The sequence below is a fragment of the Urocitellus parryii genome, chromosome 1, assembly GCF_045843805.1.
Source record: "Urocitellus parryii isolate mUroPar1 chromosome 1, mUroPar1.hap1, whole genome shotgun sequence".
In the NCBI taxonomy this organism is placed as follows: domain Eukaryota; kingdom Metazoa; phylum Chordata; class Mammalia; order Rodentia; family Sciuridae; genus Urocitellus; species Urocitellus parryii.
This window is the reverse complement of record NC_135531.1, coordinates 149,693,212-149,765,300: the sequence shown is the minus strand read 5'-3', so window position 1 is coordinate 149,765,300 and position 72,089 is coordinate 149,693,212.

Sequence of the window (72,089 nt, the reverse complement as noted above, 5' to 3'; positions counted from 1 at the left end):
TCATAATATCTGCCATTCTGACTTGAGTGAGATGAAATCTTAGAGTGGTTTTGATTTGCACTCTGGTTTTATTCCAAAGTCCTTGATCCATTTTGTGTTGAGTTTTGTGCATGGTGAGAGATAGGGGTTTAATTTCATTTTGTTACATATGGATTTCCAGTTTCCCCAGCACCATTTGTTGAAGAGGCTTCTCTAATTGCTAGCGATGATGAACATTTTTTCATATATTTGTTGATTGTATATCATCATCTGAGAAGTGTCTGTTCGAGTCCTTGGCCCATTTATTGATTGGGTTATTTGTTTTTTTGGTTTTAACTTTTTGAGTTCTTTATATACCCTAGAGATTAGTGCTCTGATGGGTGAGGGGTAAAAATTTGCTCCCAAGATATAGGGTCTCTATTCACCTCACGGATTGTTTCTTTTGCTGAGGAGAAATTTTTTAATTTAGTTCATCCCGTTTATTGATTCTTGGTTTTAATTCTTGTGCTATAGGAGTCTTATTAAGGAAGTTGGGGCCTAATCCCACATGATGGAGATTAGGGCCTACTTTTTCTTCTATTAGATGCAGGGTCTCTGGTTTTAATCCGAAGACCTTGATCCATTTTGGGTTGAGTTTTGTGGATGGTGAGATAGGGGTTTAATTCTATTTTGTTGCATCTGGATTTCCAGATTTCTCCGCACCATTTGTTGAAGAGGCTATTTTTTCTCCAATGCATATTTTTGGCACCTTTGTCTAATATAAGATAATTGCAATTTTGTGGGTTAGTCTCTGTGTCCTCTATTCTGTACCATTGGTCTACCAGTCTGTTTTGGTGCCAATACCATGCTGTTTTTTGTTACTATTGCTCTGCAGTATAGTGATGCCACCTGCTTTGCTGTTCCTGCTAAGGATTGCTTTAGCTATTCTGGGTCTCTTATTTTTGCAGATGAATTTCATGATTATCTAAGAGGAATGCCATTGGGACTTTGATCAAAATTGCATTAAATCTGTATAGTGCTTTTGGTAGTATGTTCATTTTGATAATATTAATTAATATTAATTCTGCCTATCTAAGAGCAAAGATCTTTTCATTTTCTAGAGTCTTCTTTGACTTCTTTCTTTAGGGTTCTGTAATTTTCATTATATAGATCTTTCACCTCTTTTGTTAAGTTGATTCCCAAGTTCTTTTTTTTTTTTAGGCTGTTGTAAATAGGGTAGTTTTTCTTGTTTCTATTTCTGAGGATTTATCACTTATATACAGAAATGCTTTTGATTTATGGGTGTTGATTTTATATCCTGCTATTTTGCTGAATTCATTTACTAGTTCTAGAGCTTTTCTGGTGGAACTTTTAGGGTTTTCTAGGTATACAATCATATCATCAGCAAATAGTGCCAATTTGAGTTCTTCTTTTCCTATGTGTAGCCCTTTAATTTCTTTCATCTGTCTAATTGCTGTAGCCAGTGTTTCAAGATCTATGTTAAATCGAAGTGGTGGAAGAGGTCATCCCTGTCTTTTCCAGTTTTTAGAGGGAATGCCTTCCATTTTTCTCCATTTAGAATGATGTTGTCTTTATCTCACCTTGATGTTGGGCTTCCAGACCCTGCCAGCATCCCTCAGTGTATGCTACTGCATCTAAGGTTGGTGGTGGCAATAGCCAAGATAACTTGAGATAATAGTTAAGGTGCCCTGAGATGGAAGCAATGTCTTAGGGAGATGGGGATGCAAGAGTGGGCCTCACACTCCCTTTAGGATGCCTGCTCTGACATGCAGCTGCTTGTAGGCCCTGTTTATTGTCAAAAAGTTAGGGGCTACTGTGCGGGGAAGGCTGTAGTGATGATTGTAGAGTCACAAGATGAACATGGTTAGACTTAGGCTCCCAGGTTGTGGGGGAGGCAAGGTCGGACCTACCCTGGACTTGAGTCCTACGAAAGTTGGTGTGGACAGATCTGGGCTGGGCCTGACTCCCATAGGAGTCTGCTGATCAGAAAAGGTAGTCCTGTGCCAGAAGCTGTGCTCTGGTGGGTGCCGGGGGCCTGCTGGTGGAAGGGTGGACCCAGGCCTACTGTGAACCTGGGCCCTGCACAAGCCAGTGTGGGTGGATCTGGGTCGAGGGGCTTGACCTCCTGTGTTAGCCTAATGGTTGGAAGGGGCAGTCCTGGGCCAGAGACGAGGTTCTGGCGGGTGTCTGCCCTGCTGGTGGGGTGGTGGACTAGGCCTCCTGTGAGCCTGGGTCCCTTGAGGGCTGGTGTGGGCACTCTGGGCTGGGTCTCAGCTCTTGCTGTAGTCTGCTGGTGGAAAGAGGCGGTCCTGTGCCAGAGGCTCGGCTCTGGTGGGTGTCTGCCCCACTGGTGGAGCTGTGGACCAGGGCCTACATTCTGATTTAAAGGTCTTTATATTTGTAAGGCAATTGATGTTTCAGAAATACTTTCAGATGCTCTTTTATCCTCCAAATGTTATTTTAATCATCTTCTGTTTATGACTTTTCGTTATGAAAGGATTCTGTTTTTGGATTATGGGAATGGATCAATACATCCAACATCAGGTAGGTGGGAATGACAGCAATTTATAACTTATATTCACAGTCTAAAGAAGCAGTACATGCCAGGCAGTACACAAGTGTCGCATTTGGGAATAGAGTGAGCAACCAAGGGGCTCTGGGAGCAAGGTTTTATAGTATCAACAGGTGGAGTATCCTCTAGTCTTTGTGTGAGAATGTGATTGGCTTATTTGAATAATTTCAGGGGCTGGCAAGGAATTGACATCTGCTACCAAGGAAAGAGCTGGAAGTGTGCCTAGTCCCTGTGATATAAAGGTTAGTTGGCTGGGGAACTGGGGAGGCAAACTTGCAACTGGGCCAAATGAGACTTTGTTTTTCCCCAGGTGTCAACATACCATATATTACTGAGCTTCAGTTCATATACCTAGCTCCATGTGCTCACCATACTAAGATTGTGAAGTAGGTAATCTAGCAGAAAATTTGGAAGATAAAATTATACAATGTTGTCATACTTAAAAGTGAATTGGAAAATGACAGAAAAGATCATCTATATGCAAAGATGGCCACATGCAAGCTTAGATATCTATGTACTTCTAAATGATTTGATATTTAAGGATTTTTCTCTTCAGTGTACCTGGTATAACAAGAAAATGTTTATCCTTGTGATGACATGGAATTAAGCATCTTGATGAAATGAAGTCTTTGTAAAGTGAGGGTGGTGTTTGAAAAAAAATAAATTAACAACCTTTGCAAATCCCTGTCTTCTCAACACAAACATACTCTGGCAAATCACTTTCCTCTGTTCCCAGGAAAAGATCAAAACCTTAGCATGGGGCGGGGGATGTGGCTCAAGCGGTAGCGCGCTTGCCTGGCATGCGTGCGGCCCAGGTTCGATCCTCAGCACCACATACCAACAAAGATGTTGTGTCCGCGGAGAACTAGAAAATAAATATTAAAAATTCTTTCTCTCTCTCTCTCTCTCTCTCTCTCTCTCTCTCTCTCTCTCTCTCTCTCTCTCTCTCTCTCCCCTCTCTCAAAAAAAAAACAAAAAACAAAAAAACCTTAGCATGTTCTATAAGATGGCAGAGGTGAGACCTAGCCCTCAGTTTCTTCACTAGTGACCTTCCTTCAGCCTCTTCTACTGCCCTCGTTCCGAACATGGAACTTTGTCTACATTTTGCAAGATGCCTCAAATGCTGTCTCTCCTACCATACTTCTGCTTCCAGCAGTTCTCCTAATTAATCTCATTTAGTTAAGTTCTGCTCAAGTGATGTTTTTATGTGAGAATATTTTCCTGATATCTAGAATAGACTAGGTCTCCTTATTCTCATGCAATCTGTAACTTTCTTCATAAGATTTATCATAATATTACACTCATTTATTTGTGTAATAGTTTAATTAATTACCATTTCTTTTCTTGAAGGAAAGAAAATGTCTTTTCTTTCCTTTTTGTTCTATACTATCACCTCATTCCTTAGAGTCATTAAGTAGAAGGACAGGGACTTAGCATATATTTGTTAATTGAAATAATGAATTGATCATGTTCACAGCATAGTTCAAAAGTAACAGTATGAGAATTTTAATCAGAACAATGTATGGTCACATTCAAAAATATCCTGGGTTGAGATATACAGTTTCTTTATGTACAAACTGGGAATTAAAATGTACTTGAAATACATGCAGTAAGAAATATAAAATATTTAAGATAGTTCCTAGCACATTGTAAAAGGACAAAAAATATAAAAAGACCTTATCAAACTGCTATATAGCAAATAATAAATAAGATAATGCTATTGAGGCTGTTATTATTAATATAAATGGTAAATATAAACAATAGTTATGTATTTTTCAGATATGCTTCAATTAATCTTTCCTAATTGTTTTCAATAAACACATGGGATTCTTTTCTTTCTGAGAAGATTAAGAAGGAACATATGAAGGATGAAAATATCATGTGATGATCAGTACAGCCTGGGGGTAGGATAAGATCTCCTGGGGTGGCCAGCCCAGGGGAAATCTATACCATACATTTATTCATGAGTGTCACCACTACAATTTAAGTCCATAAGGATATGTGAAAGGGTGCATTATTGATCTTTGAAAACAAATCATAATGTTCATAACCAAAGAGAATGTATGGGCAAATCAATACATCAGCAGCTGAGTTGAGTTATAAGGTCATGGGTTGTTTCTAATCACATTAACTGTCAGTTCAGAAAAAGAAAGATATCTAACAATTTGTAGAAATTGTCAGGAGATTTAGTGACATTGGTCATTATTAAGTGATTCCTTGAAGTCTATACTTTGAACCTTCTGTGAATGTGTGACCATGTGCATAAGAACACGGAGAGTAATGATTTTGAAATGATTATGAATTTCAATGACTGAACATGGGTTTCCACACAGTAGTCAAGAGTTATTAAGTCTCCTGCATTTTGTGATTGCATTTCTTCTATTGAGGGGTTAATTCCTACAGGCATCCCAACTTAGGGCACTGAGGGACCTGGGCAGGAAACAAGGGGGTCCCAGCCCTGTTTGATGGTAAGAAGGGGCCATAGAGGCAGCAATGGCTGGAACTAGAATTGAGGTAGAGGCCCCGAAGTGAAACTCAAGTCATGTTCAGTTGTTAGCCTATAATATTTTATAGTAAAGAATATATAGTTTCCTTCCTCTGTGGCCTGCTGCCAGTTTACCATGAGGTAATTTCTCAAAATGCTGACCCCAAGACAGAGATGCAGACTTTGTAAGACAGACTGAGATATTGGGCTGCTTCTGGAATTTATGAGCGAAGCTCTTGGATGCTGTGAAAAAAGATGTTATGTATTTCTTGGAAGGAGATAAATATTAAATGGCTGAAAACATCCTCTCATGTATGTAACCAATAAATATAGAGATTGCCAGGGAGGATAGAATTTATCATAGGTGTTGGAGAAAACTTTACAGCAGAGAAAACAACCCAAAGAATCCAAAACATAAATAAATAGAACATTTCCTTGTTTTTATTCACCAAAATTCTTTGGATTTCTGAACCTGGAAATGCATCAAAGATTAGTTTAATTAAGAAAGGGAAATATACTGCGCCATGTGTCTGGGAAGCCCAGGGTGTGGGGTTGATCTAATCACACTTTAGTCTAAGGGTTCTGTCAATGTCATTGGCATTATTCTGTTCTCCATCTGTTATCTCATATTCAATACCGTTTGTATATTGGCCGCTTGATCTGCTTTCTGTATGGTCTTTATGCAGCCAGAAAAATTGTGACCATCAACTCTAGCCTCACTTTGGCATTGATGCTTATTTCAGTGAGTTTTTTTTTTTTTTTTTTTTTTTTTTTGCTGCTGTGGCCTAAAGACCTGACAAGAACAATTAGAGGAGAAAAAGTCTATTTGGGGCTCACCCCATACACAGCTGGCTCTATTTCTCAAGGCTTGAGGTGAGGCAGAGCATCATAATGGAAAAATGTGATGGAGGAAAGGGGCTCAGGACATGATGATCAAGAAGCACAGAGAGAATTCCTCCCCAAAAGGACAAAATATATACCCCAAAAGCATGCCTCCAGTGACCAACCTCCTCCAGCCATATCCTACCTGCTTCCAGTTACCACTCAGTTAATCCCTCTCAGGGGTCTAATTCACTGATTCGGTTCATGTTCTCATAACTCAATCATTTCACTTTTAAATTTTCCTGCATCATCTAACCCATGATCTTTTTTTGGGGGGGAGGGGGGACACTTCCTATCTAAACTATAACAATGCTTTTGTTTCACATAACATTCACTTTATTTCCTAATAAAACAAAAATATTTACTCCCAAATTATCTTTGAAGAACAAAAGAGTCCCAGCATAATCTAGAATCAACCAGCAAAACTGAAGTTCTTTCATTCAATGTCCACGAAGGAGCCCAAGAACTCTACTTCACTGTATGTCTGATCTACCATTCTGCAGGAAGCATAGTGATCCACAGGCATGGTCACATGAAAGCTGCACTCTCAGTTTCACGAAAATCACATGATTTTCATGAAAATCATGTGACAAGAAAAACGCTGAAATAAAACAACCCAGGTTCACCACAAGTGCTGTACTACAAGAATTTTGGGGTGACCAGAGGAGAAAATACATGTCTAATGAATATATTTTTGTTTGTGTGATAGGAAGTAGGAGAGCAAGTTCACCTGTATAAGAAAGAACTAACTGTATTGGTTTATTCAAGGAATTTCCTGGAATATCAGAGAATATTATAAAATGCTAAAAGATAAAAATATGAGGAGAATCTACTGTAATGCCATCATTTTACAAAGAAAATAAAATTGGGACTCAGAAAAAGAAGTAGCTTTCCCAATGATCTACATACATAGGATGTCTTTGGGATATATGTTGAGGAGAAGTGGGAAAACACAGAGATAGTAGTTGGGACCGAGTTGTGGATTTAGTGAGATTAACTTTGCACTTCATAAAACTCTTGAGATGTGCAGAGATGATAGGTACATACTTTATGGTTAAAAGTTACAGACCTCAGCATTAAGATTTTTAGTTTTATAAAAAATTTGGTGTAAATTTTTCATTATAAAAACAATAAAGGCCTATTATAGAAAAATCAGGAAATTCTGAATATTTAGGGTAAGCAAAAATGAAAGAAATATACCTTTGTGGATCCCTAATTGCTATTGGCATCTTGATATATATATCAAGATTATATATATATATATACATACATATATATAAATATATATATGTAATTGTTTTAACTACATTTACAGATGGTGAATATTAAATATATTTATCTGCAGACTCTTATTTGTACTCTGTGTATATTTCCGATTATTTTGCTAGTATAAACAATGTTTAGAAAATACTTTTGCAAATAACTTTATACAAGTTATTAATTATTCCTTAAGAAAAAATTTATAGATGTGGAATTTCCACAACAAGAGAATAAATTATTTAAGAGTCCTGTTTTTATTGTTAAGTAAAATTGAAAGTAGATGAAGTATCTTCATAGCCCTCTTTTAAAAGAGAAAAGATCCAGTCCATTGCAGTTTTCTTTATTTCAAAAAAATCTCATCATCTCTTTAGTAATAAAGATTCTGTACAATTTATGTCTTGCTCAAGGGTAATCATCAGAAATATTTGTCTCTGAAATTAATTAATATCCCATTGAGAACACATTTCATAGTGGGTCTGAGGGATTTCTATGCAACTAATGGCCTTTCACATTTGTCAAATTTTGTTTGTAATTTTGAAGTGCAAAAACATTTAGAAGTACATTCTACCAATAAAACAGTATGACTAGTATTAAATAGATACTGAACAAGACACTGAAATCTTTGGTAAGCTTCAGATGGCTATTTAGTTATTGAAATAATTTTTACAGATATAGTAGTATTTTGAATAATTATATTTGAAACAATTTTTGAAAATTGGACTTTTTGAAAAATCAGTTTCTAACACATTGTTTTATTTATAATAGGTTTTCAGTACTTATTTGATTAAATGAATGAGTGAATAAATTAGTGAATGAGGATTATCTCATTTTTTCATTCACAATTATAAACTTAAATTATACATTTTATAATTCCTATTCAAAATTAATAAATTAGTAGGCCAAGTTCAAATGTAATAGATTTAAAACTGTAAGTATTTATTATTTTGATTGTACATAACGAGAGGCATTTGTGTTGCCTTAATTAGCTGCTATTTATCAATAAGTATGTATTGTGTGTGTATGTGTATGTGTGTGTGAGTGATTTTTGGCCCATGAAACAATCAAAGAAGAGGCAAAGGATCCTATCTTTGGAAAATAACAAAATCAAATATTTTTATATATTATTTCTGGTTGACTGCTTTAATAATCAAGTAAATATACTCTCAGTAAAACCTGTCTCTTGGAAATCACAAAATGTTTTAAAATAATTTTCTTAGGAGCAAGAAACTACAAAATACATCGTTTCTAGAACAAGAGCCTACATATACCATTTAGAAAATGATCTAACCTGTAAGAGCACTCTAATGTCATTCTTTCTGTTTTAGAAACACAATTCCTTTAAGGTGAATGAAAGACCCCTTGGGAAGCCTGTGAATATATTTCTTACATTTAGGTTCATTTTCCAAGTCCAATAATTTATATTGGACTTATACCATTTTTAAATTCTAAGCCAATTTGCTTTATTCAAGCAACATGTGGCTTCTGGAAATCAGACAATTAATAGCTAAAAATGTTGGGTGAACTTTATCCAGAGACCTTTTATTTCAGAACCATGGACAACCTTCACCTCCAAGCAGCCAGCTCATAAATTTTCTCTCTGTGACAAAAGAGAGCACATATGGTCATATGCTTGGAGTAACATAAAAGCTCTAAAAACAAATGTTTCATGACTTGTATTCTACCTATGTTGAATTAATGCAAAACATCTTTATCTTCTGAGCAGACACATTTTAATAGGAGGCAGATGAATGAAAAAACAATGTGGCCCCTTACCTTATGACTTAGTTACTGCCTGTTAAGTTATTCTTCAATCACCAGCTGTGTCTTCCCTAAGATTTACTGTGTTTTGAAGGTGAATACTCTGCTCTACAATATTTAGTCCCTGTATAATGTTTGCAGTGCCAGAAATCCTCTATAAGTGCATCAAAATAAGCTATAAATATTAAAAAGAATACGGTATAATCTAAACCCAAGCTTCATAGTCAGACTTGGGTTCTTTTAACTTCTGCTATGTAGCAACTGTATGATTTTTAGAATGTTATTTATGCTTTCTGAACCTTAATTTCCTCAACCTGCAAAATGAAGATAACATTGCTTATCTTGTAGTGTTGTAAGAGTTAGAAAGAATAGCTAAGTATTCTCTCTGTATGATTTCTTGAACTAACTTTATTAATTTGAATGAATAATTTTATGTAGATATTTTTACTTTCAGAGGAGAACATTTTCTAGGACTTTTGAAATTAGGTTGCTAAGAGATATTTCTTTCATATTTTATAAAAATTAAGCTAGTGAAATGTGTACTTTGTAACAGTAATAAAGAAAAAAAATAATTCATTCATATATTATCCAGCCCTGAGGTAACTGATGCCAACAGGCTGATAAACAATGTTTTCTAAACTTTTTAAAATTTATTTTGTATTGATTTTATTTTTTTAAGTACACGACAGCAGAATGCATTACAATTCTTATTACACACATAGAGCACAATTTTTCATATCTCTGTTTGTATATAAAGTATGTTCACACCAATTCATGTCTTCATACATGTACTTTCAATAGTGATGTTAATCACATTCCACCATCATTGCTAACCCTCTGCCCCTTTCTTACCCTCCCACCCCTGTGCCCTATCTAGAGTTCCTCTCTTCCATCCATGTTCCCCCTCCCTAACCCATTATGGGTCAGTTACCTACTTTTTCAATTCTTGAGAACAAGAAATGATATATATCTGTTTTTTTTCAAATGGGACTGTTTTAGGTTTTCCTTCTTTACTTGGCAATGTACTTGGGTATTTCATATTTATGTAAAGTATCTTATTATAGTTGCATTACATGTATCTTATAGCCTGTAACTTTTTCTCTGCTGGAGGATAAATATTATTATTTTTTTTCTATTCCAAGCACTGCTGCTACAAGTCATAATCAGATTATATTAAGTATTTTTACATTTTGTCAAAACAAAACCAGGTCCCAAAAGCCTGGGGGGAGTGCCTTTAATATGCTAATGATGATGGCCAGGCTATTAAGAAAGCAGAGTTTTCAGCTATCACCATTAGGGTTAATGATGGTGCTGAATTACAATGGGGTTTTTGTAAGTGAATCCATATATAAGTAGATAGCTTAATCAGTACCTAGAGTTTATTAATCAAATTCAAATATACTTCTTTAAAGAATTAATGGCAAGATTAGGGCTTTAAATGCTTAAGGATATCATTAAACATGGTTGTTTGGAATGAGTTTTAATGAATGTTCTTAATTAATTAAGTTCATTTAAAGGTACACATACACAAGCACATTACAATTATTGTCACATTAAGTGACTTACATGCAATCAGTGTCAAAGCTGTATAAGCTATTTAATATTTCTATGCATTAATAATGCTACATTTTTATATATAATATTTATATGTTAGGTGTATTCTAATGTTTTTATGCATCTTGTTTTGCTCTTGTTTCACTGTGTATTGCTGAAAGATTTTAGGATTGAGCAACAGGTATTTTCTGTCAGCTGAAACAGACCTCTCTTTGACAGTTCTGTGGATGTATAGATGAGATGCAAAATGTGGCTGGATTCACATGGACAGTTTCACTTGAGGAAAAAAAGACTCCCATTTTTAGACTTTATAAGTTACTTATCCTTTGTAATTTTACAGATCACAAAAGAACTTTCGGAATTTTTAAACAACTTTATTAAGGTAAATTTATGTTGCATATATCTCAAGGGTACAGTTTAATAGATATAAAATATCACTGATAAAGATAATGAATACATGCATTATACTCCAAAATTTCTTTATATACCTTTTAATTCTTTCCTTTCCTTCCTCCTTCCCAAAGAGCTTACTACAGGTAACTACTGATTTGCTTTCTTTAGCTACAGTTATATTTTCTATAATTTTATGTAAATATAACAATACAGTATATAATAGTGTTTTCTTGGCATTTTTATTTTGCATGATTATTTTGAGTTTCATCCATGCTTTTACATGTATTAAGAGAAATATCCTTTATGCTACTTAATAGGTATCTCATGGTATGTGTGAATTTACAGTGTGTCTGTTCTTTCATCTGAGGATAAACAACATATTCTTTCAACGCTCTTGAGTGAGAGTAGGTGTCTGGATTCTCTCATGGATTCACGTTCCCAGAAACTATCAAACCAGTTTGACTATGATGCCCCCTTTGTACTTCCCACCAGCAGTGTATGAGAGTTCAACCTGCTCCACATTCTTGCCAGAATTCCAAGACATGGTTGGTCTTTTTAATCTCAACAAATCTACTAGGTGTTATGTCATTATGGTTTTAATTTGCATTTTTCTAATAACTAAGGACTTCAAGTATCTTTACATGTGCTAGATCCCATCCATGTATCTTTTGGTAGACTTATATTGAGAATCCTTGTCTATCTTTTTTTCTGGAATTATTTAATTTTTTACTTTTGAATTTTTAGGGTTCTTTACATATTCTGTTAAACATTCTTTATAAGATGCATAATTTGCAAATCTTTTCTCTCAGACTGTGGATTTATGTTTCTTTTAACAGCATCTTTTGAAGAGTGGATGCTTTTAGCTTTCAAAGATAAATCATCAATTGTTTTTATAAATCATACTTTTGGTGTCTAACAGTTGCCTGACCAATGTCACTATGATTTTCCTGCAAGTGATATATCAGAAGTTTAACAATCTTTGGTTCTACACCTGTATCTATAATTTTTATGAGATAATTTTGTGTAGAGCATGAGGTGTACATCAAGGCTCATTTTTGTGTGTCTTTATGGATGTGTAATCATTCCAACACCATTTGATATAAAGCATTTGTCAGTATGTGTATGGCTTTATTTCTAGAATTTGTTTTCTACCATTAATCTACTTGTTTATTTTTATAATAATATCATATTTTATTGTTAAGTGTAGCTCTACAATAAATTTTGAAATCAGCCAATGCAAGTTCTCCAACTTTGATTTCCTTTCATAAAGTTGTTTTGGCTATCCTATGTCTTCGCAATTTCCATGTGAATTTTAGAATCAGATCCCTTCAATCTCCAATGAGTTCTGAGACTTGAATGGATGAGTGGGGCTTGAAAGGTTTTGGGAGATCCAGAAGCCCAACTTCCCATCTGTGCCTCAGCAAGAAACTATGACATTTCAGAAATATTGGCCTTCTCTTTCTACCATCTATTGGAATCTGGACCCTTAGTTATTCCCCCAGAGCAGACCATTATTCTACCAAACCAACCAAATGACATCAAAGCATGCCTAGGTATCTAAGAGATAAATACATATTTATAGGAGAGGACTAATCAAGTCTATTGCAATAAAATTGAAAATTGGAAGGAGGAAGATGATTTTCCAGAAAAATAAATATGAATAATCAAAATCTAACACAAAATGCCAGAAAACTCAAAAGACAAATTCCCCAAAATAGGGAAATAAATATTTAGTATTAGTAAAGAATTAGTGGCTGAGTTAGTCATGGTAGCACAGCCTTGTAATTCTAGGGACTGGAAAGGCTAAGTGGGCCAGTCTCAGCAAACAACTTACCAAGAACCTTAGCAACATAGTGAGAACCTGTCCCAATATAAAAATAAAATAAAAGGGACTGGGGATGTAACTCACTGGTAAAGTGTCTCTGGGTGGTTCAATTCCAGTACCCACCCCCAAATGAATGAATGAATGAATGAATAAAGAAAGAAAGAAAGAAAAGAAAAAAAAATTAGTACCTGAGAAAATTACCACTGAGTTTTAGCTTTAGTTTAAGGGACAGAATATTTAAATCACGTTTAAACTTGTCCAGATTATAGAAAAAGATGAATTCTTTTCTAATCTACTTTCTGAAGTTAAATTGTTTTAATAACTATATAGTTCATAACTGATACTATAGGCCATTTTTAATACTAAATATTGGGCAAAATTCTCGATAAAATATTAGCAAGTGGCTCAGAGATATGTCAAACGCACTCTTATAAAGTAGGATTTGCTTAAGGAATGGGAATTTATTTTAATATCCAGAATTATATGCTTATAAGACATTGTATTATCATGCTGAAAGAGATCATTCCCATTAGTAGTGAAAACGTATTTGACAAAATTCAACACAATCATTTTCCAACATATGCCTCCAAAAAGAGCACTAAAAAATTATGATATAGATCTTTTTAAAAATTAACCTTGTAAATATATCACAAATTATATCATAATGATCATAGAACACATTTCATAGGGCCTTCAAGGTATTTTAATGGAGTTAATTACTTTTATATTTTTCTCAGATACTTGAAATTCTGAACAGGGAACATTTCCAAAGTTTTATATAAAATTAAATCAATGTTTATTAAAAATAAAATTATTTGAATTAAAGGCAGTCACATTTCTTACATAAATTGTTTTTTTTTAATCTTAAAGGGTTTTGAAAATTCATGAAGCTTTGAACAAACATTTGGAAAAGCAGAATGAAATACTGCTTTTGCTGATAAAGTACAGATCTCTAAAATATGGAACTATGGAAAAAATTACAAAGGATTCTAGAATTTACAAAAAATGGATAATGAGTGAAACATGAATTGAACACTTTTCCAACATTGGTAATACTTGGAAAATAGTTATATATAATAAAAATAATTAAGTATAGTACATGTGCACCGAAAAGCACTTAGTAATAAACTCCGGAAGATAAGGCACAAGATTTACATGAGAAATCTTTTTGAGTGTCATAAAACAAAGGTGCAAGCAAATGGAAGAGACAATCCCATTCTTACCTGGAAAGGCTTCTTATGTCATTTGTCCCAACTTATCATAAACTTAATGAAATTCCAATTATAATACCACATAGATTGCTACTTGTGTAATATGATCTTATAATTTATGCGGAACCATAAATGCTGGCAAATACCTGATAACAATGACAGAACGTGTAAAGTTTCTGTAATCAATTCAATACAGTAGTGGTAAGTAAAACAAGAAAATAAATCAGTGAAAATGAATATGTCTTAGGATAGTTAAGAAAGGATAGTTTATTTACATGATAAATATGTTAAACTATAGAATCATAGATGAGACTTTAATTCAATATGAAATAGAATAGTGGTGACATCTTTGAAAGAGCTCTTAAAGAAAATGATTATGCTTTTTTTCTCCTATTATGCTTTTTTATTATTATGTTTAAAAATAAATTATGTTTAAAATTTTAATTTAAAAAACAATAATAAAATCTTGAAAGAAAACATAGGAAATTGGGAATGGTGATACATGTGTGTAATCCCAACTACTTGGGAGGCTGATGCAGGAGGATATCAAGTTTGATATTTCTGTTAGTCTGGGCAATTTAACAAGTCTGAAAACAATGTAGCTCACTAATAGAGCACCCCTGGGTACAATTGCCAGTACTAATAAAAAAGTATTGAAAAAAAGAAACTACATATACAATGTCAACAAGTAGAGAAGGTGTTCTTAAGAATAAAAATTTGAAATATGTTAAAAATATTGTTTAAAAACAGAAAAATGTATAATAAAATAGGAGCCGTCATTGTAGGCAAATGATAGAACTGAATAAGATCCCCAAATAAATAAAAAATTTCTTAAAATCTTAGTGTTGAAATAGATGTGGGAAAAAGATACTCTCCTAATATTTTGCTGTTGAAATCTGAATGACTACACCTTTTGTTCTTGATAATACTTAAATTTTGAAAAATATGTATTTTTTTGTTTCTTTTGAGAGAGAGAGAGAGAGAGAGAGAGAGAGAGAGAGAGAGAGAGAGAGAGAGAAAGAGTGTTTTTAATATTTATTTTTCAGATTTTGGTGGACACAACATCTTTATTTTTATGTGGTGCTGAGGATGGAACCAAGCGCCCTGTGCATGCCAGGTGAGCGCGTTACCGCTTGAGCCACATCCCCAGCCCAATATGTAATTTTGAACCTTATTGTCAGTTTTGCAGATTCAATCTCATGAGTATAATATTAAAAGAAGAAGGAAAATATTAAATGATAAAGAACCTTGAGGGTATGCAGTTTGAACATTATTCTTCATGCAGTTTGAAGTCACTCTTGGGTTTTTGGGTCTAGTAGCAGGGGTTGACTTATGAAGATTACTCTGGCTGTTCTTTGGAACCTGGGTTGTGGAAGAGGTGAAGGAGTATAAACTGTGATCATTTTAGAGACTACTGAAGGTTCCTGGGCAATAGATGATGGTGGTTTGGACTAGGGTGGTAACAGTAGAGAGGAGAAAAGTGGACAAATTGGATTTATTATATACATGTAGAAATAGCAGGGTTTGCTGGAGGATTGTATGGAGAGGATAGGGAAAGAAGGGAATATTTCTGTCAGAAATATAGTAGAAGAGCTTTCTTTAAGGTGGAGTAGAGAGTTATTATATTCAAGGTATTATTAGATATCTACTAAAGTGGAAAGATCAAATAAATAGTTGAATAAATGAATATGGAATATAGTGGAGTGGAGAGAGCTAGAAAAATACACTTTAGAGATGTGACCAACACATAATTTGCATGTAGAGATATAAAACTAGATGAGAATACCCAGGAATAGAATGAGAATAAAGAAAAAGATTCAAGCCTGAAGTCTCACTGTTGATATTTCATCTAGGTTTATTTAGATTTTAAACTTTTTATAGTGTTAAGTGTGGATGACTTACTATATAAAAGAGGAGTTCAGTTGAAGTGCATTAAAGTAGGCATATTTATTATTAATAAATTCCAGGTAGATGATTACTTGGTCTTCTGAATAATTAAGGACATACTTCAGGGCATGTGATTTCTTTTAATGCTAAAAAAAAAAACTCCTGTAGTCCTATAGTAACATTTTTGTATTTCTCCATAATCAATGTATTAATGATCTTGTGATGATAAGAGACTTGAAGACCGTCAATATATTGATATTCTCTAATGTGGAGAAATTTTATAGATTTTGTATTTTCGGGTCATATGACAATTTGGATAAGTTTTGGGGTTTGGAAACTTTAAGAATTTTATAGACATAAAATTTTAATGAAAAGATTCTCAAAGGTAGAAGATACACTGTTTCCATTGGGAAATTTCTGAGAATGAGCAATGAAATATGTTTCTTCTTTTTCTTTATTTCTTCTTTAGCTTTTTTCCTCTTCATAATATATAGACTTATTTTCTCTAGCATGCATGAAAAATAAATGGTTTCTTTTCCCTCTGGGTTGACAGATCTGTGAGAGTTAAAGCTGCTGTTTTGCAGCCCACACAGAAATTCTTCCCATGGTGTCCAGGTAGAGCTTTTCTTTAGAGATTTGGGGGATTTCCAAGCTTAGTGCTGTAATTGGAGTAGCCTTGTCTTCTGATTCTGGAGGGAAAAGCAAATAGAAGAGATGGGTTTTTCATATCAGGTAGAAATTTAAGTGACATTTAAAATTTCATGTGAGCTTCATGGGGAAAAAAAAAACTTAGTGCTTGAGTTCTTAACATGTAGCAATTCTTTCCTAAAGGTTGTTGATTATCTTTTAAATATACATATTAGTAAGTATGAAATTGGGTGGTATGATACATGAATGATAATTTATGTTTTGCTAAATCAAAAAGTCATATAGGTGATAATCTGAATTTGCATCAATTTTGAAAACTCTTCTTTCATAAAGTTTTCTTGATATAATGCTAAATTTTTAGAGACTAATTTTTTTTTTCTAAAAATTTAACTTAAAATGGCACAACTTTTTGAACTGACAGTTAATAAAATCAATTGCATATTTTTCTTATCTCTTTACTAAGTAAGATGAGACCACTATTAGGTAGCTCTTTCCTACTTTTATAGACGATATGACAAAATCATAAAATTTCAATTATTTAAAAAGTTATATATGTGGAGAATTTAAATTATAACCTTCAAAAATTCTGACAAATAAAAAAGTCTTGTTATAAAATTATGAGAATTTTTATTGGGTAAATATATAGAATTTTTTTATGTCAGAACAAACCTAGCAACTTTCTCCAAAAATTATGTTTAGAGATAATGGCATTTTTAAAAAGTATCATCTATTTTCTTGAGTAAAAATTGTTTAGCTGTTCATCTCTGCTGAAACTTCTGGATAATGAGACTTTTTGTTTCTTTTGTATTTCAAATTTTGTCTTTGATTTAAAATTCTAACATTTCTGGGCACATTTATTCCTTTAGCAGTGATGGCAAGGATACGATCCCAGGTCTCCCGTGCATGTATATAAGACCTTTTAAAAATCTTCTATCTGGCTATATTATGACAAGCCTCATAAATTCACCTTCCATTTGTCCCTAATTCAACTAAGTTTTGAAAAACAAGATGAACTGAGTGTCTACTTTGTTATAAGATACCTAAAAATGCACCTGATACATGCACAGTTGGCTTTGCTTAATTTCAATTCAACCTACTTTGTATGTTATGCTAACGAATTTCCCAGATTTTAAAATACAAAATAATGACATTTTTTATAATCTCTTATAATTTGAGTAAAAGTACCTACTTGATGTGTTCCCCTTAAGAAAAATAAATGAATAAAAGGGAGGTCGATATTTTTAGAGAACAAAAAATGGATTTCTAATATTCCTTAAGAAATGTATAGAGAAAAAGAGTTATAGATCATACATGTTTACTTCTGGTTTAGGTAATTTTGAAATCTTAGGATTCCAAACCAATGCCTTTCCTCTTATTTAGTGATATAAACTGTAAATATTCTCCCTCCCTCATGCAGACATTGGCAATCAATCATATCCCTCTGGACTGTCTTTGTAAGTGTTCACACTCCTTTGAAGACAGCCTTCTACCCAGCTGCTCCAGTACTGAATGTCATGCACAAGATGAAATCTGTTTTCCATCCTGCTCCTGCTGTATGGCAAACTAACTCCATTCTGGTCTTGTGTGGTGTTTTAGAACCATTTTTAGAAATGAGGGCTGAAGATGTAGCTCAGAGGTATGGAGTGCTTGCCTAACATATACAGGGAAGTCCCTGGGTTTGATCCTAGGATCATAAACAAAAACAAACGAACGAACAAATAAAATATCAAACAAGTGATTAACTTTGAATCCTCATTCTGAAGGGCAGGAATCAGATGGGCCTAAGGTATAGTTGATCTCTTTAATGACATATAAGGCCTTCACTTTGCTATTTGACTTGTATTTGCACAATTCCCTCTTGTCTCTGGCACCTGTACTGGGTATTACTGGCCTCTCATCATTATATGTATGCAGCATATACATTTTTATCCTCCTGGTGTCTCTATCAAGAGATAGATGACAAATACAGACACAGATGACTCTGGTTTTAACTATCGGGACTTTATAAACATTTGAGTTAACAACCCTTGGTCAGACTACATTTTGTCAATGACATATAGTAGTATGCATTAGAAATTAGACTTAAAATCATCAGATTATGCAACCTTTCTTAAATTAGCAATATTGAAGAAAAAGAGAAATAACAAAAAGCCATTTCCTTCACTTCTATTATTGTTTCTGGTTACACAATAATTTTCTGTATACTATTTGCCCTTAAGATGTGACTAAAAATATGTCTTCTTTCAAAATTCAGCATTTTAAAAAATATGGCAATCTGCATAAAACCTTTACATGTGAAAAGACTTAGAAACAAATGGCAGAGTCATTTCTCAGTGGCAGGTGAATTCTACAAAAACTAGAAATACAATGAAGCCTTTGAGTACCCGTGCTGCAGGGTTTTCAGTATGAGACCCATTGTTCAATCATTTTCCCTTCTCCAGGTGACCTGGCAGGCTGTGGTGTGGGCCTTAGACATTTCCTCTCTCCCCACTTGGCTCCATTTGCTGTGACCATTTTTTATGTGAATTCTAGACAACCACGGCAAATGATGGTTTGAAATACCAGTTAAAGTTTAAAGAAATCATAATGAATAATTCTGTTTTCCCATTGCTTTACTTTCATAAAACTTTGGCATTGAGTTAAAAGACACCTTATTTATTTCCATGAAAAATAATGTTCACTGGTCATTTAGTATTTTAAGAGCAAGAGGTTGCATATTTTCTTCTAAATAGGAAGAGAGCCTCTTTGACTTTGTATAATAGATGATAGTGATGGTTACTTCCCTGTCTAATTATCGAAGCTTCACTGTACTTTTGACCTCTAATATAAATGTTTCTCTGTCAAAATTTTCTGATTTGAACTTCTTTAAAACCATAGCACTCAGCACTGAAGTTTCACCAGGAAAGGGAGTCCCAAAAGAACTCTTTATAAAGCCAGGCAGGGACAGTGCATATATACTCCCAAGCCCCTCATTTAAAGGAAAGATTAAAAGATGGGGCACATTTTCCAATTTTCTTTTCTGCAGCTTATTTTTCCTACTCTGTAAGTTGAGGTGGAAAAAAGAGGAATAATCAGACATTTTCAGTATCTGTCTAGATTCTATTGTCAGCTGTTTTGGTAAGTTTACAGACCATTCTTATTACAGTACAGTCCAAAGGTCCCTGTCTCCTGCACAGGATGAAATTAAGCTATAGACTCCTATAAAAACAGAATATTGGCTGCAGGGTTTTAGACCCTGTTGCTGTGGCTATACTTTCTCTTTGTTTTAAATCAAATTATTTATTTATTCTGATTTGTTATACATGATGGCAGAATGCAGTTCATTTTGTATTACACATATAGAGCACAATTATTGGAGTCACTGATAGTACACAAAGTATTTTCATACATGTACTTGGGGTAATGATGTCTAATTCATTCCACCATCATTCCTATCCCCTTGACCCCTCCTTTTCCTTCCCTTCTCTTTGCCCTATCTAAAGTTCCTCCATTCCGCCCATGCTCCCCCGTCATCACCATTATGAGTCAGCATCCTCATATCAAAAAAAAACATCCAGTCTTTAGTTTTTTTGGGATTGACTTACTTCATTTAGCATGATATTCTCCAGTTCCATCCTTTTAAGTGAAAATGCCACGATTTTCTTCTCTTTTAATGTTCCATTGTGTATATATACCAAAGTTTCCCTATCTATTCATCTACTGAAGGTCATCTGGGTTGGTTCCACAATTTAGGTATTGTGAATAATGCCGCTATAAACATTGATATGGCTGTGTCCCTGCGATATGCTGTTTTTAAGCCCTTTGGGTATAAACCGAGGACTGAGACAGCTGGGTCAAATGGTGGTTCCAGTTCCAAATTTTCCAAGGAATTTCCATACTGCTTTCCAGATTGGCTGCACCAATTGGTAGTCTCACCAGCAATGTATGAGTGTGTCTTTCCCTCCACATCCTCACTAACACTTATTATTGTTTGTATTCTTGATAGCTGCCATTCTGACTGGAGTGAGATGAAATCTTAAAGTAGTTTTGATTTGCATTTTTCTAATTGCTAGAGATGTTCGACATTTTTTTTATATTTGTTGATTGATTGTATATCCTCTTCTGAGAAGTGTCTATTCAGTTCCTTGAACTATTTATTGAATGGGTTACTCGTTTTGTTTTGTTTTTGTTTTTGTTTTTGTTTTTTTTTGGTGTTAAGGTTTTTGAGTCCTTTATATATCCTAGAGATTAGTGCTCTATCTGATGTGCTTGTGGTAAAGATTTGCTCCCATTTTATAGGCTCTCTATTCACCTCACTGATTATTTCTTTTGCTGAGAAGAAGCTTTTTAGTTTGAATTTATCCCATTAATTGATTCTTTGTTTTAATTCTTGTGCTATAGGAGTCTTATTAAGGAAGTTGGGGCCTAATCCCACATGATGGAGATTTGGTCCTACATTTTCCTTACATTAGGCACAAGGTCTCTGGTTTAATTCCTATTTCCTTGATCCACTTTGAGTTAAGTTTTGTGCATCATGAGAGATAGAGATTTAATCCACATTTGTTACATGTGGATTTCCAGTTTTCCCAGCACCATTTGTTGAAGAGGCTATCTTTTCTCCAAAGTATGTTTTTGGCATAACTACAATATGTAGTTATGTGGGTGTGTCTTTGTTTTCTCTATTCTGTACCATTGGTCTACAGGTCTGTTTTGGTGCCAATATCATGCTGTTTTTGTTACTATTGCTCTGCAGTATAGTTTAAGGTCTGGAATAGTGATGCCACCAGCTTCACTCTTCTTCCTAAGGATTGCTTTAGCTTTTCTGGGTTTCTTATTTTTCCAGATGAATTTCATGATAGTTTTTTTTTTTTATTTCTATGAGGAATGAATTGGGATTTTGATTGAGATTACATTGAATCTGTATAGTGCTTTTAGTAGGATGGTAATTTTGACAATTTTAATTTTGTCTATCCAAGAACGAGGTAGATCTTTTCATCTTCTAAGGTCTTCTTTAATTTCTTTCTTTAGCATGTTGTAGTTTTCATTGTAGAGGTCATTCACCTCTTTTGTTAAGTTGATTCCCAAGTATTTTATTTTATTTTTTGAAGTGCTATAAATAGAGTGGTTTTCCTACTTTCTCTTTCAGAGGATTTGTCACTGATGTACATAAATGCCTTTGATTTATGGGTGTTGATTTTATATCCAAATATTTTCTACATGCTGTTTTTCTTATTTTCTTTTTGCTCCTTGTTCTCTGTTTTTTATTGTGTACAACTTCGCTATCTAGTTTGGTCCACATACAATTAACACATAACCATGTATTTGAATCTTAGTCGTTCAGTCTATGTGACTTCTGGTAAATTGTTTATTTTCTGTGAGTTTCTGATTTCTCATTCAAAAATTGAAATGATAACTGTTCTGTATTAATGTTGTTTTTGGAAAATAATTGATGCAACATGCTTAGGATAATGCCTGGAATGTAACAATATCTCGATTCTAATATATTATAAAATAATTGGTATTTTGTAGAGTCCTTGAATAAAGAGATTGGGGGATTCCTATGTGGAGGAAATTTTTTCATTCATGTGTGAGAATTGCACCTCAAAAGAAGGTGTAATTTTGTCAGTTTCATTTCTAAAAGGGATTTTGGTCAGTTTATGGATAGTTCTATAACTTTCTATGTTACACGGTGTTTTTGGAACTAGAAGAAAATAAAAAGGATGACACAGAAAAGGAAACATCTAGTTTTATGGCATGTTTTTCTCTAACTTTCTTTATTTCTGAATCTTATACCTTAGAGTTTTCTTTTTCGTTTTTCCCAAAAGACATGACTTTTATAGGAAGCACTGAAAGAGATTAAAAATAAGAGGCAAGCCAGATACAGTGGCTCACGCCTGTAATCCCAGTGGCTCCAGAGGCTGAGGCAGGAGGATCACAAGTTCAAAGCCAGCCTCAGCAACTTAATGAGGCCCTAAGTGACTTAGTGAGACACTGTCTCAAGCCAAAAAATTAAAGGGCTGGGCATGTGGCTCAGTGGCTATGACACCCTTGGTTTAACCCCTGGTATGGAAAAAACAAAAAGGGCAAGAAATCAAACATAAAGAACAAAATTATCGTGATGATCAAATATGAGCTCTACTTATCCTTTTATTTATTTTATTTATTTCTGTGGATTTAATGTTTTTACTCTACATTTATAAATTAGTACATTTTACTTAAGTGTTTGGATTTTGGGCTACACTTAACAATCAGATCTGATTTACCCTCTGAGATTAATAGGAATTGCTCTCTAGCTTCAAACACAAAGGATGGCGTGCCATAGATAGCTCAATACACATTTGGTAAAGGCATTAAAGAATGTTTATGCTAGACAAAAATGATGAGTATTAGTGGGACTTTAGGATGCCAACAGAGGTCTCAAGAGAGGAAGTGAGTGGAAGAAAGTTTTTTTCTTTTCTTCTGGAAATACCTTTGCAATATGATTTACATCTACAATGTTTATGAGAAGCCTGCTGGACATCTTGCACACACCCCCAACTCTATGTGAGAACTCTACCATCTTGATTGTCTACCTTCTGAAATTGAATTATTGAAATGTCAAGGGTCCTCTAAAAAGGTCAAGACCAGTGACATTTTCTCTACTCCTAGTCCCTTTAACTCTCTGTAACATTTAGTTCCATTTGCCTGTCCAGTCTTTGGATTTTCTCCCGCTGGAATTTAGTCACTATTAACTGAGAATTTCCTGTGTGCCTGGACAGAGTTCTGTCTTTTGATAACTTATTTGTTCTTTGAAATAAGCTCATGAAGTGCTTGTCATCCTGTTTTAAAAACCAAAAGAAATTCAAAAGGGAAAATTTGTCCATGGTCCCTCAGCTAGCCAACACAAGAAAGAAAATGTTTCAGGCCCAGAGCCCAGCGCCCATGTTCTCCCTGCTGTGCCCATTCTCAACACAATGAGTGTGATCTTCTATGGCCACTTTTCTGTCTTCAGTCAGCTTGGCTGGCTGACTTAGGTTTCACTAATCTGCCCCACAAAATAGTGAGCACCTTCCTCACATCATCCCCTTTAAGCTGGTGTTCTTTATCAAATCCCAGGAAGTTTTAAATGAAAGTTTACTTACTACTTTACTTTCTATAAGCCATTAGGGCTTTTTATTTGCCTCTTTTTGTTTGCCTCAAAATACGTTTAGAAAAATGTTTTTAACTATCTTTTAATTTCTATTGTTTTTAAAATTAGATGGTCATCATTGAGTATTGTTTGTAATTCAATTTAAATAATTTATTGGGTTTTTACTTGATGCCGGACATAGAATCAAAATTTTATTAATATTTCATGAATACTTGAAAAAGTACTATTTTTTTTCAGAGTACTAGGCTTAGTATTTTTTTATTATTCAGCTCATGTCTGAATAATAAATAAAAAAATAAATTTTAAAAATAATAAAAAATAAAAAAGTAAAAAAATTATTATTTTATTCAGATAAAGAAAGGGAGTAACATGTAAGACATATTGCTGTTTGCACATGTTTACCCTTGTATACCCAGATGCTCTGCCTCTTTAAGTTTGCTATTATGAGATCTAGCCTATGGAAAACCTAATGTTAGGTCTTTACTATATGTTGTACCCTTCATACTTATAAAATATTCTTTACTACACATGTCACCCACAACTTATTAGTCAAAGATTATTGACTATTTACAAGTGAATATTTGAGTCTATTTTTAGTCTATTTTCACAGATGAGCTTCATTTGAGATATTTCATTTATTGTTTGAATTTACCTATCTGAAGGTGTTATAGTACTCATACTCTTGGTTCATAATCAGTACTCAAATTATAGAAAATAAACATTGTTACAGATGGCAGAGGAGGTCATATTCGTATGAAACTTTATTCATTTATTTTCATGCTATGGCTTACAATTAATTTTTATTTGATCAGTTTTGCTCAGTACTCATTTATAATGTTATTCAACTAAAAATTTATTTAGTAGAATTCAGGTGATCAAATGTGCTTCATTCCATAAACTGTGGGAGACTCCTTATTGTTGAGCTTGATCAATCAGGTAAAATTGGTTTCCATGGATATTGCTGTCAAATGTTGAGATAAGTCTTTAAAGCCCCTTTATATTACTTTTCAAAGAAAATGAAAAAACTTTAAGAATATCATCCTTTTCAGGCTTTTGGGTATCATGATGTTATCTTTAGCATTTTATTTGAAATTCAATACATTATTAGTTTTATATTCAAGTTTAATTATTAATACTATAATTTTTTTGTAAACTTGAACATGTTAAGACAACCCCCCCAATTATGTGCAGTAGAACAGTTGTATCACCACACCTGTAATTAATTTTACATCTATACTGTTTTTTTGTTTTAATTTGTCTATATAATAAGTTCATTCAATTTAATCCAAGGATTGACATATCTTCTTTGCCAACAGTAAATAATCAGAGTTATCCTATCAGACTGTTTGAAGTTATAGCTGAAAATTAGTAGTAAGAGATTTAGTAGAACTGAGAAATGAATTGATCTAAAAAGGTCTTTTACTTTCACTCCAACACCTGTCTTTATTATATTTGCTTTTTATTTCAGGGACTTTTATAAATTGTTCAAGACTCAAACAATTGGATGGATTCTGATTTATTTCTACTCATTTCTTCTAAAATTGATTTGTTCTCAATTTACTTTTAAGTGTCATTGCGCAATCTTATAGGATGCATCTGAGAGCTGGTTTAGTTTGCTTCAACAAGCAATTTTGGATCAGCCTTGTTCTGGGTGGCCCCATATTTTCTTTCTGAACATTAATTAATCATTAATAACCATGATGCTGAGTGTTGCAAAGAAGTCTCTCTACTCTTCTTCCAAACACCTTCATATTCAAAAGAACCTAACTTTTATTCTTATACTTATGAAAAAAATAACCAAAATTCCTACATTCCTGCACATTTAGTTATACTTTTCCTTCAGAGAGGGTACTTAATCAAGATGCACTAAAGGTTGTAACCTTGTTCTGAGAATCTAGGTGTTTTTTTTTTTTAAATAATACACACAAACTAATTTATGAAATGAGTATAATCATATTTAGGTCAAATATAATAGTTCAAATGCAATTTTAATGAAAAGAAACTATTGTCCATTTTCTTGTCTCCTGCCTGGGGATTGAACTATGGAAATGTGTGCTAAGATTTGTAAACTGTTTTGTGTCTGTATCTGTCTCTTTGTTTCTGTTTTTTCTCTCTCTTATATATGTGTGTGTGTTTGTGTGTGTTTATGAAATATATATGCATTTATGTATGTGTGCATATCTATTAATCCATATATACAGATAAATATACATTTACTTAGGTGTCTATATGAATATCTATACTTTCATATGTACAAAATGGAGATACCACAGACTTATTTGAAATCAAGATTATATAATAGATACATAAATAAGTAAAAATTCTGATTACCTGCCTGGAATGACAGTTTAGATTTGTAACCAGTCAGTGGAGTCTAAATATGGAGTATTATAGAATTGACAAATGCTTTTTACCACTGGCAGTTCTCTCTATTGTGTTTACTCTTTACCTGTAAAAAAGAAGACTTTGATATCAGTCTCTATTTAGTGCCTTTTAGCACATGAAAACTGATCATGCTTATAGCAAATGCTCAAGAAATGGACAACTATGAGTATTTACATTTTCTTGATATTCCAGAATGTATCTAGAACATTAAATATACATATAAATTCTTCTTCCTTTCAGCTTTGAATGACTTTGAACCAGTTTCATCTCCAAATATTTGTTTCTTCTCCAAATATTTGTTTCTTCTTTAGTAATTGAGTGACAGTTGAACCAGATTTGCTTTTTGTGAAATGCAAGTAAATTGTACATCCTCTTTTCTTTTTTCTATTTTTTATCTAGAATTTTTTTGTCCAGGGAATTGAGCCCAGAGGAACTCAACCACTGAGCCACATCTTTAACCGTTTTAAAAAGGTTATTTAGAGACAGGGTTTCGCTGAGTTACTGAGGGCCTGGCTAAGTTGCTGAGGCTGGCTTTGAACTCATAATCCTCTTGCCTCAGCCTCCTGAGCAGCTGGGATTACAAGTGTGCATCACTGAGCCCATCCCCTCTTTCCTACTTTTAATTTATCCTCTAATTTATAGCTGAGAATGAAGTAACTTTTCCAAGGCAACATTCTCAAACTGTACCCAGCAAAACTCAATATTCATATGTCCTTGGTTTTTAGAGTCAGTTGTTCTTTGGGTGACTTGAAGTGTTCATTTTTGCCTTTAGCATTGCTGGACTTGGCATGGCCTGATTTCTTACAGTGGCTTATTGGAAATTAGCTGCTAATGTTGTATTCCTCCATAGTTAATAATAGAGTGAAATAAAGTTGTCCTGGAAGAAACTGATGATCAGACTTTTTTCTCTTTCTATCATTTGCCCAAGTTTTTCAGCCCATACTCTTAAGAGAAAGGATTTCTGTTCTGTGTTTGGTGCCTTGAAGTGGCACTTAACTTTTCCAGTTTTCCAATAATCTTGGACATAAAAGAGTTTCATTGGAGAAACACGTCCCCCAAAATATTTGAGCCAGGATTTAAGGGATAGTCTGGGATTTTGTATAATCCCTTGTAATTTAAAATAGATGAAACAAAAATAAGTTCCAATTGCTAACAATTTTGTTGTGGCTAAAATATGAATGCTGGATACTATCTTAAACCTATAGTTATAGACACTTAGTTAATGTAACTTTGTCACAGAACCAACAGGAATCTATTATATCATTGTCACGAACTTTGAGCCATTAAAGATCATGAAAGTTTGACAGGAAGCATGTACCTCTCTTTGTTGTTTATTAAAATATATACTAGAACTGTCCGGTGAATTATATGCTCAGTGCAGTGCTCAGCTGGTATAAGTCAGAAATTACCTTTTTATTTCTATTACACACAAAAAGTCTGAAAAAAGCTAAGGCATATTTTTTTTTTTTTAAACTGGGTATTGAACCCAGGGGTGCTTTACCACTGAGCTACATTTCCAGCCCTCTTTATTTTTTACTTTGACAGGGTCTGGCTAAGTTTCAGAGGCTGGCTTTGAACTCCTGATCCTCCAGCCTCTGCCTCTGAGCTGCTGGGATTACAAGTGTGCACCACTGTGTCCAGCAGGCATTATATTTAAGCATAAGTATTAAAAAAAAAAAACTCTTTTGAGCTCTATCCAGAAGTTGAATTCTACAATATCAACAAATTAATTTCTAGTAGCTTTGGCATTCATATAATTGTATTGAGATCATAGAAGCAACATGACAACTAACTTTCTAGATATTTCTGTTTCAAATGAGTTATCATACTGCTTCAAACACTGGACTAGAAAGGTCCTTTAACAAATTTATTTTGAGAAAGATATTCAAACCCAATCTGTCCTTTTTTCTTTATGATAAAGTGTTCTTTCAATTCAATTATCAAGACCTAAATAGCATTTAAATGACTGACAAGGGAAATGTTAACCACACTTTAATAGCTAAAGACAGCATGGATTTCAGATGGAAACAGTTTTAAAGCTGTTACCCAATGCTTGATGGTCACTTCATCTTACATCATCATTTTTTGGGATTAAGGTAATAAATTTATTTGTGTAGGAGGAATTTGCTGTGGTTCACCAATCATGAATCAGGCAAGATCTATAATATGAAACAGCTAGATTAGTAAACATAATTTAGGACTCAAAATATTGATAACATTTTTCTATTTTGTACTTTTTGCTTTACTTTCTGAATAGATTCTTGCTTATTATATTATATATATTACAATCGCTGAGTGAATTCATTTCTTCAGCATTCCAGAGTGAATTCCTTTCCTTTCCACTGTGATTACTCACATTTAAAAAAATATTTTGTCCTCTGGAAACATTTCGAATTCATGCAAAGATAATTAAGAGTTCCATGCATTTTGTTTTCTTCTTAAACTTTATCATTCAGAGATTTATATACACCATTTTTACTTGCTTTGGGCGAGAATTCAGATTTTTAAATGTAGACAAACCACCCAGAGATAATATTATAAATATGTTTTAGTTTGAAGTAGCAAAACATAAGCGAGAAACATGGCTACGTGTGATTAGAAGTGTGTCTGATTAAGGGAAGGATGACGGGGGTGTGGGTGGGGGGTAAGAATGAACATACTGAAGGGAAAAATTACATAGTTCAATAGAGTCAAATATACAAAAATAAAACACAAAATTGAAGCTTTATCCTAGTCCATTTTCTCTTCTTGGTTTCAGTTGTTGTTGTTGTTGTTGTTTTAATTCAGATGGATACAATACGTTTATTATTTTTATGTTTTGCTCAGGATCAAACCCAGTGCCTCACACAGGCTAGGCAAGCACTGTACCACTGAGCTACAAACCCAGCCCAGTTTCAGTTTCTTGATGTGTTAAAATCCTAGATAAAATAGAGTAGAGGAAGGAGATCAAGAGGGAAGGAGAGGGGAAGGATGTGGACATACTGGAGAATGAAATTTACCAAATTATGTTATGTCCAGGTATGAATATGCCACAATGAATCATATATATATATGTGTGTGTGTGTGTGTGTGTACTTATTTATAGTTATGATGTACTAATTAAAATAACAATTATAATAGAAGGCAGATCAGTAGAGAAGAGCAAGTAGATTGGGGAGAGAAGCGGGAGGGAAAGGAAAGGCACTGGGGAGGGAGATGGGTCAAATGATGTTATATGTACGAATATGGCATAACGAGTCCCACTATTATGCATAATTATAATGTACCAAGAAAACTATTTTAAAAATGTAGATTAAGTAATTTTTTTGATTACTTCCAGCTTTTTTTTTTTTTTTTTTTTTTAGTGACAGTATATGTCACTAGGAACAAAAGAACTAAGTGCTCTGATGGTGGGTTTTTGTTCTTAGGGAAAACATGTTGTTGAAAAAAAACAATTTTTAGAGAAAAAACAGTGTAGACTATAGACCATTCCATTTTTTTTTAAATGTAATCTTACAGCCACAAAATGGTAAGAGTTTTTACCAGTGCTAAATTCTAAGGCTGGTTCTCAGTATGGAATTCATGAAGCCCTAGGGATCTCTGAGATTCTCTCAGGGGTCCACGATCTTAGAACTACTTTTATATTAATACTAAAACATTATTTTTGGTGTTTTAAATGTATCCTAATGACACACAAATAATTGCTGGTGCCTTCTTACAAATCAGTGTGGTAGCAGAAAACTGTATAAGCAGTTGCTAATTCTTTATTGCCAGGTTCTCATGCTAAATATCATCAAGCCAATTCCATATGAAAAAGGAGTAGTCAAAGCCATAATTTTAATAAATCACAACTCCTAGGTACTCATACTTTTTATTTTTTATTACTATTATAAATATTAGCTTATATTATTTGTAAAAATTAACAGGATTCACACATTTCTATACATGATATATTACGTTTTAATCGCATCTGCCCCCACCGCCCTCTCTTATCCTCCCTTTTCCCTCACCCCTGCCCCCATGCTCATCTATTTTCCTTAGTAGTCCCTTTTCTACTTTCAGGTCTTTGTTTTTCAACTTTCACATGTGAGAGAAAACACGTACTAATGTTTAGATATGAGATGTCCTCCCAAACTTATGTGTGAGATATTGCAAAAAAGTTTGGAGGTGGAATAATTATAGCATGAGACTCTTAACCTAATCCGTACATTAATCCCCCTGATAGGGATTAACTGGGAGGTAACTGTGGGCAGGTTGGGTGTTGGTGGAGGAGCTGGGTCACTGGGGCATGCCTGTAAGGTTTACATTTGGTCCTGTGGTGAGGAGAGCTCTCTCTCTCTGCTTCTTGATTGTCATATCCTGAGCTGATTTTCTCCGTCACACTCTTCTGCCATGATGTTCTGCCTCACCTTGGGTGCTGAGGAATAAAGTCAACCTGAGACCTCTGAAATTATGAGCACCTAATAAACTTTTCCTCCTCTGAAATTCTCCTTGTCAGGTCTTTCGGTCATAGTGGCAAAATCAACATGTGACATTTGTCTTTCTGTTTCTGGCTTATTTTGTTTAACATGATGACCTACAGTTCCATCCATTTTCCTGAAAATGACATGATTTTATCCTTTTAAATGCCATTGACATACCCATCTTTTTAATATTCTGTGTGATGCAGTAGTAATTATGCATAAAGCACTTCTGAGGCACAGAAAAGAATAATAGTTGGTGGAATTGCAAGCTAAACTAGCTGCTGTTTTCATTTACTATTGTTTTCCAACTCTCTTATCTGTGTGAGGCTGAAGTTTCTTCATGTACTTTAACCAAAATGACAAATCACAACAGAATTAATTTAGAAGAAAAAATAAGAATTCTGCCATCTTCTATCAAGACAGACATTAAAGACTTTTGCAAAAATGTGAAGAAGGATGTAGTACTCACTGTATTATAAATTATAATTTATTTATTTAGTACTGTGGATTAAATCCAGAGGTGCTTGACGCTGAACTACATCTCCAGCCCTTTTTATTTTTACTTTTTTGGAGAACATCTCACTAAGTTGCTTACAGTCTTACTAAGTTGCTGAGGCTGACCTTGAATTTGTGGTCTTCCTGCCTCAGCCTCCAAGAGTCGCTGGGATTGCAGGCATGTACCACGATGGTTGGCCCTCAATATGTTATTTTTTGTTCTAGATTATATAACTTTTTCATCAAAATGTGTTACTCACATGAACATATATATCATAGGCCTATCATCATTTATCTATCATTAAAATGAACTAATAAATAATTTTAAAAACATCTCAGTTTCAATTTCAAACTCAGTATCATTCAAACAGATAAAACTCACATCAACAAAGACTGTTGGGAGTCTTCAACAGTTTTTTAAGTCTATAAAGGGACTGTGAGACCAAAATGAATTTGAGAACAGCTCTCTGTGTGGCCTTTGGATAATTGATAGAAATTCATCTGATTTGCATTCTTTCCCTGGAAATGTCCAGTTTGCAATAAATGTTTATCAACATATTTTTTCCCTCAGGGCAGAACTGGAGAAAGAATGAACTTTGAACGGAGCCAAATCTTTTGTCAGAGTCCTAGGGCTGCACAGATGCCAGAGTTTTGAGCTTGAAGAGAAGGGACAATGCTTGCCTTATGTCAGTAATCTTGGAACAGATTCTTGAGGCACCTAGAATCGCTCATTCTTCCTTCATTGTTATTTTTAGTTGCTTTCAGAATCATAAAAGCACCAGGGGGCGGGGCTTAAAAGGGTTATGTATAATGGAAATGGTTACTGTCAGGTGGCATATTGGGAAGTAGGGATTATTTCTTTTGGTCCTTTTTATAGCACTTCAAAGGAAGTTGAAGGAAGCCATACACAAAAAGGATATGAGGCATCCAGTGACTTTGCTAAGGCATCAATTTATCTTAGCTCCTGAGATAATGTTGAATAAAAAAAGAATCAACCATTGGAAATAGATGTAAGGAGTTCGTAAATGAAACAGAGCATATGCGTTATTATAGCTAACTGCAAATGTAACACTTTAGGCCAGACCTTACTGCTAATTTACCACATTATACTGCAGAATGAAGTGACAGGCAGTAGATTAACAGTGCCTGCTCTGAGCCGGGCAGGACACAGCAAGTATGAGTGGTGATTTGTTGATGTGAGTGTCATTTGTTAGCTCCTGGGAGTAAATTCTGGTTTGGAGTACATGATAAATTTTAAACTTGTCCTATCTGCAGCCAAAGCCTAATTTGTTAGTTTCTCCCTTCCTCTTTTGTTTTTGTAGAGTACTTTATGATCTGCTAAATTAAACTGCACTGTCTGTTCTCTTGGTGGAGGCAGAACAATCCCTCACGAATGTTCTTCAGCTTAACCGTGGAAGTTATAAAAAGCCAATATGCAATAAGCATGGAATGCATTTGGGCAGCAAGCTCTGAACTAGGCTCTGAAAGAAACCAGAGAAAATGAGTTCCTCCCCTGCAGGTTTTGCAGTGAATTAGAACATCAGTGATAAAGCATAGCATTAGAAAGTGTGGAATTAGTGAATTCTTCTCAGTAGAGTGCATGATATCAGTGGGACAGACGGGGGTTAGTGATTGGTAGTGTGGGTAAAATACAAACACAGGAATGACATGCTTTTAAAAGTCTTTTAGACAATTATGAAATATTTTAAGCATACCAAAAATCTCAGACCCAAATTTGATAGTTTCTTCATCACTGTGCATATTTAACAAATTTTAATACTTTGCTTCTATTTTCTTCAAACTCTGGTCCCTTCATGGGAATGTGCTCTTGGTTTTTCTCATGCCTATCCACTGTGCTTGCTAGTGTTTTATTCTGCTGTGGATTCCATTTGCACATTTTTAAAGCACATACATCCTCAGAAATACAAAAGCTGCCTCTGACTGTCATGTCACACAAAGCTTTATGCTCCTTCTGCTGGTATTACAGAAACTGCTCAGCTCTTGCCTGTCAGGTCATGATGTTGAGTTCTGGGAGTTTCTGTAGCCAAAACCCTAGGATAACCTCAGTGAACAGTTCACATTGTGGTATTTTTGGTTAAAGTCCTAATTAGGCTTCGGCAGCTAATGAGCTTGTGGATTATAAATCTATTCATTATTATGAATGATAGAGCCAGTACTTGAAATTTACCGGTTTTGCACTAAGACATAATTATTTATGAAAAGGCCTTGCCCCAGAAATGGAAATCATAATAATTAGATTTAATCTTTCTGAGCTTTATGTATTTTTTTTTCCAGGGGAACAGATGTCTAGAGGGTGCTAATTACTAGTAGTGGAAAGTTTCCCACACAAACAAATCTGAGAGTCAGGAGGCTAAACCCTGGAACTATGAGCCACACTTAGCCATGTGCTTTTAGAGAAGGTGCAATCCCCAGAGGCTTCCTGGCTGTTAATGATAGACTTGAATTAAATAAGGTCACCAGCTGTTGATCCCTACAGCTTCCTTTCTTCTAAAACAATGGATTCCGAGGCACTTTTCATAAACAGTTAAGCAGATAAGGTAAACTTGTTTGCAAAACTTTATTACGTTAGTTAAAACTAGACAGTGAATCCAATGCAGAGTGCGTGGAAATTGCTTCTTGTTGTCAGGACACGGAGTTTCACAGTTATGTCCAGGCTGGTCAAGACACACAGATAACACGTTCCCCAATCCAGATTAAAATAATGTTTATTCAGTGTTCTTGAATTAAGTTAAAGAATATGCAGTCATTAAACTTAATGAAGAATTTAAGACAATCCTATTAAATGAGATGAAGAGATATTGCTTGTGGCCTTTGTAGCAATGACAGTATTTCTATATTTTAATAAAATAATACAATTAAGTTAGACAATCTTTAGAGACTATCAGTCTAATTTAATTTAGTCTAGATTTTAGACCCAATTCCTACTTTTAAATGAAGCTATAAGGTAGGGGCAGGTTATGTGGCATGCAGTAGTATATAGCATGTTGGTGGCAGATGTAGAATTCCTGGTTTCTACTTCAATGTGCTTCTAATCACACTTCAGAGCCATTAGCTTGTTTTTAGTCTAAATATTGATGCTGCCTGCTAATCTGCAACCTCTTGCCCTAGCAGTTCCATCTCTCCCTACACCCTAGATTTCTATGCATCTAGCCCAGCTTAAAAAGGATGCATTTGCAATTATATAGAAACATTTCCAAGCATTAACATTGACACCCCAGAAGAGATGTGCAGTGCAGAAGTTTACCTGCCTCTTAATTACATTGCAGTTTTACATGCTTGGCATTTCAGCTTCATGGACATGAGTATGGATTCCAAAATCTGCTGCTTAGATTCAAAACCTACCACCCTCATTTGTAACCTAGATGACTTTGAACAAACAGTTCTTTGCTTCAGTGTTTTCTTCTGGAAAAAAAAAATAATGTTTTTAATACTAAATGCCTCATAGATTTTTGTGTACACTGGATAAAGTAATATTCATAAAGCACTTTGGAGAGTACCTGGCACACAGTATGCACTTAGAAAATGGAGGCTATTGTACATTATTAGGTAGAAACAACTTAATGTGCAAAATAATGTGAATTATAAGTGTATAAGCTTCCAGATTCCATACATAAACAAGCTCTTATGTGAATTAAAATCACTGCTACAGGGCAGTTCTTGGTTGGCCTTGGATGGACCCAATTCTCCCCTTTTGCTAAATTATAGAACGTGCTGGGAATGGAACATCTCAAGGTGAAGAGAAACTGGCTGGAAAAGTCTAGACTCTGTTATAGCCCCCCACCTAGACGCTAGATGTCTTTCGGTTGTTCATTCCAGCATGCCACCTTTCCCCAGGGTGCAAAACACAGATGAGCTTCTTTTTAGGATCTCTCAGATGCAGTGCAAATGGGGCACATGCAGGTTCAGACTCCATTTGCCCTGGCCAACATCAGGGAACCAGCTTACAATGAATCCTAAGCTTTTGTTGTCCTGGATGGTGATCTGTAGGTAATAAATCCACTTCATGTAACTTGTTGCATATGAGTGTGTTCTTATTGGACTCAAGACATTTGGAACCCTTTCACGGTGAACCTGCTTCACAATGACAAAAATCCAAAATTGAGTTTTACCTTAATTATATAGATAATTATACTGAGATCCAGAATGATCATGTTACCTGATCAAGGTCATTTAGCTAGTCACTGATGGCTGGTTTCCAAATCTCAAATTGTTGGTACATGTAAATACCATGTTTTTTTCTGCTCTGTTGATTCAGATTATGGGGTTCAGGGATTGTTCCTCAAATTTTCTAGTTTCAAGGAGTGTGTGTGTGTGTGTGTGTGTGTGTGTGTGTTGAGGATTGAACCCAGGGCCTTGTGCATGCAAGGGAAGCACTCTACCAACTAAGCTCTAACCCCAGCCCTAGTTTCAAGCATTTTAAAGGCTTTTATTTTTCTTGAAAAAAAATTAGAAAACTGGGCTGGGGATGTGGCTCAAGCGGTAGCGCGCTCGCCTGGCATGCGTGCGGCCCGGGTTCGATCCTCAGCACCACATACCAACAAAGATGTTGTGTCTGCCGAGAACTAAAAAATAAATATTAAAAATTCTCTCTCTCTCTCTCTCTCTCTCTCTCTCTCTCTCTAAAAAAAAAAAAATTAGAAAACTTCAACTGATTAAAAAATAGTACTGGCTGAATAATTTTCCTAGGGTTGTGCTGCCACAAGATACAGGGTGTTGTTATAATTCTTTGGGTGGGTTCTGAAATTTGGAAGGAAACCCTTAATTTAGTACATGTTTGGCTTGCGAGATGGCAGAAGAAGGAGTGAATTAAAACATCAACTACCTCTACCACATGAGTCAGGAAGCAATTTCAGACCTGCCCTGACAGGGTTGTTCTCTCATAAAGATCACCTACAGATTGGCCTCACTGGTAATTGTGAAAGTGGGGAACACAGTAACAGCAGCTGTTGGGCTTCATTTCCAAGGTCTATTTGTGCTGCCAGTGACTCAGAAATGAGCCAGCAGGAAGGGTTGTGCTCCCAGTTGCATGGAGACAATCAATCCCAGATCCTTTATTTTAAAAAGGATTTTCTATAGAGATATCTGCATCTTCAAAGTCTCCTGCATTGGTATGTATGATTTTTTTGTCTGGAAGTTACATTGACACTGCTAACTTCAGATGTTCTACAATGAAACCCATTATTTCTTCATCCCCACTCCTTTTACTTCCTAAACCTGGTGCATTGTTTCCAGTTTCCCTGTCTCCGTAAATGATGCTCTAATCTATCAAGGTGAAAAAATCAGAAATGCGTATTATTCTTGCCACCTCCCCCTTCTTCCAACCACAGCCTCCTCAGCCAAGTCAGTGTACTTGTTTCGTATGTGTGATACTGTATAATTTTTTGTTCATAGAACTTATCAAATTTTCTAATATAGATGTATGTGCTCTACTATTTGGTTAAAAGTGTGTATACGCACACACACACATACATATGTGGCCTTTAAGTTTCATGAAAGCAAAGATCATATCTTGTCTTCATCAGTGATATCTCTGTTTTTATTGTAACCACAGTGTAAACACAATGTGCTCAGAAATTAATTGTAGAATAAAACTTTGCTCTCTTTGTTACATTATCTTCAATCTCATGTCTTTAGGGGGAAAATACTTCTAATAACAGTAATTAGACAAGAATGGTCCAATCCTGGAAATAGTAAGATCTCCATTAGCGATTTTCAGCAGCATCTGGATGGCCTTTGGTTATTCTGAATTTCAGGAAGTTTGCTAGGTGATCTTAAGTCCACCCACAACACCATGGCTTATTATTCTGTTATGGTCATCAAACCCAGACAGACTGGTACAATGAGAGCTTTGCACTGGAATGTTAGGAAGGTTTCAAGTTTCTGTTCTTAGTAACCTTGGACTGCTAACTTCTAATGAGTACAACCCTATTTTCTATCTGTAGAATGAGGAGAATTAATACGGATAGGTTCAGGACAGGTTAAGCTAACCAGAAGGAACCCCATTAACTCAGTGAGAAGTAATGTGTTCTCCTCACTCATTTAACATGCCTGATGTGCATGGCCAAGGCCTCTCCTGTGCACAGTCACCTAGGAACTGGCAGATGGACACTTCCCTCTATTGGAGCTGGTCCACTGAGTTCCCTATTTGCCTTGTCATTGGAAGTGAGGAGTTGGAGAACTGTGTCAAGCTTTCTATTATCTCTTCTGAGGAAGAACACACATTGCTTCTGCTCATGTTTCATTGACAAGAAAGAGTCATTGACCTTGTTGAACTGTAAAATCAAGGAGAGCAAATAGAATATTTGATGAATACAATTGTTCCTTTCTTATGAAAGAATTTTGAATTTTTTGTTTGTTTTCTTAAACATTTCTTGCACTTAAGTATATAAATATATGAAACAAACTTGACTGAAGTTGAAGCAGGTGGAAAGAGCCTGGCTCTGGATGGCTTGGCAACCATGCTTTCTAAGTGCACCCCAGGTGCCTCTGTGGACACTCAGGGTACCTCAGCACACAGTGTAAAAACTGTCAGGCCCAGTGATTGCAAAGGTGACTTCTAACTTTTAAAATTCTATTTGCCTGTAATGACTCCTTCAAATAAATTAGGCAGCTATATGTGCATTGAAAATCTATTGCCAATTCTTTTTTTTTTTTAAAGTAGGAATTGAACACATCTGAAGCCCTTTAAATTTTTTATTTTTTTTTTTGAGACAGGGTCTCACTAAGTTACTGAGGCTGACTTTGAACTCATGATCCTCCTGCCTCAGCCTCCTGAGTCACTGGGATTACAAGCAAGTGCTGCTACACCTGGACTATTTGCAATCATTAAGGATATTTAGCAACTTGTTTTTTAGTGGAAAATACGAAAACTACTATTAAAAGCAAAATTATATTTAAACCATTATGTTTTAAGTACAATTATTTATCTTTTATTTCATATTTTATCACAAATATTTTTGAATTCTATTTGGTCTCTTTAATTTTTTAAATAAAAGTGACATTAGTAACTGTAGCTAAATCAATCTTCGATGTAATAATGCAAATCCTTAACTCAGTATCCATAAATATCAGCACTCAAAAATGGCAGTAATATTTAGTAATATTGGATGGCTTTTTAAAAGAAGAAATTAGAAATTATTTTTTAAAAGTTGATAAGTTAGAAGGGATTTTTTTTAAAAGGGACTTAGAAAGCAAAGTAGTAAATTCTGTATGAATCAGACATGTTATCTGAATTAAAACCAGAAATATATTGTTGAGAATGTACAGAGCATCATGTACTTCCTAAGCACTTCACAATAACCTATAATGAACAGCTTAACATACTTCATGATCCATGGGAAAATTTAGTATAAAAGGGTTTAGTACTTTGACTTGATTTAGCTTATTTAATAGTGGCTTAGCCTGGACTCAAGTCCATCTGTCTCTCAAGTCCAGACCCTGGCCTCCTGTTTAGTTAGGAGATGTTTAAAGACAACTGTCTATGATGAGGGCAAGTGATGAAGAGGTGTTGCAATTCTCTTGCCAGTCTTATCCAGTGCTACTATTTGTTTTGCTTTTTAACTTATCAACATTTAAAAACTTAATTTAAATTTGAAGATATAAAAATAAATAAAATGGTAAACAAGGCTTTTATTGCCAGTATACTTTAATGTAGTTCCATAACTCATTTTATCATAGAACTAATGAGAATAAACAAATGACAAATTACTCTGTGGGTTAATATTAATTCTCTCTCTTGATCCAATAAAAAAGTTTAATAGATTATATAAATCAAGTCCAGTAAGAGAACAACTTATTTAAACTGCTTCAAGGTAGTGTACACAATAGTAATGACTCTTAACAGAGTTGCAGAAAAGAGGAAAATTATAAACAAATATTTGTTATTAATTATTCATTTACTAACAAGTCCCATGCTAAAGGACCTTGACCTATATCTAGTACTACTAGCCAATGCATGTAGAAACACTATAAAACCAAATGCCCAGTTTTTTCTTAATGTTATATTTATCCTCCTATTGGTTAATTTAAGAACATAATTACCTTATTGGTAACATTTATCTCCTGAAGTAGAGATCTCAAATTTTGTCCCTAGGTCAGGAGAAAGCCACCGATGTATAGTCTCTGGCTTGAGTGGCTTTAGTACTATTTCTTTAGGTTTTGGATGTGGGATTGTAGTAGACATAATAAAGACTCCTCAAAGTTGTCCATATCCTTATCTCTAAAATCTATGAGCATGTTACATTGTGTAACAAGGACTCGGCAGAAACAATTAAGGTTATGGACTAGATCTTAAAATAAGGAAGTTTTTTTTCACTTTAGTAGTCCACATGGGCCTCATCTGATCAGATGGACATTTAAAACAAAGAATATTCTCCTGGAAGGCACAGAGATGTGGCAGGAGGAATATTTTCAGATATTTAGGGATGAGAGGCTCAATTCATCATTGCCTTAGGAGGCCACAGAGAAAGCATTAGAAGGAATGTGGACAGCCTCTAGTAGCAAAGGAAGGAAGGAAATAAGAACTATAGTCCTGAGGCAGAAGGAATTGCATTTGTCTATACCTGAATGAGGTAGGAAGCAGACCCATTGCCAGACCCTATAGAGAAGCATGCAGCTTGCTGATACCTTGATTTTGTCTTTAAGGGACTCTAAGCAAGTCATGCTGAGGTGAGATTTCCAACCAGAGCACTAAGAGATAATAAAGGAATACTATTTTAAGTCCCTAAATTTGTGATAGTTCATCATAACAGCAAAAGAAAGCAAATGTATGATAGTTCATATAGAAATTCTTGTTTTTGAATGAAATTTTATGTGTGGCCATACTGGATTTGAGTTGAGTAACAGCTGCCTTATTTGGTGGGAACCCATGGTCTTCATTTTTCATTAACATTCCATTCCATTACTCACTTATATAACTTATTTTTTTTCAATTTTTTTTTGTGTGTTTTCAGTAATCTAAAATTCAGGGGAGGGATAATATCAAGGTACTAGAATGGAAAGCCTTAGATTTTCTTTTTCTCCCAAGACACAATTATTTAACTACAACTCATGGATAGAATCTCTGAAAGAAATCAGGAAACTAGTTAAAAGGCTTCTGGATCCCAGTTTGGTGAAAAGCCAACCACATCAACGCAGATATAAAAATCTGAGATACCCTCCTATAATAATATCTGCCTCTGGCACAGTACTGTGTGGTCAGGATGAAGTCCCCCCACCTCAGGTTCTCTCTGGGGAGTAAAAAGAGAACACTGCACATCGAATGCCCCAGCTTTTATGAGAGTTACCCAGGGGACTGGTTTCTGCTTATCTTGTCTCAGAGCACTGATGGGACAGGGCATTCTCCAGCTGCCCAGGATCAATGCAGATAAGAACAGTGTTTGGGATTAGTAGTCACCATAGTCCTTTGGGTTGGCCTAAGAGAATAAAATGAATGAAAAATCCCAACACTTAGGCTCTCCCTCAGGAGGGAAAGTGTTGGACAGATAATCCAGTAATCCAAGTTTTCCAGTGGATACTTGAGAAATTGGCTTTAGTTTTGCTTGTTGCAGAGTTCTGGAAGGACCTGGCACAATAGACACCTCGGGGTTATTAAGATCAAACAAGGCAGGTTGGGTTGGCATGAAGGTGTAAGAAGCCCCCAGAATATTTGTCCAGGTTGAGCGATGAGGCCAGTCCTTCTATATGAGGCCAGTCCTTCAAGGGGAGAGGTAGGTGGTTTACCTAATTCCTGCCTACCAACAAGGAAAGGAAAGGAAAGGAAAGAAAAGGAAGAGGAGGGAAGGGGAGGAAAGGGGAGGGAAGAGGAAGGGAAGAGAAAGGAGGGGAAGAGGAAAGGGAAGGAAGAAGGAGAGGGGAGGGGGAGGGGGAGAGGAAGGGGAAGAAAAGGTTCTAGAAAAGCAGTACAATATATCTCCAGAATTAATCTCATTGAAATGGAGATATTTGATTGACAGATAATTCAAAATAACTGTTATAAAGATGAGAAAAGGGAAATTGCATGGAAATGAAGGGAGACCCTCATTGCTATACAAAATTACACATAAGAGGTTGTGAGGGGAATGGGAAAATAAACAAGGAGAGAAATGAATTACAGTAGATGGGGTAAAGAGAGAAGATGTGAGGGAAGGGGAGGGGGGATAGTAGGGGATAAGAAAGGTAGCAGAATACAACAGTTACTAATAGGGCATTATGTAAAGTTGTGGATGTGTAACCAACGTGATTCTGCAATCTGCATTTGGGGTAAAAATTGGGAGTTCATAACCCACTTCAATCTAATGTATGAAATATGATATGTCAAGAGCTTTGTAATGTTGTGAACAACCAATAAAAAAAGAAAAAAAGAAAAAGAAAATTAAAAAAAATAAATAAAAATCGAGAAACATAAAAAAAGATGCTTAGTGAAGTCAGAAGAACAATGCATGAGCAAAGTGAGAATTTCAACAGAAAAATAGAATGCTTTATAAAATACTAAGCAGAAACCATGTAGAAGAATACTGTCAAACAAAATTACATTAGAATTTGATTACAATGCAAAATAGATAACGAGAAGGAAAGAACAATGTATACATTATGTGAGTTGCGGAAGGAAAAGAGAAAAAGAACCATAAGACTTATTCAAAGAAATAATTGTCCCATATTTCCCAATTCTAGGGAAGAAAATGGACATCCAGATCTAAAATGCTCAAGAATCCCATATAAGAAGAACCCCAAAAAATTCACATCAAAACAAACTGTAATTAAATTTTCAAATTTCAAAGACAAATAGAAAAATTTGAGAACTATAAGAGAAAATTGATGTCTCACATACAGCAAAAACTTCATCTAACTATCAACACATTTTTCAGCACACAGCTGTAAGCAAGAGGAAGGGAAATTATACCACAAAGTACTTATTATTTTTTAAAAAGTGAGGGGTAAAAAAAAGCCAAATAAGAATGCTATATCCAGAAAATCTGTTCCTCAAAAATGAAGGTGAGATCGGGGCTGGGGTTGTGACTTAGCGGTTAGAGTGCTCACCTAGCACATGTGAGGCCCTGGGTTTGATCCTCCACACCACATGTAAATAAATAAACAACAAAAAAATAAATAAAATAAAGGTATTGTGTCCAACTACAACTAAAAAATAAATATTAAAAAAAATGAAGTTGAGATAAAGACTCTTCTATACAAACAAAAACTAAAGGAAATCATCACCAATAGAACTGCCTTATAAGAAATGATAAGGGAGTTCTTCAAGTCAAAATTAAAGAATATTGAAGTGAAACTTTATGACATAAAAATTCATGAAACTTTTTGACGATAAATGCAGAGACATGTACAAAATGCCATATTACTGTAATGATGTGTTGTGGTTTGGATGTGAGGTGTCCCCTGAAAGCTCATCTCTAAGAGGATGCAGGAATATTCAGTGGTGAAATGATTGGATTGGACTGAAACATATTCAGTGCATTGATCTATTTGAGGGATTAATCATTTGAAAGGACTACTTCACTGAATGGTCCCTATAGCTAGGTATTGGGTGACTGCTGCAAATAGGTCACTGGACCATGCCCCTGGCACCTCACTTGCTTTCTGCTTCCTGGTTAAACAATGATTAAACTCTTTTTTTTTTTTTAAGAAAAAAGAGAATACTTTTAAGGTCATTTTATGAGGCCAGGAATTACCCTGATACACAGAAAACTCCAGACCATTATCCCTGATGAATACAGATTTAAAAATCCTCCATAAAATACCAGCCAAAAAAGAAAACAACAGCACATTAAAAGACTTATACACCATACCCTAGTAGTATTTATCCCTGGGATGCAAAGTTAGCTCAACTTAGGCTAGTAAATTAATGTGATACATATAGACCATTATTGAATTAAGGGGGGGAAATCACATGATAATCTCAATAGATTCAGAAAATACTTTTTTTGACAGAATCAAACATTCTTTCATGATAAAACCACAAACAAACTAGGTGTAAGTGAATGCACCTCTATATTAATGTACAGGTCATATATGACAAGCCTAAGCTAATCTCAAATGGTGAAAAACTGGAAGCTTTCCTTCTAAGATCAAGTATAAAGCAAGGATACATATTTTTACCACTTCTATTTGTCATAGCATTGGAAGTTTCAGCCAGAGAAAGTAGACAAGGAAAAGGAAACAAAAAACATTCAAGTATAAAAGGAAGAAGAAAATTTTTGTTCTCAGATGATTTGGGTAGAAAAATTCTAAAAACTCTACCAAAAAACAATTTGAGGTACTAATAAAACAATTCAGCAAATTCACAGAATGAAAAATCAACCTACAAAATTTAGTTGTGTTTTTATCCACTAATGACAAGCTATGCAAAAAAAGGAAAATAAGAAAATAATTCCATTGAAGGTAGTGTAAAAATGAATAAAATAGGAATAAACTAAATGATAAGTTAAAACACTTGTGCACTGACAACTATAAAGCATTGATAAAAAGTCGCACAAGCAAATGGAAAGGCATGTGCTCATGGATTTAAGTTGATAGAATGTCCACACTAACCAAAGTGAGCTACAATGCAGTCCATCAAAACCCTAATCAGATCTTTCTCAGAAATAGGAAAAAAAATCCAAAAATTTATATGCACAAGAAGTGACTCTTAACATCCAAAACAATATTGAGAAAGAACAAACCTTGAGGCATGGCATTTCCTAATTACAAAATACAGGACAAAGCAATAATAACTAAATCAGTTTGATACTGGCTTAAAGATGGACACATAGACCAATAGAACACAACCAGATGCCTTGAAATAAGTTCTTGAGTATCCTGGCCTCTAACTAGAATTTCAAGAAAACATAATTGACAAAGAATAATCTCATTGGATCATTCTACATTCAAACCATAGCTCATGCCATACAGCTAAAATCAATCAAACTTCAAAGTAAGACTTTATCATGCCTTGAAAATAACAGAAGGGAAAAACTTTATGAATTGGTTTTGGCAGTAATTCTGTGAATATGCCCAAAGCACAAGCAACAGAAGCAAAATAAATAGTCAAACCATACTAGAACTAAAGATCCTCCACAGGAAAGGAAACAAGGAGCAGGGTACAAAGGCAGTCTGTGAAATGGGAGAAGATATGGGCAACCCATGTAGAAGATCAGGTGTAATTTCCAAAATACATAAGGAATAACTAAAAAGTAAGAAAAAGTAAAAGCCCCACTTAAAAATGACTAAAGGTTTGGGCAGATATTTTTCCAAAGATGACACACAATAGGCTAACAACTAAATAAAAAGATGTTGGTGTCACTAATCATGAGAGAGATGCAGATCATGACCATAAAGACATATCACCTCATACTGATTAGAATGGCTCTAATGGAAAAAATTGAACAGTGTTGGTGAAGATGTGGCAAAATTAAAGCTTTTGTACACTGTTGGTCATAAAGCAAAATGGTACAGTTACTATGGAAAATGATACAGAGGTTCCTCAACACTAAATATTACAGTGAGGTCTGCCCAAGAAGCCAAGAGACTGGGGGCAGGGTGGATGGGTCTGTGACTACTCTTGTAAAATTGCCTGAAGAATTTCAGTGGGCCATTTCAGAGAGGAAAGAGCCAGTGTACCCCTCTTGCCCTCCAGTTTTATTGGGAATTCCAGGGAAGTTTCTGGAGAGTCCAGCCCAGGTCTACCTTTTAACTTTTGAATTGACAGTGGGATTGTAGCATATTTTTAAATCTACACTGTACCTGGTCTTACCCCATGGAGTGGAGATTTTAATATTATTAAGACGTGATAAAGATCCAAGGCAACTCTGGGTCATCTTAGTAGTTCACACTGACCACTACTAATAGAAACTGGTTCTTACAGATTTTATGGTTGGAGTGTTTGCTTTTAATTATCCTGTTTCCTTAGAACCTGGTTCATGTAAAGGTCACTAAAGTTCCCTCTTCAGGGTAACTTTTGTTTTTTCTTATCAGCAAGAGGGATCATTGGGCCTGAATTTTTTCTGCAGATAACAGGCTGTAACCTGAGAAGCAGAGCTTATGTTATTGACTTAAGCCAAGCAAGGCCAGAATGAACTCAGATAATTTGCTGTTGAAAGAAAGCATGTGGGGATCATCACATTTGGCCCATCTTAGAATCATCCCCTTAACCTCAAGTGACCACCACTCTTGCCTGTTTGCTACCTATCAAAATTAACATTCCGTCCAGCAATCCACTTCTGGATACTTGAACAAAAACACCAAAACCAGACTCATGAAGAGATATCATCTTTCCAATGTTCACTGCCCTACTATTCACAATACCCAAGATGGAATAACAATGTCAATGTCCACCACTGGATAAATGGATAAAGAAAATTGGTGTGTACATAAAATGGAATTTTACTTAGCTTTTAAAAAGGAGGGAACATTCTAATATGTCATGATATAGATGAATCTTGAAGATATTATGCTAAGCATAATAAAACCTGTCACAAGAGGACCAATCCTTCATCTTTATACTCACATGAATTGCATAAAATAGTTCAACTTGCAGAATCATGGCAGAATGTTCATAACTGGTGGCTGGAACAAGGAAAATGAAAAGTTCCTAATCAATGGTCATAAAGATTTTGGCAGGGGAAGCTGCTCAACTACACTTCTCATAGCTCCACAAGTATCTGGGCTCAAATTGATAGGAAAATAGGTTTTATCCAAAGACAATTTTGAAGGAAGATAAATTCTTTATTTCAAAAATTCTATCCTTTAGAGGTTCTGGGACTAGCAAAAATTTTAAAAGTGAAGAGTTGTGCATTGGGTAAAAGAGAGGAACTTCCCAGGTCTTTCCTACTTTTGAGCCCCTACCTGTTGCCTCCACATTACATGACAAAGAACCAGGGAGTCCTCGGACCAGCATCTGCATCATCTTCTTAGATAAATGTTTTATAAACTGAGGAGAGAAATGTGGTTGCAGAGGGCTTTCTTTAGAATTCAGAGTATCAAGAAAAAAAAAGGATGTTAAAGCTGGAGGAATAGATTGGAGAAACAGTTGGGAGGGGAGAAAAAAATATTACTGAGAAAACAAAAATGTCTTTTTGGGGGGGAAGGGCAGTGCATTTTAAAAAAAAATACCATCCAAATTCCTCTTTCACAAGATGAATAATTTTCTGAGATCCACTGTACAACATTTTACAGAGTGATGTATTATACACTTAAAATTGTGTTAAGTTCTTACCAAATAATATACATTTGAATTAATAATAAAACATTAAAAGGCCATGTAATGGTTAATTTGAAATGTCAGCTTGATTGGATTAAGAGATGTGAGGAATAATGAGTTTATGCGTGTGTCGCGTGAGGGTGTGTCTAGGAATGATGGGCAGGTGTGATTGCCAACTGAAATGGAGACCCTCCCTAAGCAAGGGCAGTGCATCTTCCAACAGGATTGTGGCTTAGATGGAATACAAGTAGAAAGAACAAGGAAGCCGCAGCAGATTCTAGCTGGATTCTTCTTGAACAGGTTCTTGATCGGTGCTGTGATCCTCTGAGATATCAGACACTCATGTCTTCACTCTTCCAAAGTGCACACTGCCAGTGCTCCTCTAGAAGCCTTCAGCCTTGTACTAGGATAACACTGTTGATCCCTCTTGTTCTGGGGTTTAGCGGCTTGGACTGCACAGCTACTAGTTCTTCCAGCTCTCCAGCCTGCAGACGACCATTGTGGGCTATCCAGCTACTGGTGGCATAAGCCAACCTAATAAGTCCCCCCCCCCCTTATTTTTATAATTATACTTCCTGTGGATTCTGTTCCTCAAGAGCACCCTGACTAATACAGGCCAGAACCAGAAAAAGACATGAATGATCAGCAGGGAATTTCCCACACCTCCTCCAACCATCTTGATTTCAGCATTCCTCACTTGTGCCTCCTTTACCACCCCACATTAGACCTCTCTTTGTCGTTTTCTACCATCTCCCTCTCTTTACTTTTAGTTGAGCTCAGTGGACTCAACAAAGTTGGTTGCTGTGGAAACATAAATCTTCCTTTTCCCAAATATTTTTCAGAAATAAATGTCATCAGGCAATTTTTTCCCTCAAGTTTCTCTCTCAGCTTCAGTTGCTATGGGAGTTTCCCTCCTTTTATTGAACCATGTTGGACAAATGTTTTTTTGCTGCAAATTCCAAGTAAAGGCACTGCTCCAATATTTTTAATTTAATTACAGTTGTGACATATGAAGACAGAGCATGAGACTACTTAAGAATAATAAGTAAATATATCTTGTTCTTGGTGTGGAGTTAATCAGCAGTAGAAAGACAAAGTCTAAAACTTAAACATTAGCCTAGGAAATAAAGGAATCCTTCGATCCTAAACATGCAGCTGCTTCTTATTCTAGTGATGGGGTGTGTCAGTAAAGTTCAGCCAACCCTTACATGTTGTCATAGGATCTCAAGTATCTCTCTATTTCATCACTTTTCACAGAAGAAGTTCAACATTCATTTGTGTGGTTTCAAGTATTCTTTCTCTCACAACCCGTTCTCTGTTGGTAAAGTCTCTACATCTTCATCCCATTTTGTACCAAGCATGTAGCATGATGCCTGTATCATTATTAAACTGTCAATAATGTTCTGTTGGATGGATGAATGAATGAATGAATGTAAAATAAATTCACCTTTCACTAGTGATTATCTAGATGTCTGGATAGAAATACATCGACAATACCTGATTCTGAATCATATCATGGCAAAGCATTAAGAGCAAAGTATTTATGTCTCAGCATTGTGCAGCAATGATTTGAAAAGTTGGAAAAAATTCACCTTTCCCATATATCCAGCATTAGGGTAATACCTCTACCAGAAAGCTGGGTATTTTCTATTTCCTTTTATTTATTTTTGGCACTTCCTTTTTAACAGCCACCTGATTGTGTGATGTACAGGATGCTAGGAAAATCAGGGAACAAAAGTAATTGATGATGGGATATAAGCTTTCCTATTGTGTGTGCCAAGCATCTGGTAGTCCTAAGTCTTACTCCTCACAGTGTTCAAGAACCAATCTTCACTGGCAACCTGGACTCATCTTATCTGAAGATCTTCCATCTTACAAAACTTTGGATCTGCTTCCAACTGCAATGTGTCTCTGCCATCTTGATCATATTTTGTTTGTCCTTTTTTGATCTTACATGTGATTTACCAATCAGTTTCACTGGTCATTGTTTATTTTCTGGTTTCAAATATTGGCTGTTGTTCATGACCACATGTGTCATTTCATTTTTATCGTATAGTAGCAGCATACCTCTAGTTTAAGACAGATGCTGTTCCTCTAATATGAATTCCCAAAGTGAGTCCTAGAAGATGTAACATTTTAAGAACTAGAAAATTGCAATGTTTCTCTTCCAGGATAAAAGACCCAGTTGAGAACATTTCACATAAAAGCCTCAGCTTTTCTCTTAATTATTTAAAAAAAATTATACATTTTTTATTTAAAAATGGATCTTTATTATAAAATTTAAATAAGAGAGATTGTCAAAAATGACACTTTCTCCTTTCCCTTTAGTACTTAATATCTACTTCTCAGATGGAACAACTAACTGTTGGAGCTGGACATCCTAGGGTGCTTTGTTATGCATGCTCTGATTTTGATCTTACCCAGGATATAGTCCAAGCTCTATTGATGCTTTTGTGAGGAAAGTTAGGAAAGTCACTTAATCTCTGAGTTTTAATTTCTTCACTTATAAAATGGAGTTCCTAATGGTACTTACTTTGTAAAGTTAATATGAGGATCTGGTGAGATAAGGGACATAAAATGCTCGACAGAGGATGAAGCTTCTCCAAAACACCTCTCCTTCCCCAGTCACTTGTAAATATAACAAAAGATAGCCAAAAAATATGCACAAGACTATTTGCACAAATAAATTTGGTGAAGCAATGGGAGAGAGAATGAGATTTTGAGTGAAAGAGGCTGACATCTGTCTAAATGTCAGAAGAGCTGCATTTTTGTCACTGTTGTTAAATTCTTACCTATCTACTAGTCTTTTCTCTCCTCTGTTTTCTTCCTGTTCTATTCATGGGATTTCTTGGGACCATAGTTCATTTTAATTGTAGAGATTTTAAAAGGTAAATGAAATTTCCCTGATAAAGTATCTGAAAATGAGTAATTTTCATATTGAGAGCATATTATAGATCCCAGTCTCTAAGTCTATCCCAATTCTAAAGTCAAGGTCATATTTTAAGAGTATATCAGTTCTAATTAAAGAAACAAAAAGTTACATAACAAATTTAAAATAATTCATGTTTAAAAAATTTAGTATTAAAATATATTAATCTAAATATTAATCTTGTATTAATCTTAATAATTAAGAAAAGAATATAAGCTTAACTAAGAAAGTAAGAATAGTTTAAAGCTTCACAAAGAATCACATTTAGAGATAATATGCTGATCTTAATGAAAATAAAATCATTTTTATTAGCCAATGAAATCTTAAGAGTTACAGAACTGAAGAAAATACTTCAGATTCCCAGGGGTGCATTGGCTTCAGAGTTATTTCCACTAATATCTGGATTAGTGATTTGCAGCCAAATAGATACAGACTTACTTTCTTTTAGTTCATCTCTTAGTAAGAAGCCCTCTGTAACACTTTTATAAAATTGCTTCCTGGGGTTAAAAACATGACCCAGACTTCCTGATATCAAATAGGTTACTACAGAATTTGGGTAAGAATTAAAAGAAATCCAGAAAGAACCTAGCTTTGGCTCTTTAAACTTCCCAGTTTTAGAACTGTTTCATTCAGCTACAAAAAGCAAACTGGTTCCTCGTGAAGAGTTTCCTTTCTACTTTTTCTAGTGTTTGATATCCTTTTGAGTTCCTCTTAGCTTTTTAATTTTTTTTGTTCATTCTTTTTAGTTATACATTACATTAGAATGTATTTTGACATATCAAGTATACATGGAGTATAACGTCCCATTTTTGTGATTGTACATGATGTTGAGTTACACTGGTCATGTATTCATATATGAATGTAAGAAAGTTATGTTGATTCATTCTACTATCTTTCCTATTATCATTCCCCGCTGTCTTCCCTTCATTCCCCTTTATATAGTCCAGTGAACTTCTATTCCCCACCTGCTTATTGTGAGTTAGCATCTACATATCAGGGAGAATATTCAGCCTTTGGATTTTGGGGATTAGCTTATTTCACTTAGCCTGGTAGTCTCCAGTTCCATCCATTTACTGAAAAAAAAATTATTCTTATTTACGGCTGAGTAATATTCCCTTGTGTATATGAACCCCATTTTCTTTATCCACTCCTCTGGTGGCGAGCACCGAGGTTGGTTCCATAATCCTTATTTAGGCTGCATTCTCCACAAAACTTTATTTCTAATGGGGTAAAATCATGGCTTTATTATAATACTTATCAATGAAAATTTTATGATGCCTACTACCTACAAAGAGCTCTTCGAAGTGGGGACAAAACAGATAAAATTCCCAATCTTTGTGGGGCTCATGTTCAATTAAAATGAGATAGATAATAAATAGAGAGTATGCTGTGGAAGCCAGTTGGATAGAATATTGGAAGGTGGTGTCACCACAGCAAAAGTAAAACGTCCAACAGGGAATAGGGATTGATAATGTAGGAGATCAGGAAAGGTTGCAGCTTCAGATGAGAAGATGCTGTATGAGCAAAGTCATGGGAGACTTGGGGGATTCATTTTATGAATAACAGAGGAAGAGCATTTGGCAGAGGCAACAGGTGCTATGAAGATTTTTCTGGTGAGATTTTGTTGGAACATTCAACATAGGGCAGGCAGATCACTGTACCTGGCAGGGGTGAAGAGAGAGGAAATGAGATCAGAGGGGAGGTAGAGCTGCTGTAGCTGCAGAGAGACTGGAGGGGAGATCACAGAAGGCCTAGATGTTCCTTTTCAGCAGTTGGCTTTGCCTCTGAATGAGGAGGAGCTGTACATGACCAGAGTTTGAACAGTCCTGCCAGGATGTGACTCACTTTTTAAAGAGCTCACTCTGGAAGCCATGTTGAGAATACCTCTTACCTTGTATTATATTCAGTCTCATGCCACATTCAAGAATCTAATTTTTTGCAGGTATCTATGATTGGGTTCCCTTCTGGGCACTTCACAGTAAATGAATCAGAATGCATTGACTTCTTTCTATTTTTAAACACTGAAACTATCAGAATAATGATAAAAATGAGGCTTTCTCCTCCCCAAAATCTAAAATATAAATTGACAAATTTAAGCAAACTTTCTCTGACTACTTATTATCACTCTTATATTTGAGATGCCTCAGGCAATTTTTGCAGGTTCTGCCATTTTCTACAGTTCATAATCAGATCCCACTTAGACTTGAGGAGTTAATTAACAGTTTTCTGCAACTTAGTTTCAGTATTAGTTTTAATTGGAAGATTTCAAAAAAATGCAAAACTTTTTTTTTTCCAGGAGGGTTTATGTTATAAATTTATATGTGCCCCTATCTGTTCTTATTTCAGGTAAAAGTGTTCTCTTTTTTGTGTGGGGGGGTGGTGGGCAACAGGGATTGAATTCAGAGGCAGTCAACCATTGAGCCACATCCCCAGCCATAATTTGTATTTTATTAAGACTCAGGGTCTCAATGGGCTTCATAGTTGCAGAGGCTGTCTTTGAACTCATGATCCTCCTACCTTAGCCTCCTGAGCAGCGGGAATTATAGGTGTGTGTCACCATGCCATGGTAAAAGTGTTATTTTATATAAATCCAATCAACTGGTTTGAATCCCTGACTCAAAATAAAACATTGATTAAGTAAAAATAAGTAGGCCTATTCACAGATTTCTTGCCTTGACCAGGGGTTAATTGGTTTCATGCTTTGGTTCTCCTCTTGTCTTAATTTACAGCCCAATTTATATAAAAGCTGATCTTTGAGAATATAATTGTCTACAGTTAGATCATGATAACTTATAAATGTAGATATAACTTTATCCAAAGCACTGTTTGATAAAAATCCCTCTAATGTTGTAAACACTATTCTGTTAAGTAAAATCACTTCAAGTTAAAGCCAGTATCATTTTATTATACAACCTCTTTAGAAAACTGTTTTTTATCTGAAGAAATAAATTATATAACAAGCTAAAAATAAGTGCTGTGCGACATTAATGTTAAGTGGTTATATACATACCCATTTATTCCATATACGAATTTATGGTTAAATATGTAATAATCCAAGAGTTTCCACAGGACAAGTGACAGTTATCATTAACTCTAGATTATGGTAAATTAAATTTTTCAAGAAAGAGAAAACATCATAGAATATGAAGATACTAATGTTAGATTCTTTAAAACTTAAAAGTAAAATATAGGTCTAATATCTAGATAATATATATTAAGAAACCCCAGAGTGATTTGGAATAGAAATACCAATTCAAATCATCAAAAATGATAAGAAACACATGAATTTTCAGTTTTTCAATAATTGCCTATCAGTCTAACCCTGCTTTGTACAATAAATATGACAAGGAAGAAAGCAGAGGAAATTGTTTAATTTTGTTGTTGGTTTTCATGAGAAAAATCCTCTTCTCCTCAAGGGAACATTCCTCAACACAGTGCATTCATTTAACATATTTAAAGGTGCCTGTCATCAACTGGACACTGTGATAAGTTCTGGACAAAGAATGGTGGTTGAGACCTTCGTTCACCACCTAGAGGGATGCAGTCTTCTGGAGGAAAGAACTTTAAAAGTAAACAGATAAGCTAAATAGCTGCACATTTCATAAGAACCCCAAAGGAAACAAGGATTTGGCTGATAATGGAAAGGAAGCTGTGTTTGGCAGAGTGGTCAGGGAAAGCATCTCTCTGAACCATCTCAAACTGAACCTTGAAGGGAGAGAGAACTGGGCCATGGGAAGAGAGGAGGGAATGAGGAGAGCTCATCTGGCCCTGGGAGTGGAGAGAGTTTGTCCAACACCCCCAAGGGGGAGAAGGAGATAGCTCTATTCCTGGATGGGGCTCCTACAGGGAACATCCTAGAGGGATGAGGGTCAGCTAAGGTGACAATGGAGAGGGGCAGATACTAAATTCTAAGGGATTTGCCGAGTGCGATGAGCAACACACACTGGAATGGACTGGAGGACTTTCATGAGTACAGTGACCACTTTATGTGTTTAAAAGTGAGTTCTGTCTGTCAGACAGAGAATGGACTGTGGTTAGAGTTAAAAAGGATTAAAATCTGTCTGTTGGACTAGTTCAAGCAAGAGACCAGAAGGTAGCTGTGATGATGGTGGGAAGCTTATGTGTTCAAGAAATATTAGAGGTAGACTCAGGGCCCGCTCATGGGTGGGACTTCAAGGGTGCATTGGAGAAAAGGAGGAATCCAGAATTTGTGGTTTGTGATCCCAGAACAAATTTGTCCTTTCAGAAGGACAAATCAAATCAGTTTGATTTTGGACACACAGATTAAAATTTAGGAATATGCACTTTAGGAGAAAAGTCTGGGGTAATTTTTATAGGGTGATTACACACAGAAGCATCACACACACAAGCATGGAGTGCACACACACACACACACACACACACAATGCATACCTAGCCTTAGTTGAGGATGAAGGGGATATTTACTTAACAAAACTTTGTCTCTCTGTAGTGATCATAGGACACCCCCTCCATTCCTCTTTGGAGTTGACTGATTCTGTTACATACTCCTTTAACTGCAATATTCAGTTTGCTTATTATTTTAGTCTTCAGGAATAGCGATTTGTTGAAATATTATTTCACCAGACTAAAAAATAATAAAAAGTACTGAAAGGTCTTTAGAGAATATTTATTTTAATAAGCCCACCCCCCACCCTCACTGCATTTATTTATAGATTGAGCCAAGCAAGTGAAGCAGTTTTCTAAAGTTCTAATAACTAGTAAGGGTCAAACAGGGTTTTAAATTGAAGTCAGCAGACACCAGATTCTCTGTGTTTTAAAACCTCAGAATTCTCTTTATTTCCATTTTCATGTCTGAAATAGCTTTTCACAAATTCACTTAAAATAAGGGGTGTATTATATTGAAACTGAAATAATCTAAAACATTTGATTTTCTAAGCTCTGCTATAAATTAAATTCCTGTTAACTTCCATATAAAAATAAAGAATGCTTTTAGAACTTAAATAAAATCATAATATTTTGGAGGCAGAAGTACTTTAGGGATCAATCCTAAAGGATTGAGGGCCAAAGAAATTATGAATCTTCCCCAAGGTCATTCAATTTGCTGGAAGGATAGGCCGGGTTAGAAACAAATTTCTCTTGAGTTTTTCTCTAGAGCTTTTCCCACCAACCTTCTAAAGCAATAAGCACTGTGCAATGAAAGGTAACTTTTGTAATGCTGCTCTGTGCACAAATTACTGATGATTCATTGTCAGATGCTTAGTCCCATTTTATCAACTCTTTCTGAATATTAATTTCTTTTTTTCAGTCAGGGTTTTGATATAAGACTTTCTGTCCTTTTTCATAAATTAGACTACATATTCTTTCTTTCTGCTGGTAAAAGGATGGTGAGGAATATTGGGAAGCTTGCTGTTTGGAAAGATGTGGGTTTTAATCCAGTCCAGATCACTAACTAGCTGTGTGATCAGTACTAATTGCTTAACATCTTCTAGCATCTTCTGAAATGAAGAGTTATAATAAACATTCCTTAAGAACCTTTGCATGTGGAAGGCCCATGAGTATATTATGTCTACTTCCATCTGCATAACTATACAGTTTTACCTGCTTAATTTGGGGAAAAAAAAAAAACCTTAACAACCCTTTAGAATGTATTTGTGAGTTCTTATCATTTCTCTTTTCTGAATTTGACTAGTAACTGTAAGAAATGGTTCCCTAGCAACAGTTCAGTGTGTCCGTGAGCTTCAGTCTTTAGATAATGGAGTATATAAATTTCCACAAAATGTAGTGTTCACAACACCATTTAGACACAACTTATCAGAGTTTAAAAATAAATTTATGATGATTTCAAGTAAAGTAGTTGTAAAGCTGAAGATCAAAACACTCTGCATAGTTGAGAGATTATTACATATGTAGAGATCAGCAAGAAGCCAGCCCTGAAAGAAGAAAGTTGTTTGTGCTAGGCATATTTTATATAAAATTGAGCTCAAAACTGTTCTGAATACTGATGGTGGCAGTGGTTTCGCAAATCTATACATGTGAGACATTTTTATAGAAATGTACATGCACACATGCAAACAAACAAAGTGTCCATGTAAGGTCTATAGTTCACAGTATTTTGTGAATGTCAGCTTCCTGGTTTTCAAAATGCACTATAGTTAAGTAGGATGTTGAGACAGGGCTGGGAGAGCTGAGTTAAGTTTAAGCAGGAACTCAGCAATGTGAGTGCCAACTTCTTTTTTTTTTTTTTTAAGTTTCTTTTTTTTTTTTTTATTGGTCGTTCATAACATTACATAGTTCTTAATACATCATATTACACGGTTTGATTCAAGTGGATTATGAACTCCCGCTTTTACCCCGTATACAAATTGCTGTATCACATCAGTTACCCTTCCATTGATTGACATATTGCCTTTCTAGTGTCTGATGTAATCTGCTGTCTGTCCTATTGTCTACTATCCCCCCTCCCCTCCCCTCCCCTCCCCTCCCCTTTTCTCTCTCTACCCCTTCTACTGTAAATCATGTCTTCCATTTGTATTCTCTTGACTTACCCCTCCTTACCTCTTATATGACATTTTGTATAACCCTGAGGATCGCCTTCCATTTCCATGCAATTTCCCTTCTCACTCCCTTTCCCTCCCACCTCTCATCCCTGTTTACTGTAAATATTCTTCTCAAGCTCTTCGTCCCTACCCTGTCCTTGTTTACACCCCTTATATCAAAGGAGTCATTTGGTATCTGTTTTTTAAAGATTGACTAGCTTCACTTAGCATAATCTGCTCTAATGCCATCCATTTCCCTCCAAATTCTATAATTTTGTCATTTTTTAATGCAGAGTAATACTCCATAGTGTATAAATGCCACATTTTTTTTATCCATTCATCTATTGAAGGGCATCTAGGCTGGTTCCACAGTCTTGCTATCGTGAATTGAGCTGCTATGAACATCGATGTAGCAGTGTCCCTGTAGCATGCTCTTGTTAGGGCTTTAGGGAATAGACCGAGAAGGGGAATAGCTGGGTCGAATGGTGGTTCCATTCCCAGCTTTCCAAGAAATCTCCATACTGCTTTCCAAATTGGCTGCACCAATTTGCAGTCCCACCAGCAATGAACAAGAGTGCCCTTTTCCCCGCATCCTCTCCAGCACTTATTGTTGTTTGACTTCCTAATGGCTGCCAGTCTTACTGGAGTGAGATGGTATCTTAGGGTAGTTTTGATTTGCATTTCTGACTGCTAGTGATGGTGAGCATTTTTTCATGTACTTGTTGATTGATTGTATGTCCTCCTCTGAGAAGTGTCTGTTCAGGTCCTTGGCCCATTTATTGATTGGGTTATTTGTTATCTTATTGTCTAATTTTCTGAGTTCTTTGTATATTCTGGTTATTAGGGCTCTATCTGAAGTGTGTGGAGTAAAGATTTGTTCCCAGGATGTAGGCTCCCTATTTATCTCTCTTATTGTTTCTTTTGCTGAGAAAAAACTTTTTAGTTTGAGTAAGTCCCATTTGTTGATTCTATTTGTTAACTCTAGCGCTATGGGTGTCCTATTGAGGAATTTGGAGCCCGATCCCACAGCGTGTAGATCATAACCAACTTTTTCTTCTATCAGATGCCGTGTCTCTGATTTAATATCAAGCTCCTTGATCCATTTTGAGTTAACTTTTGTGCACGGCGAGAGATAGGGATTCAGATTCATTTTGGTGCAAATGGATTTCCAGTTTTCCCAGCACCATTTGTTGAAGATGCTATCCTTCCTCCATTGCATGCTTTTAGCCCCTTTATCAAAAATAAGATAGTTGTAGTTTTGTGGATTGGTTACTGTGTCCTCTATTCTGTACCATTGGTCCACCCGCCTGTTTTGGTACCAGTACCATGCTGTTTTTGTTACTATTGCTCTGTAGTATAGTTTGAAGTCTGGTATCGCTATACCTCCTGATTCACACTTCCTGCTTAGTATTGTTTTTGCTATTCTGGGTCTTTTATTATTCCATATGAATTTCATGATTCTTTTATCTATTTCTACAAGATATGCTGTTGGGATTTTGATTGGCATTGCATTGAACTTATAGAGAACTTTTGGTAATATCGCCATTTTGATGATGTTAGTTCTGCCTATCCATGAGCAGGGTATGTTTTTCCATCTTCTAAGGTCTTCTTCTATGTCTTTCTTTAGGGTTCTGTAATTTTCATTGTATAAATCTTTCACCTCTTTTGTTAGGTTGATTCCCAAGTATTTTATTTTTTGGGGGGATATTGTGAATGGAGTAGTTGTCCTCATTTCCGTTTCAGAGGATTTGTCGCTCATATACAGGAATGCCTTTGATTTATGCGTGTTGATCTTATATCATGCCACTTTGCTGAATTCATTTATTAGCTCTAATAGCTTCTTTGTAGACCCTTTTGGGTCTGCTAGGTATAGAATCATATCATCTGCAAATAGTGATAATTTAAGTTCTTCTTTTCCTATTTTTATGCCTTTAATTTCTTTTGACTGTCTAATTGCTCTGGCCAGTGTTTCGAGGACTATGTTGAACAGAAGTGGTGAGAGAGGGCATCCCTGTCTTGTACCAGATCTTAGAGGGAATGCCTTCAATTTTTCTCCGTTCAGAATGATGCTGGCCTGTGGCTTATCATAGATTGCTTTTACAATGTTGAGGTATGATCCTGTTATCCCTAATTTTTCTAGAGTTTTGAACATAAAGGGATGCTGTACTTTGTCGAATGCTTTTTCTGCATCTATTGAGATGATCATATGGTTCTTATTTTTAAGTCTATTGATGTGGTGAATAACATTTATTGATTTCCGTATATTAAACCAGCCTTGCATTCCAGGGATGAATCCTACTTGATCATGATGTATAATTTTTTTGATATGTATTTGAATCCGATTCGCCAGAATTTTATTGAGGATTTTTGCATCAAGGTTCATTAGAGATATTGGTCTGTAGTTTTCCTTCTTTGATGTGTCTTTGTCTGGTTTCGGAATCAGGGTGATGTTGGCCTCGTAGAATGAATTTGGAAGTTCTCCCTCTTTTTCTATTTCCTGAAATAGCTTGAAAAGTATTGGTGTTAGTTCCTCTTTAAAGGTTTTGTAAAACTCTGCTGTATACCCATCCGGTCCTGGGCTTTTCTTAGTTGGTAGTCTTTTGATGGTTTCTTCTATTTCCTCTATTGTTATTGGTCTGTTTAGGTTGTCTATATCCTCCTGGCTCAATCTGGGCAGATCATAGGACTCAAGGAATTTATCTATGCCTTCACTATCTTCTATTTTATTGGAGTATAAGGATTCAAAGTAATTTCTGATTATCTTCTGTATTTCTGAAGTGTCTGTTGTGATATTGCCTTTTTCATCCCGTATGCTAGTAATTTGGGTTCTCTCTCTTCTTCTCTTCGTTAGCATGGCTAAGGGTCTGTCAATTTTATTTATTTTTTCAAAGAACCAGCTTTTAGTTTTGTCAATTTTTTCAATTGTTTCTTTTGTTTCAATTTCATTAATTTCAGCTCTGATTTTAATTATTTCTTGCCTTCTACTTCTTTTGCTGTTGTTTTGCTCTTCTTTTTCTAGGATTTTGAGATGAAGTATGAGATCATTTATTTGTTGGTTTTTCTTTTTTTGAGGAATGAACTCCAAGCAATGAATTTTCCTCTTAGAACTGCTTTCAATGTGTCCCATAGATTCCGATATGTTGTGTCTGTGTTTTCATTTAACTCTAGGAATTTTTTAATTTCCTCCTTGATGTCTTCTAAAACCCATTGATCACTCAGCAACCTATTGTTCATTCTCCAGGTGATGCTTGCTTTTTCCTTTCTTCTTTTATCATTGATTTTCAGTTTCATTCCATTATGATCAGATAAGATGCATGGTGTTATCTCTACCCCTTTGTATTGTCTAAGAGTTGCCCTGTGACATAGTATATGGTCTATTTTTGAGAAGGTTCCATGTGCTGCTGAGAAAAAAGTGTAGCTACTTGATGTTGGGTGGTATAGTCTATATATGTCAATTAAGTCTAGGTTGTTAATTGTGTTATTGAGTTCTATAGTTTCCTTATTTAACTTTTGTTTGGAAGATCTGTCCAGTGGTGAGAGAGGTGTGTTGAAGTCTCCCATGATTATTGTATGGTGGTCTATTAGACTCTTGAACTTGAGAAGAGTTTGCTTGATGAATACAGCTGCACCATTATTTGGGGCATATATATTTATGATTGTTATGTCTTGTTGGTGTATGGTTCCCTTGAGCAGTATGAAGTGTCCTTCTTTATCCCTTTTGATTAGCTTTGGCTTGAAATCTATTTTATTAGATATGAGTATGGACACTCCTGCTTGTTTCCGCGGTGCATATGAGTGATATGATTTTTCCCAACCTTTCACCTTCAGTCTATGTATATCTTTTCCTATCAAATGCGTCTCCTGTAGACAGCATATTGTTGGGTCTTGTTTTTTGATCCATTCTACTAGCCTGTGTCTCTTAATTGGTGAGTTTAAGCCATTAACATTTAGGGTTATTATTGAGATATGGTTTGTTCTTCTATCCATATTTGTTTATTGATGTTACTAAACCTGATTTGTTATCCTCTTTGACTACTTTCCCCCCTTTACTGTCCTACCTCCCATTGTTGGTTTTCAATGTTGTTTTCCATTTCCTCTTCCTGTAATGTTTTGCCAAGGATTTTTTGAAGAGATGGTTTTCTAGCTGCGAATTCTTTTAACTTTTGTTTATTGTGGAAGGTTTTAATTTCATCTTCTAACCTGAAGCTTAATTTCGCCGGATACACGATTCTTGGTTGGAGCCCATTGTCTTTCAGTGTTTGAAATATGTTATTCCAGGATCTTCTAGCTTTCAGAGTCTGTGTTGAGAGATCAGCTGTTATCCTGATTGGTTTACCCCTAAATGTAATCTGCTTTCTTTCTCTTGCAGCTTTTAAAATTCTCTCCTTATTCTGTATGTTGGACATCTTCATTATAATGTGTCTAGGTGTGGATCTCTTATGATTTTGCACATTCGGCGTCCTGTAGGCTTCTAGGATTTGGGATTCTGTCTCAATCTTCAATTCTGGGAAGTTTTCTCGTATTATTTCACTGAATAGACTGTTTATTCCTTTGGAATGGAGCTCTGTGCCTTCCTGTATCCCAATGACTCTTAAATTTGGTCTTTTGATATTGTCCCATAATTCTTGGATGTTCTGCTCATGGTTTCTTAGCAGACTTGCTGAGCTGTCTATGTTCTTTTCCAGTTGAAATACTTTGTCTTCATTGTCTGATGTTCTCTCTTCTAAGTGATCTACTCTGCTGGTAGTATTCTCAATTGAGTTTTTAAGTTGGTTTATTGTTTCCTGCATTTCTAGAATTTCAATTTGTTTGTTTTTTATTACCTCTATCTCCCTGTGAAATTGATCTTTTACTTCCTGGATTTGTTTGTCAATGTGATCTTTCATTGTCTGATTTTGCTGTCTCATGTCTTCCTTGAGACTCCAGATCATCTGAAGCATATATATCCTGAACTCTTTATCTGATATTCCATCTGTTGCAGCTATTACCTCTTCTAAAGTTGAGTTGACCTGCATTGCTTGTGGTCCTTTCTTTCCTTGTCTTTTCATACTGCTCGCGTTTCTTTCTGCTTGGTGCAACTGTTGTGTTTTGAAATTTACCCCCTATTTATTTATGTTGCTCTTGTATACTTGAAAAGTCTCCCTTGCAGGTGCGGGCGGCGGCTGTGCCCCTACTCCAATTGGGGTGACGTGTCTACCACGCTGGCGGCTCTCTGGGCCTGTTCCGGGAGTGGAAGGCAGCTCTGCTCTGTCCCTATTCCAATTGGGGTGTCGTGACTACAATGCTGGCAGATCGCTGGGCCTGTTCCGGGCGTGGGCGGTGGGCTTGGCTGGCGGGATTCCACCTAATGGCAGTCCCTAACCTCCCTGCTTGCTAATTAATGGCTTCTCTGAGGCGCCACGCCTTCTGTAGCTGCGGGGCAGGCCGCGCGAATCAGTTGGCCTGGATCTCCGGGGTCCTGCTGCTGGCTGTTTTGATGTTGCAAGCTGTTGGAGAGTGGTGGTGTATTCTTCAGCTTTCCCGGATGGTGGCCACTGACTGCCTGGATGGAGTGTCCGCTGTTTTGATGTTGCACTCTGAAGGAGAGTGGCGGTGTATCCTTCAGCTTTCCCGGATGGTGGCCGCTGACTGCCTCGGTGGAGTGTCCGCTGTGGGGGATGGGACTGTACCGCTTCCTTCCCCTTCTGAGATCCCGTGCTCGGCCCAAGGGTCCGTGTGGGCTTGGCTGGTGGGATTCCACCTAATGGCCTTCCCTAACCTCCCTGCTTGCCAATTAATGGCTTCACTGAGGCGCCACGCCTTCTGTAGCCGCAGGGCAGGCCACGCGAATCAGTTGGCCTGGGTCTCCGGGCCCTGCTGCAGGCTGCTGGGATCCCTGGCACTCTATCACTTTGATTTTTTCTGCTTGCCCCTCCCCCAGCGCTGGCTAGCCAGGTTTCCTTTTGGCTGCTACTGGGAGGAGGGGTTGGAGGTCTGGTGTCTCTGGTTTCCCCCTAGCCTGTATGGAGGCTCAGCTTGATACTCCCTCTCCTGGCAAGCCTAGGAGAGATTTTATGCGAATTCCCGCTGTCTGGGGGGTGAGCTGAATGACACCGACCTGTTTTGATGTCGCACTCTGAAGGAGAGTGGCGGTGTATCCTTCAGCTTTCCCGGATGGTGGCCGCTGACTGCCTCGGCGGAGTGTCCGCTGTGGGGGATGGGACTGTACCGCTTCCTTCCCCTTCTGAGAACCCGAGCTCGGCCCAAGGGTCCGTGTGGGCTTGGCTGGTGGGATTCCACCTAATGGCCTTCCCTAACCTCTCTGCTTGTCAATTAATGGCTTCACTGAGGCGCCACGCCTTCTGTAGCCGCAGGGCAGGCCACGCGAATCAGTTGGCCTGGGTCTCCGGGCCCTGCTGCAGGCTGCTGGGATCCCTGGCACTCTATCACTTTGATTTTTTCTGCTTGCCCCTCCCCCAGCGCTGGCTAGCCAGGAGTGCCAACTTCTTATAAGACTGAAATCATTCCCACAAAAACATTTTGATGGGAGTTGCATTTAATCTGGTCACTTTGGGTAGTATGACCATTTTAACAATATTAATTCTGCTTACCCATGAATATGACAAGTTTTTCCATTTTCTGTTTCTTCTTGTTTTTTTTTTTCAGAATTCTGTAATTTTCCTTGCTCTTTTACCTATTTGGTTGTATTTATCCCAAGTCTTTTATTTTATTTTACTTTATTCCCAAATAAATTTTATTAGAGTTTTACCCTATATAAAGGCACATCTGTATATGATAATGTAACCAAATAGCCAATATGATCAGAAGTATATGGCTTAAGTGAAGGACCACAAGGGCAACACATAAGTAAGTAAATTCCCAGGTCTACTAAAAAAATATTACTTGCTTCCTGAACGTTCCTTTTGAGTTTCTGTTCAATCAATAACACCCTCAAGGTAACCACCACACATTAGTTTTGCCTCTTTTTGAACGATATGTGAGTGGAATCATGCAGTTATGTGTCCCCTGTTGAGTTGGGTTCTTTTGTTCAATATCATGTTTCATGAGTGCTATCCCTAATGTTGTGTGTAGAAATTTCATTTGTTCTCATTGCTTAATACTATCTTAGTTCATGAATGTAGCCCCTGTATATGAAAATGTGGTATATATGCACAATGGAGTTTTATTCAGTCATAAAAAATGCAATTATGTCATTTGCAGGAAAATGGATGTAAGTTAAGAACAATATGTTAAGCAAAATAAGTCAAATTCAGAAGAACCTATGTTTTATTGCATATGTTGAAAATAGAGAGGAAAAACAAAAAGAAAGATGGGAGATGATTGCATGAAAAACAAAAAGAAAGATGGGGGATGATTGCATGAAGAGTGGAAAGCATCTCCTTGGTGGGAGGTGGAGAGGGAGGAGGAGGAGGATTGATGGGGAATCATATTGTCCCAATTGTATTGTTATATTGTGTGCATGCATGAATATGTAATGACAATTCCCACCATTATATATAACTGTAATGTACAAATAGAGACTGGAGGGAGAGAAAAAAAGAAGGTGGAACAAGCAGAAGTTAGAAAGTTAGGAACTTGCCTAAACTGTTGATGAGTCTACTGCTTCAGCTGTTTTGGAAAACTAAGCAACTGCTTATGTAGACTCTCATACTCTGTGAACCACCAACTGCTCTCCTAGGAATATACCCAACAGAAATGCAGGCATATGAACATAGAATGACAAGTGCAAGAATTCTCAAAGCATCACTACTTATGACAGCCCAGATAAGGAAGCAATCCAAATGTCTATCAACAGTAAAATGGACAAATACAAGTGGTATAATATTTATTTTTGAAGCCATAGTGAATTAAATTGCTTTTTTGCTTTTTCAGAAGATTCATTACTAATGTACAGAAAAACTACTGATTTTTGAATGTTGACTTTGTATTCTGCTACTTTGCTGAATTTGTTTACCAGCTGTAGAAGTCTTCGGGAAGAATGTAAATTAGTATAGCCACTATGTAAACCAGCATAGAAGTTCCTCAAAACTATAAAAATGGAACTACCACATGATCCAGCTATAGAACTCCTCGGTATCTATCCAAGAGAATGGAAGAGAGCATATTTTAAAGATGCATGCATTCACATGTTTACAGCAGCACAATTCACAACCAAATTATGGAACCAGCCTAGGTGTCCATCTGCAGCTGAATGGATGAAGAAAATGGAATGGAATTTTGGAATTTAATTCAGTGATAAAGAAGAACGAAATCATGACATTTGTAGGAAAATGGATGGAGCTAGAGAGCATTACATTAAGTGAAATAAGCCACACTGAATGTTTCCTCTCATATGTGGGGACTAGAGCAAAAAATTGTTGGGGGAGGCAGGGAAGGATCTCATGAAAATAGAAGGGAGAACTTTAAGGTAGAGAAAGGGAACTATGGGGAGAAAAGAGGGGAGAGAAAGAGGAAACTATGGATAATGAAACTGAACAAATTATATTATATGCCTACATGAAATGCCACAATGAAACTCACTATTCTGTAAAATTAATGAGACAATAAATTTATTCAAAATCAGTGGACAATTTTTTTTCTAACTTTTTAAGTGCTTGATAGAGAAATTTAATTTCCAAATTAAAATAAACTTAACTAGATTTAATATAATGCTACTATCTTCTAAATCCTTTTAATTATTTTTATACCCACAATTTATTTAGTAATAGTGGGTATAAAAATAATTAAAATGGTTTTTCTCCTTCTGCCTCTAAGTGCATGATGGACAACCGCTGTGTATGTAGTAAAGAGAATAAGAAAGGTTTTGGAATCAAATAGTTTAGAATTAACTTCTTATTTGTGCTTCAGATTCTCTATTTGTAAAAATGAGCATCACAATAATAATCATCTTGCAGGGCCATTGTAATAATTAGATAGTGTACAAACCCCTAGGAAAATGTTTGGTGCATACTAAACACAATTTACAATGATGGAGGGATGTGAAGCATTTTAAGAACAAGAGCATGAAGCTTTTGCTTCCAGGGCTTTTAACCTAGCTGGAGAGATAAACTAAGCCTCACCATGCAGGTAAATGCTAAGTCTTATGATCCTAGTGAGGGTAAGCATAAAAGAATAGAGAACGATGAAATCAATGCAGCTGGAGTGATCAGGGAAAAAATACTCTGTATTCTTCATAATAAAATGGATTTCAATCAGTTTCTTAAATCTTACCATTATGTAAATCTGTAGAGATAATATCATTTGTAAAGTACTTTAAGTGTTTTGATTGTTAAAATCCTTCTATGTAAAAAGCCCTGTTATAGTACCCACATGTTAGAGGTAAATCTTAACAATTTGAATTAACATGTATGCAGGAAATGAAAATAAATGATAATAAAACCTAGAGTAAACCCGAAGACAGATGTACAAATTTTAAGCAGTGATGTATTTTTCTAACAGCAGAATATTTATTTGTGAAGTTATTTTTGGTGAAGGAAATTTGATGTGCCGTACCCTTCTTATGTGATTCTTGGGTTACTTTTAAAGTTTATAACTAATAATAAAAATACTTTCATAGGGCTCTTTTGCCTTTGATAATTTTTATGCAACTATAGATAAATCCAGGGAAAACTCATTTTCCTTTTCATTAGATTTGGATAAGTTTTACATATACAAATTCAGAGGTTTTCATCTGCATTATGTAGTTCTTGATGAGACACACATCTTACTTAGGTCAAAAATTATTTCTACAAGGAAAGATTCAATTTTATATAAGAAAGCATGTAGTATGAAAACTGTATGGATCCAAGTACCCTATCTGTGCATTTTCTAAAATAATTGTCAAAAGCAAAAAATAATAAAGCTATACTTGACCATTGGATATTCTGAAATCAAGAGTTTTGTAATAATAATGCCCATTCACAAATCAGAAGATTGCCTTCAACTGCTTACAGATATAACAATATTCCGCAGCTGCATAAAAAATGCAATTTGAGCAAGATTTTATTTTCAAAGGCCTAAGTGGGTATTTTACAGTGGCAGTAAAATAATTTTTGATTGTGTAAAATTTCTTTTATGGTGCTATTGTACTCCCACTCTCATCCTTTTCATTTAGGATATTAATGTCCTGAAAATTTCTTTATCTTATTAGCTACGCTTTTACTGAATCCCTCCTTGGTGTTAATTCCATATTATGATATGTACTTCATATGCTTGCTCAAGGTCTACCAACTAGGCAGTACAGGATCTAGGAATTTGGATTACTACTTAAATTGTAAACTCATTCTAATCTTTCTAATTCTTCAAAGAAAAAGGATTATATTTTTTCAGAAGAACTAAACTCAAAACTTTTTGGAGGCAAAATGTATAGGTTTGTACATTTTTGACATAGTTTTAATAAAAACTACTTTAAAAAACTATAATTTCAATCACATTTTATTCAAGAGAATATTAAAAAATAGGGCTTGCAATGAATTTAGTTCTACAATATCACCCTTTTACTTTAAAGAAATGTTTATTTTTTTACTTAAAATATTATGTACTTAATGAAGTATCCATTGCAGTAAAGATGAAGAAATTCAGAATTTAGCAGAATCCGTTTAAAATTTTGTCATATTTTCACCTTTCCTTTTCTCTCCTTTCCTTCCTATTTTCCTTTTAGTCTTTGAAAATGCACTGGGTTACTACTGTGCACAACTGACTGCACTAAGAGTTAACAGTTCCAGAAGTGAAAAGAACAGAAGTCACTTATTCTTGTAGATAATATTAATATTATAAATATTTTTATAGTTTTATGCTTAATTTTTCTATAACATTTTGGCATGTACAGCTTTCTTGATTATTATTGCTATTATGTTAAACAATTCTTCCCTTCATAATCAATTTTTTTCTTAATTTTTATGTGTAAAAATACTGTCGAAATCTAGGATTTGATAAATTATTCACTAGCAGTTTTACTTTTTTATATTTGGGTTTATTTTGTTTTATTTTTTCTTTCTTTATTTTTTCTTTTTCTTTTCCTTCCTTCCTTCCTTCCTTCCTTCCTTCCTTCCTTCCTTCCTTCTCTTTCTTTCTCTTTTTTTTGGCATTTAATTCTTATTTATTTATTTATTTATTTAAATTGTTTTTTATTGGTTGTTCACAACATTACAAAGCTCTTGACATATCATATTTCATTGTGGATGTGTATCCGACGTGATTCTGCAATCTGCATTTGGGGTAAAATTGGGAGTTCATAACCCATTTAATTCTTTAAAAAATCCAGGTGTGGTGGTGCATGCCTGTAATCTCAGTGACTCATGAGGATGAGACAGGAGGATCTCAAATTCAAACCCAGACTCAGCAATTAAGCAAGGCCCTAAGCAAGGCCCTGTCTCAAAATAAAATATAAATATGAACTCAGGATGTGACTCAGTGTTAAAGTGGCCCTGGGTTCATTATCCCCATACCAATAAATAAATAAATAAATCTTCAAAACCACTTGGAGTGTGTGTGTGTGTGTGTGTGTGTGTGTGTGTGTGTGTGTGTGCTTTCATTTAAGAAATAGTTCCAATTCCATTTCTTCCAAATCATTATTTATGTCAACATTATTTTGAATGTTCTCTAAGAATATACCAGATATGATCACATGCAAGGTTTCCAAGCTTGCCAAGGAGCACAAAAAGTAGAATTAAAAAAAAAAACTCATCAGCTAGAAATTACCTTCACAACAGTTATTGAACATGGTTTTACTTATTTCTTCTTGAGTACTTATGGATCTGCAGAAACAGGAAGAGAGGAAGAAAGGAAGGAAAGAATAAAGACAGAGAAATGGAAAAATAGGAAAGAGAACTATAAGGAAAAAAATGAAGCTTTTTAAATGGGATTTCATTACAAGGCTGTATTTTAAAGTTACAATGTAATTTTAATTTAGATTTGTTATGTCCAAGAATAACTGAATATATTATCAATGTATTAATGAGAAGAATTAGTTCCTTTATTATTTAGGGTTCTCCAGAGAAACAGAAGCAGTAAGATGAATGGATGGATTGATGGATAAATAGACATTCTATTTAACATTCTAACATTTAAAATTAAATAAGAAGGTATGCAGGTAGATTTATTTCAAGGAACTGGCTCAGACTTTGTGGTACCAGCAAGTTCAAGATTTATACAACAGATAGTCTGAAAACTCAGGCAGAAACTGGTAATCTCATTTAATTAAAGTCAACCCATTATAGATGATCATCACATCTATAAAAATACTCTATAGAGATTATGATTTGATTAAAACCTGAATACTATAGCCTATCCAAGTTAACACATAAAATTAACCATAATATTTTCTTTAAAAATCATACTACACTTAAAAATATAAAACATTATGGGTTGAAATTCTTAGATATCTGTATTGTATATTTTACTTAGGTATTTTAAAATCCCTTTTATAAATTGTTTACTACATCACATTTTCCCTATCCTACTTTTCTCCAATTCATTTTAATTACATATATTATATGTAATTTACATATATTTAATTATGTATATTTTATAACAATAATTTCCATAATTTTGATAACTTATATTTTATAGTTAAATTGACTTGCAACAACTTCCTCTTCTTTTTTTCATGGTTCCTCTGAATTACTTTGACTTACTCATCTCTTGGATGGATTTTATACTATAGTGAGTTTTTTTGTTGTTGTTTATGTGCCATCATAAGCTCTATTTCCTTGTTTCTCACATGCTTAATTGTTTTATTTTCAACCTAATGTTCTTCAGTCACACTTTCCTCTCAAAATATTTTAGAAATTTTATTAGTTTCCTGTGTATGCCATCACAAACTACTACAACATTGGAAATTTAAAACAACAGAACTTTATTTTCTCCTCTGGAGGCTAGAAGTCAGAAACCCAGTATGGCTGAGTGACTCTGCTGTGGTTAGATTCTACAGTCTCTGCCTTCACATTGCCTCCTCTTCTTCATCTTTGTAAAATCTCTGTCAGTTTTTGTTTTACAAGTATACTTACCATGGCTTTGATACCCACTTGGATAATCCAGGATAAATTTCCTTTTTATAATTCTGAATTCAGTCAAATCTACAAACACCTCTTTCTAAATAAATTGGCAACAGAGTAAAATATAAATATGTTATTATTGCTGAATAACACAGTTTCCCAAACACAGTGGTCTAGAATATACTTTGTTAGGCTTATGAATTCTTTATTCAGGTATTAGAAAGAGGGCATGGTGGGGATAGCTGGTCTTTGTACTAAAATGTCTAAAGACTCAACCAGGAGGGCTGGGATTGTGGCTCAAAGGTAGAGCATTTGCCCAGCACGTGCGAGGCCCTGGTTTTGATCCTCCTTGAAAGAAAGAAAGAAAGAAAGAAAGAAAGAAAGAAAGAGAGAGAGAGAGAGAGAGAGAGAGAGAGAGAGAGAGAGAGAGAGAGAGGGAGAGGGAGAGGGAGAAAGAAAGAAAGAGGAAGATATTGTGTCCAACTAAACTAAAAAATAAATATTGAAAAAAAAATCTTAACCAGGAAGACTTGAAGGCTATGTATTATTCAACAATTGAGGTTTGGGATCATCTGAAGGTTCTATTCTCACGTCTGGTGATTTATATTGGCTGAAATTCATCTGAAACTTTAGCTCTATTGCTATATGTAACCTCTCCATGTGACTGCTTAAGCTTCCTCACAGCATGTGACTGGGTTCCAAGAGCAAACATCTCAAAATAATCATGTGGATTTTCTACTGCTTTTTTAAATCACATAGTGTCATAGCACAATCACAGCCTGTCCAGATTCAGTAGACATTGATCTCACTTCTTTGTGGAATCAGTGTCGATATCATATGGTAAAAAAATGCATGTGATATGACAGATATTGTTAGGCTGACTTTTGAAAATACTATCTTCAATGCAAAGGTAAGAAAATAAGTTATTAGGAATAAAATGGGTAAAGTTAATGTATTTAGAAGTAAGTATATTTAAGAATGCAAGCATTAAAATTCAACATGGGTATTTATGTCCTTAATAATATGTGCCTAGTGATCTTTGAAGGTTTCTAAAGCTGAGATGTCATTTCAAGGACAATTATCTTTGGAGGGCACTTTGGCTAAGTGGACCAAATATTCTTTGTTCTAGGGGTGATCCTACATGAAGATCTATATTGAGTTGCAGGAAAACTTCTAGGATACTTCAGAACTCTACAATGTTTGTAAACTCTTACTTATATAAGTGAAAGAACTTAATGCCAAGGTCACGATATGAAGAATTTACAAAATTAAATAGGTTCTGTGTACTTTGTGATGGGGTTACCACTCTATTATCTTAATGTTATAATTTAAAATTGTCATACAACTTAATTATACATAAATTAGAAGCAGAGGAAATTTTGATTCAGTTATCTTCACCTATGGAATATGTCCAAGAAGGTACTTTGGAGGAATGTAACTCACAGAAGGATTAGAAAAATGATGTGAGGTTAATTGGGGGATATATGTGTGTGTAGATATCTATGTGTGTGGGTGTAGATAGATAGATAGATACTGATGTGTCTGAGGAATTACACTTGCAATGTTTGACGATGGTTTATTCTTAAATATGCCCCCCCAAAATCTATTGGTTTCACATTTGTATTTTCTCTCATTCTCTAATCACATGTGTCTCTGCCTAGAAGTGAACTGGCACTGAAGAACATTACTGTTCATGCCCCTAAACATAAGTGATAGCAATTATAGTTTAGTGAGAAACAGAGATAGTATTTTTCGTAAGTATTGTAAACATAGTATAGATAAAACTAGACTTAGATTATAAGGGGAAATATTATGTTAGAGACCTAAAATCCTACATGTCAGATAGGTTTCCATATTAGTTGTCTCTGTGACTTACTGGTATCATCGTCCATTTAATTCTACCTTTCTTTCTGTCGACAAAAGTACACGTTTTTCTTGTTTGTTTGTTTTGTTTTTTGGGGGTGCAAGTTCACTTTCCTCACTGTTACAAGAGGGCTGTCAGCAGAATTGGGATAACACACGTCTTTGTTTTCAAACATCACAAGAAAGAAAAAAAATAGGGCCTACTTTTTAATCTATTAGGTGCAGATTCTCTGGTTTTATTCCTATGTTCTTGATCCATTTTGAGTTGAGTTTTGTGCATGATGAGAGATAGGGGTTTAATTTCATTTTGTTGCATATGGATTTCCAGTTTTCCCAACACCATTTGTTAAAGAGGCTATTTTTTCTCTAATGCATGTTTTTGGTGCCTTTGTCTAATATAAGATAATTGTAATTTTGTGGGTTAGTCTCTGTGTCCTCTATTCTGTTACATTGGTCTACCTGCCTGTTTTGGTGCCCCAACTTCCTTAATAAGATTCCTATAGTGCAAGAATTAAAACCAAGAATCAATAAATGGGATGAATTCGAACTAAAAAGTTTTTTCTCAGAAAAAATAAAAACAAACATTAGGTGAATAGAGAGCCTACATCTTGGGAGCAAATATTTACCCCTCACACATTAGGTAGAGCAATAATCTCTAGTGTATATAGGGAACTCAAAAAGTTAAACACCAAAAATATAAATAACCCAATCAATAAATGGTCCAAGGACCTGAAGAGACACTTCTCAGAAGATGATATACAATCAATCAACAAATATATGAGAAAATGTTCATCATTGCCAGGAATTAGAGAAATGTAAATCAAAACTACTCTAAGATTTCATCTCACTCCAGTCTGAATGGCAGCTATTATTGATACAAACAACAATAAGTATTGGCGAGGATGTGGGGAAAAAGGTACACTCATAGATTGCTGGTGGGACTACAAATTAGTGCAGCCAATATGGAAAGCAGTATGGAGATTCCTTTGAAAATTGGGAATGAAACCACCATTTGACCTGGCTATCCCGTTCCTCAGTCTATACCCAAAGGACTTAAAAACAGCATACTACAGGGACACAGCCATATTAATGTTTATAGCAGCGCAATTCACAATAACTAAACTATGGAATCAACCTAGATGCCCTTCAGTAGATTAATGGATTAAAAAAATGTGGCATATATACACAATGGAATATTACTTGGCAATAAAAGAGAATAAAATCATGGCATTTGCAGGTAAATGAATAGAGTTGGGGGAGATAATGCAATGTGAAGTTAGCCGATTCTATAAACCCAAATGCCAAATGTTTACTGATTTAAGGAGGCTGATTCATAGTGGGGTAGGTGGGGGGAGCATGAGTGGAACAGACAAACACTAGATAGGACAGGGATTGGAGTGGAAAGTAGGGGGCATGGGGTTAGAAATGATGGTGAAATGTGATGGACATCATTATCCAAAATACTTGTATAAAGACACAAATTGGTGTGAATATACTTTGTATACAACCAGAGATATGAATAATTGTGGTCTATATGTGTAATATGAATCTTAATGCTGTCATATATAAATTTTAAAAATTAATAAAAAATAAAAGAAAGAAAAAGAAAAATATCTGTTTGGGGCACACAATATAAGATCATCTCTTCTACTGATTGGCCAAGTCCTTTGGAATTTGAGAAGAAATGTTCTTAGGCTTTGTACAACTGAAAAAAAAAGGGGGGCAATATGA